General features: G+C 34.2%; 1 protein-coding gene and 2 long non-coding RNA genes across 5 annotated transcripts; all 3 read left to right on the top strand.

Annotated features, from left to right (window-relative positions):
- The first annotated feature begins 29,233 nt into the window (after positions 1-29,233).
- LOC134257893 (uncharacterized) lies at positions 29,234-46,851 on the top strand. The gene is made up of 10 exons (XM_062740466.1): positions 29,234-29,347; positions 30,497-30,561; positions 30,662-30,796; positions 44,550-44,588; positions 44,860-45,011; positions 45,119-45,147; positions 45,351-45,406; positions 45,503-45,611; positions 45,734-45,795; positions 46,717-46,851. The coding sequence occupies exons 5-10, from the start codon at positions 44,942-44,944 to the stop codon at positions 46,796-46,798; spliced, it is 408 nt and encodes a 135-aa protein (XP_062596450.1). The 5' UTR covers positions 29,234-29,347; positions 30,497-30,561; positions 30,662-30,796; positions 44,550-44,588; positions 44,860-44,941; the 3' UTR covers positions 46,799-46,851.
- Positions 33,296-38,252, top strand: LOC134257892 (uncharacterized). Of its 3 annotated transcripts, XR_009990029.1 has the most exons (5): positions 33,296-33,540; positions 33,745-33,873; positions 37,044-37,235; positions 37,369-37,585; positions 37,817-38,252. It is a non-coding gene; the product is annotated as an uncharacterized LOC134257892 (long non-coding RNA). The 3 variants fall into 3 exon arrangements; XR_009990027.1 differs by lacking the exon at positions 37,817-38,252 and having other exon boundaries at positions 37,369-37,793; XR_009990028.1 differs by lacking the exons at positions 33,745-33,873; positions 37,817-38,252 and having other exon boundaries at positions 37,369-37,793.
- Positions 46,852-52,608: 5,757 nt separating the features above from the next.
- On the top strand, positions 52,609-68,945 carry LOC134257895 (uncharacterized). Its single transcript, XR_009990030.1, has 4 exons — positions 52,609-52,655; positions 64,767-64,914; positions 67,300-67,486; positions 68,271-68,945. It is a non-coding gene; the product is annotated as an uncharacterized LOC134257895 (long non-coding RNA).
- The last annotated feature ends 3,144 nt before the right edge of the window (positions 68,946-72,089 follow it).

Here is a 72,089-nt window from a genome sequence, read left to right as displayed (position 1 = left end):
TGTAGAAGACACCTCAATGAAAGTGTATTTAAAGTTTTACAGTGATCCTGCTCATTATATAGAAGTTATAAATTTTCTCGGCAATTGAAAAAAAAAAAAATTCAAACCTGGAACGACGCATCAGCAACGTAGAATAGTTTTTGGAAACTCATGCTAAATTTCTGATTGACTTGTAATATTCAGGAACATGTAGAACAGATCACAGCCATATCTTCTGTGTAGTTTCACGGCCAGATTTTATAGGAAACAGAAATTATGAATTTTTACGGCATGAACATCTCATTTTTCGTGATGGAAATTTCCCGTGCAAATGATTAAACATGTCATAAAAAGCTTTTCTCGCCCATTTTTTTTTTTTTAATGTTTAAGTTGCACTAAATTCTACTAATATGATATGATATTTTAATACCGAACATCTTTTAATTTGCTTTCCTGGGGAGTAAATGCAATGTTTGTTTACATTTGAGCAATACACAGAAATACGCGAAAATAGCGGTTCTCGGTATAATCAGTATAATGTACCCTTACCATGTTGTGTTTCCCATTCAGAAATAAATGTTTACCATTAAATAAATCATTTAATCTTGATAAATGATTGTTCACACATAAATTCACAGTGATTTCGCAGTGATTCATGTAAATTCGAAATGTGTGTCAAGTAGCGAACCCGACTTTCGCAGATTTTATTCTCATGTAAACAAACCGGCCAGCCTGTCCAGCTCTTCTTGTAGACATGAATTAAACAACATTTCCTGATATATTTAAAACAGAAAGCAAGTGCAGAATATTTTTTATTAAACAACTTCTCATTATACACCAATCAGGTAAAGCAGCAATCTTTTCTGTCCGCGCAATCTTGTGCCACAGCTAGCATTATCAAGGTCTTCCGTCTTCAGCGGAAGACCTTACTGTTATTCTTAGGTTTCTTTTCCACTATTTTTATTATTATTGTTTTTTTTCTTACCGATTTTGTACGCAAGATTTCTCGAGAACGGCTCGATCGATTTTCATGAAACTTTAAGGTCTGATAGAACATCAAAAAATCTAGATATATATTTTTTTATTTTGATGACGTCACTTCCGGTTCCAAGTTTTCTGCGATTTAGTGATTTTTAGAGGGTCACTTTGTCCGGCAGTTTTCTCAAAAAGCACTTAACACAGAAGCATGAAATTTTCAGTGATGCTAGAGCAACCTTTGGAGATGTGCACTAAGTATATCACAACTACCGGAAGTACGAAGTGTCGACGCTCGCTATGGCCCGAAAATAGTCCTACCAAGAATTTCAAAATTTTTAACACCATTTCTACGATAACTTTTTACCTAGAAATATATTTTGTTAAAACATCTAGAACAAAAGAAGTGTAGAATTGCATGATCTTTCAAATGATATCCAAGAAAAAGGGCTGGCCCCTAAAATAAAGGATCCAGAGGGGCCAAAACGTTTTATCTGATATCTCAAAAAGTGTTGACAATTTGTTATGCATCATAGAAGGGAAGTTGTTCAAAATAATAAATAGCAGAGGCAGAGATCATTTAAAGTCGTTAAAATACCGTCACTTCCGGTCAGGCCGGAAGTATTTGTAAATGGCTCGTTTTTTGCACTCATAACCGTAAATGTCTATCAATCTCGATATCATCTTCTTCAGATTTAGACGGAAGACTTATTTGTTGCTTTGCAACAAGCTCGTCTAGTTATTATTATTATTCTTTTTTCTCCTTACCGATTTTGTGCAGAAGATTTCTCGGAGATTCCTCGATCGATTTGGTTTAAATTTTCGGTGTTGATGTGTTTCTATCTGAAGTTTGTACCGGCGCTTCGATTTTGAAAAAATCACTTCCGGTCGGAAGTTATCGCCCTTTGATCGAAATTTAGATGACCTCCATGTCTGTGATGGAACTCAAAAACGGCTCAAGCTAGAAAGCTGAAATTTTGAGAGATGGTAGAGGACATGTTCCCATCTTGCACCTGGGTCAGAATATTTTCCGGAAGTGCCTAGTATGGAAGCTCGGTAGGGGTCAAAAATTAGGACACGAATCATGACTGATTTTTTGAGACATTTTGCATTATATCTTTTAAAGTATAATTATTTTGTTAAAAGATACTGAGCAAAATTCGTGCAGAACTACAAGATCTTCCATATGACATCAAGAAAAAAGTGCTGACTCATCACATTAAGGGCTGAAAGGGGCCAAAAGTCTTTATCCAATAACGTTTTAGCAGTCAATATTTTGTAATACATTATTGAAGCAAAAATGTTTATCTCAACAATCGTCAACTATATATTATGATTTTTATGACGTATGGTACATAATTAGGGGCCACAAGGGGCCGGAATGCTAAATCTTCGTCGCTTTATATCTCGAAAGAGAGAAATATTTTGATAAGTAATATTGAACAAAAGATGTTCAAAATAATGTTCTGAACAATATGCAACGTTTCATTTCTCGCAATACGTCCCCGTTAGGGAGTTGAAGGGTTGGCCCCTAAATATTTCTTTTGCAAATAACTCGAAAACGAAAAAGAATCTCTGAATAGTTGTTGAACGAAAAGTGTTCAAAATCATAAGAGCTTTAAGATGAAATTAAGAAAAAGGGGCTGGGCACTCAAATTAGGGGCCAAAAGGGGCCAAAAGTCTTTAATCGATAACTCTTTATCAGTTAATATTTTGTAATACATTACTGAAGCAAAGATGTTTAACTAAGTGATTTACAACTATATATTATGATTTTTATGTCGTATGGTACATAATTATGGGCCACAAGGGGCCTTAATGCCAAATCTTTGACGCTTTATATCTCGAGAGTGAGAAATATTTTGATAAGTAATATTGAACAAAAGATGTTCAAAATAATGTTCTGAACAATATGCAACGTTTCATTTCTCGCAATACGTCCCCGTTAGGGAGTTGAAGGGTTGGCTCCTAAATATTTATTTGGCGAATAACTCGAAAACGAAAAAGAATCTCTGAATAGTTGTTGAACGAAAAGTGTTCAAAATCATAAGAGCTTTAAGATGAAATTAAGAAAAAGGGGCTGGGCACTCAAATTAGGGGCCAAAAGGGGCCAAAAGTCTTTAATCGATAACTCTTTATCAGTTAATATTTTGTAATACATTACTGAAGCAAAGATGTTTAACTAAGTGATTTACAACTATATATTATGATTTTTATGTCGTATGGTACATAATTATGGGCCACAAGGGGCCTTAATGCCAAATCTTTGACGCTTTATATCTCGAGAGTGAGAAATATTTTGATAAGTAATATTGAACAAAAGATGTTCAAAATAATGTTCTGAACAATATGCAACGTTTCATTTCTCGCAATACGTCCCCGTTAGGGAGTTGAAGGGTTGGCCCCTAAATATTTCTTTTGCAAATAACTCGAAAACGAAAAAGAATCTCTGAATAGTTGTTGAACGAAAAGTGTTCAAAATCATAAGAGCTTTAAGATGAAATTAAGAAAAAGGGGCTGGGCACTCAAATTAGGGGCCAAAAGGGGCCAAAAGTCTTTAATCGATAACTCTTTATCAGTTAATATTTTGTAATACATTACTGAAGCAAAGATGTTTAACTAAGTGATTTACAACTATATATTATGACTTTTATGTCGTATGGTACATAATTAGGGGCCACAAGGGGCCAGAATTTTAAATCTTTGACGCTTTATATCTCGAAAGTGAGAAATATTTTGATAAGTAATATTGAACAAAAGATGTTTAAATTCATTTTCTGAACAATATGCAACCTTTGATTTTTCGCTAAACGTCCCTGTTAGGGAGTTGAAGGGTTGGCTCCTAAATATTTCTTTTGCAAATAACTCGAAAACGAAATAGAATCTCTGAATAGTTGTTGTACGAAAAGTGTTCAAAATCATAAGAGCTTTAAGATGAAATTAAGAAAAAGGGGCTGGGCACTAAAATTAGGGGCCAAGAGGGGCCAAAACTCTTTAATCGATAACTCTTTAGTTGTTAATATATTGTAATACATTACTGAAGCAAAGATGTTTAACTAAATGATTTACAACTATATATTATGATTTTTATGTCGTATGGTACATCATTAGGGGCCACAAGGGGCCAGATTGCTTATTCTTTGACTCTTTATATCTTGAAAGTGAGAAATATTTTGATAAGTTATATTGATAAAAAGATGTCCAAAATCATTTTCTGAACAATATGCAACCTTTCATTTTTCGCTAAATGTCCCCATTAAGGAGTTGAAGGCTTGGCCCCTAAATATTTCTCATGCAAATAACTCGAAAACGAAAAAGAATCTCTGAATAGTTGTTGAACAAAAAGTGAAAAAATCGTTACAGCTTAAAGATGATATGAATAAAAAGGGCTGATTCTTAAAATTAGGAGCCGTTAGGGGCCAAAAGCCGTTTTTTAAAGTCTTCAATGTTCAATGTCTTTTATGGATTATGGAAAATCATTACTTTAGAATGAAAATCTCAATCCAAATCTTATCTCATCTCATCATGAATCGAACGGAAGACCCACTCGTTGCTCGCAACGAGATCGTATCTAGTTCTTATTATTCTTTTTTTTTTTCCTTTTCCTAGACGCCAACTTTGAGGCCTCATATTTCACTCATTTCTCAATGGTTTTTGCTCAAATTTTCAGAGTTTATAGACGTTACTAAACTCTATCAGAATGCTATCTAAAATTTCAAAAAGTCACTTCCGGTTTTGAGTTATTTCCCTTTAAACGAAAATTTATAGGCTTTCGTTTCCAGACAAAGGCTCAGAGACGGCTAAAGCTGGAGCAGAAATTTTACTGATTTTAGATAACACAAAGATTGAAGTTGTGCATGGCGTTTTTTGTTTTTCGATTTCTCTATTCAAAATGGTGCTATAAAGGGGTCAAAAATTAGAACGCCTAAAAGAGCGAAAATTTACAAATATGTTGCTTTTTATCTTCTAAACTAAAAATATTTTGTTAAATCATATAGAAGAAAATTTGTGCAGAATTACAAGATCTTTCAAATGATATCTCGAAAAAAGGGCTGACCCCTAAATTAAGGGATCTAGAGGGGCCAAAAGTTTTTTTCAGATATCTTAAAAAGTATTGAGAATTTGTAATACATCCAAGAAGCAAAGTTGTTCAAAATGTCAAGCTTAATCTACTGAAGTCGTCAAAATGCGTCCGGCGACGTCACTTCCGGTCAAACCGGAAGTAGTCAGAAAATTCATATTTTTGCCGTTCTTGACAAGTTTTTGGGTAACATATGTCACTTAATTTTCCGTCCATCGACATCACTTCCGGTCAAACCGGAAGTAGCCAAAAATAGTTTATTTTTTAAAGTTTTGATGCAAAATTGAAATTATAAAGTAACTGGAGACGACTAAGCTCATTGCTTTCTTTTGTTGACGTTATTTCCGGTCAAAACAAGACGGAAGACCTAATCGTTGCTTTGCAACGAGCTTTGCTCTAGTTATTTTATATGATTTTTTTTTCAAAGAAAAAAAAAATATTTACATCCAAAGTACAAAAAGTTCGTGGACAATGACGTTTTTGTTAAAATGTATCAATAAAAATCTATTGTATATCAAAATATTTCTTATAAAAAATACAAGTAAGAATGAGTTTATTTTTATTGATGGAACTCTATATTTTTGTAAAAATCGAGGTCTTTAAAGGTCGCAGATGGTGCGCACGGACCAAGGTTAAAATGCCATTAATTCTGATATAAAGTGTTCGGAATAAAATGAGTATTTTCTATATAGAACAAATCAAAACCTAATGAAAATTATATGTAACACAAATAGAGAGGCTATAATCGCTTTCTGATATCTTAAGTATCACTAACTATATAGACATTGAAAATTCTAAACTAGACCCATAATGAGTGTCAAAACTCGGCAGAAAAAGCTTCGTCGGCTGTCCGCACGGGGCAGCGTTCGATAAAAAAAATTATGTTTTAATACGGTTGAAATGACGTAAGAGACAAAATATATGTTAAAACAACCCAAAATCATTTAAATATATTTAGTTCATTGATTCGAGATTGGTATATACGATTTTTCAACGGTGTGTACAAATTCAAAGATACTAAAAGAATTTTAAAACACATGTAATTTGCTGAAAATGGAGATTTCTTTTCATGACGTTGTTCTAAATCTAGCGCAGCGTTGGAGTTTGCTGTGCAGTTTGTATATATAAACTGTTTATGTTGGTGACGCTCATATTTTTTGTGCATTGTTTTGAATTTTAAAAATGAAATTAATTATAATTTATACTTAAAGATTATTGACAGCACTTGAAAGTGTGGCGCCAGAAAAAGAAATGTAGTGTCTGTCCATCAACATGTGTTAAAATTCAAAATCCAAATGATGACGTTATAACCAAATTAGCTTGACGTCAGACTGGTCCGTGCACACTATTTGCGACTTTTGAAGACCCCGGTTTTTACAAGAATATAAAGTTCCATCAATAAAAATTAGATCATTCTGACTTGGTTTTTCATAAGAATATTTCGATATACAATAGATTTATATAGAATCATTTATTTTAACAAAAACGTCATTGTCTAGGAGCTTTTTGGACAACCATCGTAGATGCTTTCTTGTAAAAATTTTTCTGTAAATTAATGCAGCACATGAAAGCCTAATAAGATATGTGAAGAAAAGTATGGAATTCCATATACGACAGCCAACTGCTTACTGCCAACAGTCAGATGTTACTGCCAGCTGCCAAACATATTTCAATAAATTTTCATATTTATTTTGATCTTCATGTGAATTGTCAAAAAGCAAGAGCGGATCCAGGAATTTTTTTCTGACCAGGTAGAAAAAAAAAAACAACCCAGAAATTTCTTGACAAGAAAAAAAAAAAGTAATCTCATTTCCTTAATGTGAAAAATTATTTTGGCGAGGGGGGGGGGGGGGGGGGGGCTTCTTATGCTTTAATATCTCTATGAGATTTTTCAACTAAACACAGATCTTCGTTTTCAGGGGCTTTATGTCTATGGGATTTTTCAACTAAATACGGATCCGTGTTTTCGGGAGCTTTTTGTCTTTGAGATTTTTCAACTAAACAGGGACCGGCGTTTTCGGGGGGGGGGGGTCCAAGGTCCCTTTTAGTTGGTTTAGTTTATGCATCATATAAATTCTAGTTGGTTTAGTTTGTGCATTAAATACCTTTACAAATTCCAAAGGGGTGGTGCGGACCCTCCCCCCCCCTCTCTCTCTCTCGATAGATATGTGCATATGAAACATAACTTATTTTGTAAAAACAAAGAGATATAAATCTTTGAGAAAAATGTTCAAATGTTTACCATAGAAATTAACGGAAAATTGAAATTTATTTTCAAAATATCCCCCTGTGAATCAACAACAAATCTTTGTTATCATTTTATCCTTTCCAAAGGTTTCATTGTCTCATGGTGGTGTTGGGGGTTAAAGATTAAGAATAGGAAAATAGTCATTTTATATGATATCAAATAAAAATATACTTTATCAATCTCATATGTTGAATTTTACTTCATGAAAACATACCGTGAGATTAAGGAGTTGTTTATCCATTTTCATTAATATTTGAAGCACAGGAACCTGACGTTACTTATTTTTCTTTTAATAAAAAATATATACCCATACCTAATAATAAGTTGTTTATTAGGTAAGGGGTATATTTTTTTATTAAAAGAAAAAAAAATAACGTCAGGTGCCAGTGATTTGAAGATCTGGTGATATGTTCAGTCTGATTTCAACTGATAAAACTTTCTACCACCTTATTAAAGGAGATGTACATAAAGGCAATTAACTTTTTGTCAGTTGTTTTCACTTAATACTAATGAATTTTTCTTTGAATTAAAACAAGTTTTTAAGCTGATGGAAATTAAATATGGACAGGAATCGAGAATTAACGTGCGTAGTTGTTACAATTATAAGAAAATTTGGAAGATTTAGGAAGAAGATGGGCGTATAAGGCGAGCAGAATGCCTATAGCGCGACTGATAAGAAGGAAAAAAAATTAATCTCAATTATATCCAAATTTTATGTCATATCTCATCTAATATTAAAGTATACTTTATGTAAAATCTCTACAATTTACAAAAATCTTACAAGGACTGAAAATATTTGCCTATGAAAAAGCTTACATACACTAAAAAGAACAAAAACGATCATTTTCTCATGCTTAAACAATATTTTTCAATATGGGTGGGTCTTCTCTCCATTTTTTTGAAAGATGATCCTAAAAGTGTGCAATAAAATACACAATTTTTGGTTTTCAAAAACATGGAGAGAAGACCCACTATACCTTTAAAGTACACTTTTATGACACAACATTAGCATCTTTCCGAGAAATACTTCAAGTCCATTAAGTCGCGGGTCATATCACAAACATGATTTAAATGCCTTAAATCAACGTGAGCGGTGTAGTATAGTGGTTAACGCATTAGTCTCAAAGCAGTATGCTGTTGATGCGTCAGATTTTTATTGCTAGGGTTCGAATCCCACGAATACCATCTAATAATTTTATCAAAGACATTTTTTACGAGATTTTTTTCACTCTCAAAAAAGTTTTTTTTTTCCTCATAATTTCAAAATTTTCAATAATTATAAGTTAATTTAAATAATCAATTCACATATTTAATATGATTTCTTAATTTCTGACACTATAGGCATTCTGCCCGCCTTGTTCGCCCATCTTCTTTGAAATTAGGCTGAAAAATCACCAGATTTTCTATGAAAGCCTATTGAGCTCATTTTCGTTGGTTAAAACGCAGCTAGGTTAAGGTCATCCATAGGAAATGCAACTTAAAATATGGCGGGAAAATCAATACAATGTTGATATTATTTTATTAGCATGAGTTTTTCTTTAATAGGAATTCTACTATTGCATAAGTATGTATTGGGTCCGTGCCAAGTTCGGCCAAAGCGACTTCACTAACATCAGCTGTTTGTTACGTGACACGTTTATAATTAGAAAAAAATGTACGACTCCAAAGATAGTAAAAGTTCAACGATATATAAATAATTGTTTACTAAGAAACTGACTGCGTTTTGTTTAGGCCTAATTTCTTAACCCGAAAAGTGCTGGGAGCAACTTCTCCATGCCCGGACATCATATAAAATTTAGCCGTCTTTTGATAAACTTCTTACATTAAGATTATACGCATTGAAATACTGTAAAATTTCGGAAAAAAAGCAAGAGCGCACAACTTGCTCCCAGCACCAATCTAATTTTAATTTCTATCTAAAATATGATTGACACACACATTCGCTACAGTTGTGACTAGTTTTGTGTCATTTTTATCCAAAGGTTTAAAAAATACTCACAAATAATGTGTTTTATTTTCATAAATAACTTTTTATAAAAAATATAAAAAGTCTAACCAGCTTTCTTCACATATTTTATTAGATATTCATATGATGCATTCATTTCAAGCAAAATTTTAACTCGAAAACATCTTATTTGGATATAATTTTTTTTTTTCATTTTCTTTGAAAAAATACAAAAAAAATATAATAAAATAATTAAGAGCTTATATTAACCTTTCAATGCTGAAAAAGATGACTCAAAGATCTGATCTATCAAATAACAAGAGGCCCATGGGCCACATCGCTCACCTGAGAAGCTTTGACCATTCTGTTCTTTACCAGATTTCACCCTTGTTATACATAATGCATCCCCACCCTACCCCACTGATCATAATTTAGACATTTTGAAATCTACACTACCCCATGATCCTTCCATGAGCACATATGTTTCAGCTTTTTTGGCCCAGTGGTTCCTGAGAAGATTTTCAAAGATTTTTCCTATATATTTCTATGTAAAACTTTGATTCCCTATAATGGACCCGCCCTTCCCCCGGAGGTCATGATTCCTACAATTTAGAATTTACACTACCCCAGAATGCTTCCACATAAGCTTCACTTTTTCTGGCCCAGTGGTTCTTGAGAAGAAAATTTTCCTATATATTTCTATATAAAACTTTGATTCCCCAGTGTGGCCCCGCCCTTCCCCTGGGGGTCATGATTTGAACATTTAGAATCTACACTATACCAGGATGCTTCCATATAAGTTTCAGCTTTTCTGACCCAGTGGTTCTTGAGAAGAAGATTTTCAAAGATTTTTCCTATATATTTCTATATAGAACTTTGATTCCCCATTATGGCCCCACCCATCCCCCGGGGGTCATTATTTGAACAATTTAGAATCTACATTATATCAGGATGCTTCCACATAAGTTTCAGCTTTTCTGGCCCAGTGGTTCTTGAGAAGAAGATTTTCAAAGATTTTTCCTATATATTTCTATGTAAAACTTTGATTTCCCATTGTGGCCCCGCCCTTCCCCCGGGGTTCATGATTTGAACAATTTAGAATCTACATTATATCAGGATACTTCCACATAAGTTTCAGCTTTTCTGGCCCAGTGGTTCTTGAGAAGAAGATTTTCAAAGATTTTTCCTATATATTTCTATGTAAAACTTTGATTCCCCATTGTGGCTCCGCCCTTCCCCCGGGGGTCATGATTTGAATAATTTAGAATCTACACTATACCAGGATGCTTCCACATAAGTTTCAGCTTTTCTGGCCCAGTGGTTCTTGAGAAGAAGATTTTCAAAGATTTTTCCTATATATTTCTATGTAAAACTTTGATTTCCCATTGTGGCCCCGCCCTTCCCCCGGGGGTCATGATTTGAACAATTTAGAATCTACACTATACCAGGATGTTTCCACATAAGTTTCAGCTTTACTGGCCCAGTGGTTCTTGAGAAGAAGATTTTTTTAATGACCCCACCCTATTTTTGTCTTTTCTTGATTATCTCCCCTTGTGAGGGGATATGTCCCTTCATTTTAACAATTTAAATTCCCCTTTACCCAAAGATGCTTTGTACCAAGTTTGGTCAAAATTGGCCCAGTGGTTCTTGAGAAGAAGTCGAAAATGTGAAAAGTTTACAGACGGACAGACAGACGGACAGACGGACGGACGACGGACACAATGTGATCAGAAAAGCTCACTTGAGCCTTCGGCTCAGGTGAGCTAAAAAGTTGGTGTTGCATTCCACCTTAAGCTTTCAGCTTAGGTGAGCTAAAATATATAGTGTAGTACATTTATCATGGTCATAAGAACACGTATTTCCATTTGAAATTAGAATTTTTTAGAAGTCGCAGGACACTTTTACGATACATGATTTATAACAAATATAATCGAAACATTCAAAACACTTTTTCAAATCATGGCCCACTGTAATTACTGGAAGTTCACCCACTGGAACAATACATGTCATTCTATGTTTCTATGTTTCTATATGCGTGGTCTAATTTCATCAGGTTTATTAAAAAAAAAAAAAAAAAAAAAAAAAAAAAAAAAAAAAAAAAAGGGTATCATGTGTATGCTTGTTAGATAAACATTCCAAATAAAGTATCACTACGACCTGATAAGAGGCCCATGGGCCACATCGCTCACCTGAGTAACTTGGTTGATGCAGTTCTTTGCCAGATTTCCCCTCTTCTTAAATCTAATGTGGCCCCCTACCCCCCCCCCCTTCCTTTGATTTTGATAAATTTAGAATCTACACTTCCAAAAGATGCTTCCACCTACGTTTTAGCTTTTCTGGCCCAGTGGTTTCTTGACTTCAACGACAGACAACGGACAAATTTTGATCAGAAAAGCTCACTTGATCCATCGGCTCGGGTGAACAAATAACCAATTATGACTTTGCAGTGCTTGATCATGTTGAGAAGTTTTTTCCAGTATATATTCCAAACTTAAACTTTTGTCTTCGATTGTAGCCCCGCCCTAACCCATGGGGTCATGATTTGGAGAAATTTGCATCTACTCTACCTGAGGATACTTCCATATAAATATGACTCAACATGACTTTTGCTGTTCTCAAGAAGATGATTTTCAATGAAATTTTGCTATGTATTCCTACATGTAAAACTTTGATCAGCCATTGTGGCCCTGCCTAACCCTTGGAGATCATGATTTGTACAAACATGAATCTACACTACCTGAGAATGCTTCTAAATAAATATGGCTTATCATCACTTTGCTATTCTTGAGCATTTTGAGAAGATTTTCCTTCTAAACACCTATGTTAAACTTTGACTGTCCATTGTGTCCCCACTCTTCCCCCATCGGTCATGATTAGAACAATCTTGAATCTACACTACCTGAGGACACTTTATGCATATATGACAAACATGGCTTTACTGTTCTCGAGAAGAAATATTTCCTATATATTCCCATGTAAAACTTTGATTGTCAATATTTTGTCCTACCCTCAGGGGTCATGATTTGAACAAACTTGAATCAACAGGAAGTTACCATGTTGATCTAACATCTGTACTGAGCGGGTGTTACTATCACATACCAGGATGTGTGACAGCTCGTCAGTACAGATTCCCCATGGTAATAGTCCTAATCCTGGTGATAGGAGAAGCGTTGATTATCATCACGATCTGTCACGACTACACCACGGTGTGTGTCAGACACAGTATACACAGTATACCCTCCCACTTTTCAAGCGGGGGGTATAATGACAAAACATTTAGGAGAAAATGTGATGGTTCATTGTGGCCCAGCCCCAGCCCAACCCAAGGGACTATGATTTGACCGAACATGAATCTACACAACGTGAGGCTGTTTCATATAAGTTTCAATTTTCCTGACCCAGCGGTTCTATAGAAAATGTTTTTATACCCCCTGCTTGAAAAGTGGGAGGGTATACTGTAATCGGTATGTCTCTCCGTCCGTCTGTACGCCCCTTTTTCCATCCGTCTGTCTGTCAGTTACGCTTTGGGGTACCCATCTCTTATCCGCAACTCCTCTTTTACCACGGAGTGAAATTTAATGAAACTTTCACAGAATATTTATTATATATTGCAATTGTGCACCTCCTTTTTTACTTTTTGACCAGACACACATTTTGGTTTCCTGGCTACAGCAAAACATGGACTTTGCCTTTATAACCATATGGGAGGCGGTGGGTATCATTTAGTGAGCTCATTGCTTACAGTACCTCTAGTTTTCCAAGATATTTTATGTAAAATTTTGAAACATCCACTGTGGCCCTGCCCTTACCATGAAGGTCATGAGTTGAACAACTTTTAATTTACACTACCTAAGGATGCTTCAATAAATGGCTTTGCTGTTCTCAATAAGAAGATTTTAAAGATTTATCCTATGTACTGATCTATGTAAAGCATTGTGGCCATGCACTTCAACAGGGAGGCATGACTTGAAAAAAAAGGAATTTGCAGTACCTGTAGATTTTTGAAAGTTTCCACATAAATATTCCAATCATGGCTTTGCTCTTCTTGAGAGGAAGATTTTTAAAGATTATTCTGATGTTTTTCTATGTTACATTTGATTACAAGTATCCAATATGTCACAGTGACCTATACTGCCCCAGGAGGTCATGATTTTAACAAACTTAAATCTACACTACATGTAGAAGTTTGCTCATAAATTTATTTTTGTGGTCCATTGGTTCTGCATACATGCCAACTTTTGAAAATTCCCATGGGGGATTTAGCGCGTGAAGACAATTTTCAAAGCTCTAAATTCGCGACATTTTGTCATGAAATTAAATGATAATGAAATGATCTTTTTTAAATTTATAATATTTGATATCACTTATTAATACAACTTGAATTAATTTAACACAATTTTTTTTTCTTCCAAAATTGAAATATTTTTGCTAGAATAAGTGCCTCTCTCATTAAAAACATGTGTTTTTTTTTCAACCAGGACACACAATTTAGTGAAAAATTGAAAATTGTACACCTTTTAAATCATTATTTTCAAAGGCTAAAAAATATATGAGGTTTTGATACTGTTAATTCCTGTTTCTGGAAACATTTTTGAGATTTTTAATTTATATTTCAATTAATTAGAAATTCTAATAAGGTATTAAATTTACTGAAATTTATATCACCTATCCAAAGGAGAATTATTTTTTTTTACAGTCATGAAATTTGTCAGGCTTGATGGGGCCGTGTGGGTATTTCCTAGTATTTCATTGTCTTTGATTTTTGTTTTTAATAAAATGACTAACAATTAACACGTTAATCTATGTGTTTCACCTTGCATACCCCTTAAAACTGACAAGATAATCCCCTAATTGCCCCAAGCTATAAGCTACTTGTACCTGGACAACTGCGTGCGTTCAAGCGTGAAGTTATTTCCTGTGGCTAATTAACATTGTTACATAAACAATCAAACTTATCTGAGTGCATTAAATAAACAAGTTTGACATTGTTAGTCCGATTGTCAAAATTCAGCGGTAGGGAATCTTTTATAATCGGAAATTTTTGTGATTTTTTTCAAATCGGGAAATTAGGGCAATTTTTCTTTCCCGATCGGGAAAGCGGGATGAAAGGGTAAAATCGGGAGGATCCCGCTTAAATCGGGAAAGTTGGCATGTTTGGTTCTGGAGAGTTTGGCATTGATTTTTCACCATTTTGTAATTATCTTCCCTTGGAAGAGGACATGGCCCTTCATTTGAGCAAACTTGAATCCTCTTTAGTCAAGGTTAATTTGTGACACGTTTGGTTAAATTTGACCGAGTGGTTATAGGGGAGGAATGCAGCACAGTTAAGGAGGAACAGGACCTTTAGTTGAAAAAAAATCCTGTCAATGAATTTTTTTTCGTATTTTTTTATATTACTGGTTTAATATGTACTAAACATTTTAAAACGGTCCTGTCATCATGGTCATGGGATTTTTTTACTTATTTAAAAGATATCGCCCCACAAATACCGCCCTGTTTAGAGTTTGTATGGAGTCCAGATTCTTCATGTTTACGGTCCCATAACGGAGTCCATGCAAAATTTTATGCACAAACAATAAATATGATAGATAACACTATATACTCAAATATTTCAGAATATTCATAGTGTTTAAATTATCTGAAAGCAATTGTTTTAATTTCATAAAGTATTTGGGTGGGATAAATTCAAGGTATTTTCAACGACAAAAACCTCATTTGGAAAAAAATGTACAATAAATATTTCTAAATTTACGATTGAATGATACTGCTTTATCGTAATTATTTACTGCATAAATATCACAGGGTGAAGCTTACCTCAACATCGCACAGGACATCGTTGAATTAGACGTAAGCATGATAAAAACGCTTCACGTTTGTATTTTCCAAGTGCGGAAAATCAATTGTGACGTCACACGAAAACATAAATATTCAAAATTATTTAAAAAGAGGCAAGCTCTGCTAGTAAACACGAAAAAAATTAATTTAAGAAATCTTTTTCAGAAATTTATCATGATACATTGACTGTGACCTGTTTATTATGAAATAAAACTAATCATGACGGATGTGTGTACTTGATCTCGCTGCACTGAGAATTCAAACGCTACGTCTATGACGCCACTAACGTCAGACTGCAGGGTAAAGAGAAGCAAATGTGTGGATTAGGCAACTTCACAATATCTAAATGATGGCAAGATATTTAAAAACTTTATCAATAATAATTTCTAAAATTATATGTTTAAAAAACAATTTTAGAATTTAGAATAAAATTACACAAGAATTATTGATTTTAACAACGTTTAACATGTATATCATCACCGATTATGACGTAATACGTCTTTTTAGTCATGTGACATGTTTCCTGTCTCCCCTTAAGGATACAAAATGGGGGCGGAACGTAATTTGTACGGGAAAACTTATCTATGACTTCATGAAAAGTATACGCCATACTACACGTCTTAAAAATACCACAAAATGAGGTGATTTGCTAATTTAACCTGTAGGAAACTATCAAACTTTATCAAAACTTACTATAGCATGCCGTTTTGCTGTTAGTTAAATCCCTCATAAAAAGTTATTTTAAAAAAGTCACTGATCGCATTCCACTTGTCAATGTGACGTCATTTCGTAAAACATGACGTGGTTTGTTTACAGTGATCATGAGTGCTAGATCAAGTGATATTTTCTCAACGAAAAATGTTTTCAATAATTTAATAAAATATCATTTACAGATATTCTATAAGTCATTAACTTGGATTCAATGTCTTCTTCACGATTTTAAATAAATTTTCTAAATATTACGTATTTAATTTATACTGCCGTATATTTGTATGCTGTTGCAAGTACATCGAAGGGTAATGTGGGTGTCTTAATAAATCGATATACTGCAAGGGCATACACTCAATAGATCACAGTAAGCTTAATTTTACAATTCAACTCTAGAAGTCTTAAGGTATCTGAAAAGTGCTGCGATCCTGATGAAATCTTAGAAATAATTTAATTATATCAATATTTCATGCCGTTGACCAGCAAAAAATACAGAATTCGGTCATACAAATATGATTTTAACAATGAAATTGCAGAATTTAGATAGGAATTGCAGCACTTATCAGAAACTACATGTACAGGGTACAATGCGTGTTGAAAATATTTATAAACTAAACTTGGAATTTTAACTTGGTTATGCCTTTGCACTAGTGAAACTTATAGGTAACCTCAATACTGAAAGTAAATGTGCTTTAATCAGGTGATTGCCGTGACAAGTCAAAATTTATAATCTAATCGTCCTCAATATGTAGTTATTAACCATGATTACAATTATCCGATATGAATAATGTATTAAAATCATCGCCATTCCGATTATGAAAGCATTTCTAATTACAAAATAACGTCGATATTTATATTGCGCGCCTTAACTGTACTGCGAAGTTGAACATGTGAAACGTTTACCAACAGGCAGACGGACTATGGAAAAAATATGATTGGAAAAGCTCACTCGAGCTTTTAGCTCAGGTAACCTAAAAGATAACATAATTTCCTGACATGTGAGATATTGACTTGTCATCTATTAGTTTAATTTGTAAACTCATCAGATGTTTTGTCATCTTACTAGTATCAGGTAAATATTTTAACTTGTAATATATTCATCTCGATTATCAGGTAATCATGGGTAATTGTGAATTGTCTTATTTTCAGAAACTTATCAATTGGTGGCAGAAACTGAGCATGTACTCATTTTTGTTGAAATTTAATTACTTAAGCCAAGTTTAAAATTAACCTGACAAGTCGACATTATTATCTGTAAACTTAAAAGTCATCATATTGATCTGACAAGTCACCATAATAAACTTAAATGTCGACAAAGTTTGACAAGTCAAGTGGTAGCAGAAAGAAATATGCCACCATATTTATCAGTTGATCAGTGGTACCACAAGGGCTTGCTCACGGCGTGTATAATTATTAAAAAATCAACAACACTTTTAGTATTACCGTATACGATTTTAAATACATGATTATACACGCCGGGAGCGGGCACCTGTGGTGGAACAGAATTTACCTAAAACGAAAGTAGATTTTTAAAAATCAATTTGTACGAATTATTTTGAATTGAAATCTAATTAATGTTTATCAACATTAGATACTATAATACAAGTATACCTGGTGTACTTTTAGTGTTCATAATAGAGCTTCAACTTAGTAGCCATCAAATATTGCACTTCCTGCTTCCCACCCTCATGGTTGTGTCTAAATATCACGAGCCTGAGGTATACATGAATATTTATGAGGTGCATCTAAAGAATAAAAGGAATCCGGTCTATCATTTCATTCCCGGAATTTTTACATTCATATACACACATATTATTACAAAGCTAATTGTAGTCCTTGACCTAGGAAAATTTTGATCACAAAAAGGGAAAAGTATTTTGCACAATGTATTCTTTTGAAGTTTTCATTTCAATAAACAGGCGCCAGTGTGAGCTCGATCATGAGCTCATATGCCATTGAAAAAAAAATGTACGGGTCATTGTATTCAAGACGTTTTATTACTTAAATTAACTATATACGTTGATATTTTAATTATTATTTGTGTAACAATAACAACATAATTTATTTAAATAATCCGACTGATTCTTGTCCGAATTACCTTGAATGATTTCGCGCGCGTTCCAAAGGTGGCAGAGGATAGTTTTTTTTTGCAATCAAAACGTTTGACTGACGGTTTACTTAATATTGAGCTGCTTTTAAAATGTGCATTGAAAAAATTTAAATTCCCTCTACATGTAATAATAGTATGATGTAGTCCCTTGAGAAATTTGAAGCTTTCAGGAATAAAATATGTACAACTTACACAATGAGCCCTAAAGATGGCGCAGGGACAATCTCAAAATTTCATGTGAATCAAGCCTATTTTCACTATTTCGCCGCAGCCGCATCTGCTTCCAGGCCCGTGCTCACGACCTAAGCTACCACACAAAGTGTAGAATAACATTTGTACATACCAATGAACAGCAAGAGATATGGGCTCAACCACCTCGTTTTCAAGCTACAATTCATCCTGTGAACCCACCCCGCTTTTCTGGTGAAATACCGGTAGAGCGAGTTTTGAGCTTAGTTTCGTATTTCTAGTCCATATCCCATATACAGTAGTAGTGACACTAAAGTGTCATATTTCAATAAAATAAACAAGGCTACCAATTCACTCCAAATGCACCCATAAAACATTCTAGCAATAAAATTACCTATAATATGCATTCAAACCTCAGGTTTCACTATTTTTTCTATTTTTTGACGGTACTTTATTCGAAACTATCCTCTGCCACCAAATGTAAACAAACCCATGCCATCATGCCGCACACTGCTACATTTGATGAGTACCAAGAGTTAGAATCGTTTATTGAAAATTTAGAGCGGGACACAACATCGCAGTTCATCACACAGAGAATAAGTAACAAAAGACACTTCAGTTTGCAACCCGGAGGTAAGATTTACTTACTGTGAATATTACTTAAATGGAGGCTACATGATATACAGCTACAAAGAAAATAAACTCTTGGGTCCAAAAAAAATAATTACATTTATTGAAACTTAAAGCATCTATAGATCTTAATAGTAAAGTTATAAATTTACATGTATTCAGTATAATAACTAAAAAAAAATCTTTATTCATGCACACTGCATTTAACATCCACACAGTTCTGTCACTTAAACGATACTCACAAAACAGTAAAGAGTCCAGTACCCTAGGCTATTGATATGGTCTACCGAGTACTACAGGACAGGTTAGTGACCAGAACCCTAGGCTATTGATACGGTCTACCGAGTACTACAGGACAGGTTAGTGACCAGAACCCTAGGCTATTGATATGGTCTACCGAGTACTACAGGACAGGTTAGTGACCAGAACCCTAGGCTATTGATACGGTCTACCGAGTACTACATTACAGGTAAGAGATCAGAACCCTAGGCTATTGATATGGTCTACCGAGTACTACAGGACAGGTTAGTGACCAGAACCCTAGGCTATTGATACGGTCTACCGAGTACTACAGGACAGGTTAGTGACCAGAACCCTAGGCTATTGATACGGTCTACCGAGTACTACAGGACAGGTAAGAGATCAGAACCCTAGGCTATTGATATGGTCTACCGAGTACTACAGGACAGGTTAGTGACCAGAACCCTAGGCTATTGATACGGTCTACCGAGTACTACATTACAGGTAAGAGATCAGAACCCTAGGCTATTGATATGGTCTACCGAGTACTACAGGACAGGTAAGTGACCAGAACCCTAGGCTATTGATACGGTCTACCGAGTACTACATTACAGGTAAGAGATCAGTACCCTAGGCTATTGATACGGTCTACCGAGTACTACAGGACAGGTTAGTGACCAGAACCCTAGGCTATTGATACGGTCTACCGAGTACTACATTACAGGTAAGAGATCAGAACCCTAGGCTATTGATATGGTCTACCGAGTACTACAGGACAGGTAAGTGACCAGAACCCTAGGCTATTGATACGGTCTACCGAGTACTACATTACAGGTAAGAGATCAGTACCCTAGGCTATTGATACGGTCTACCGAGTACTACAGGACAGGTAAGTGACCAGAACCCTAGGCTATTGATACGCTCTACCGAGTACTACAGGACAGGAAAGTGACCAGAACCCTAGGCTATTGATACGGTCTACCGAGTACTACATTACAGGTAAGAGATCAGAACCCTAGGCTATTGATATGGTCTACCGAGTACTACAGGACAGGTAAGTGACCAGAACCCTAGGCTATTGATACGGTCTACCGAGTACTACATTACAGGTAAGAGATCAGTACCCTAGGCTATTGATACGGTCTACCGAGTACTACAGGACAGGTAAGTGACCAGAAACCTAGGCTATTGATACGCTCTACCGAGTACTACAGGACAGGTAAGTGACAAGAACCCTAGGCTATTGATACGGTCTACCGAGTACTACATTACAGGTAAGTGACCAGAACCCTAGGCTATTGATACGGTCTACTGAGTACTACATTACAGGTAAGAGTCCAATACCCTAGGCTATTGATACGGTCTACGGTCTACCAAGTACTACAGGACAGGTAAGTGAGCAGAACCCTAGGCTATTGATAAGGTCTACTGAGTACTACATTACAGGTAAGAGATCCGTACCCTAGGCTATTGAAATGGTCTACCGAGTACTACAGGACAGGTAAGTGACCAGAACTCTAGGCTATTGATACGGTCTACCGAGTACTACATTACAGGTAAGAAATCAGTACCCTAGGCTATTGATGCGGTCTACCGAGTACTACAGGACAGGTAAGAAATCAGTACCCTAGGCTATTGATACGGTCTACTGAGTACTACATTACAGGTAAGTGACCAGAACCCTAGGCTATTGATACGGTCTACCGAGTACTACATTACAGGTAAGAAATCAGTACCCTAGGCTATTGATATGGTCTACCTAGTACTACAGGACAGGTAAGAGATCAGTACCCTAGGCTATTGATACGGTCTACCGAGTACTACATTACAGGTAAATGACCAGAACCCTAGGCTATTGATGTGGTCTACCGGGTACTACATTGCAGGTAAGAAATTAGTACCCTAGGCTATTGATACGGTCTACTGAGTACTACAGGACAGGTAAGAAATCAGTACCCTAGGCTATTGATACGGTCTACTGAGTACTACATTACAGGTAAGTGACCAGAACCCTAGGCTATTGATACGGTCTACCGAGTACTACATTATAGGTAAGAAATCAGTACCCTAGGCTATTGATACGGTTTACCGTGTACTACAGGACAGGTAAGTGACCAGAACCCTAGGCTATTGATACGGTCTACCGAGTACTACAGTACAGGTATGAGTCCAGTACCCTAGGCTATTGATACAGTCTACCGAGTACTACAGGACAGGTGAGTAACCAGTACCTTAGGCTATTGATACGGTCTACTGAGTACTACATTACAAGTAAGAGTCCAATACCCTAGGGTATTGATACGGTCTACCGAGTACTACATTACAGGTAAGAGATCAGTACCCTAGGCTATTGATACGGTCTACCGAGTACTACATTACAGGTAAGTGACCAGAACCCTAGGCTATTGATGCGGTCTACTGAGTACTACAGGACTGGTAAGTGACCAGAACCCTAGGCTATTGATACAGTCTACTGAGTACTACATTACAGATAAGAGTCCAATACCCTAGGCTATTGATACGGTCTACTGAGTACTACAGGACAGGTAAGAGATCAGTACCCTAGGCTATTGATACGGTCTACATAGTACTACAAGACAGGAAAGAGTCTAATACCCTAGGCTATTGATAAGGTCTACCGAGTACTACAGGACAGGTAAGAGTCCAGTACCCTAGGCTATTGATACGGTCTCCCGAGTACTACAAGACAGGTAAGAGTCCAATAGCCTAAGCTATTGATACGGTCTACTGAATACTACAAGACAGGTAAGAGATCAGTACCCTAAGCTATTGATAAGGTCTACCGAGTACTACAGGACAGGTAAGTGACCAGAACCCTAGGCTATTGATGCGGTCTACTGAGTACTACAGCACAGGTAAGTGACCAGAACCCTAGGCTATTGATGCGGTCTACTGAGTACTACAGGACTGGTAAGTGACCAGAACCCTTTCAGATGTTTAGAATAAAAAGTCTGTGTTTTAAAATTGCATTTGCATTTTTTTATACAGATGTTACATCTTTAAACGGTCACAAAATTCTTTGGCAAGATTGTCAAGAAACAGTTAGTCCTTCTGTTGAATTTGATGGCACTCCTTACATCAACATACGATGGATGGTAAAAGAATGTCACCATGCATGGACCAGATAGACAGAGGAGAGCAAAGGAAAAAAAGAAACAAAGACGTGTAAGTTGTCTTGCTTTTGAAGTACGAACAGATTTTGTTTTATATAAAATCAGATTGAAATATATTTTGTTGAAGTGAAATGTTTGTGGCAAGAGAAAAAATAATTTATTTAAGGGAATTTCATTTATTGGAGGATTGTAGAGTAATAAACCATTAAAATTTTAATAAAAAGTAATAATTTGTACGCATTATTTATTTACTGTAAACCAACTTTTATTTGCGTTCGAGAAATTTTTGCGAAGTTCGCGAGAGCCTCGTCATTGCGAATATTTCTTGCAACGAACAGGTTCTTAAAGTCTATGTGTCTATTAACAAGAGAACCTAAATAGGCCTGGACGCGAAAAATAATAGTCGCCAACTAGTTTACCCCAGTGAATCGCGAAATAATGTCGTCCTGAATAAAAGTTGGTTTACAGTAAATGATAAATGATAATATTTTTTTAATCAACAAATATTGAAGAGAACTGTAGAAATATAACTGAAATATATGTACCCAGTATTGTAAATATAGATAACTGATGATTGAGAGTTTTTTACTAGTTACTGTATACAGGGAAATTTTCATCCTGTTTTATTTTTGCCCGTTTTGCCTTACCCTCATTTGGGCAAATTTAAAAAGGGGTGAATTCAATTAGGAATTTCATAATGATTGCTATAAAAATTAGGACAGGGCGAATTTTAAATGGAGCAAAATTGTTTACAAATGTAAAAGGGCAAAAAATACATGGGGCAAAATAACCCTCTAATTACAGTATGTATGTCTGATACATGTAATTGTTGTATGTAATCTTTCATAAAAAAAAATTACTTGAAAAATAAAAATTAACATATAGACAACTGGCTTAATTATGAAAAAAATTAAGTGTTTGGATGTTTAAAAGAAATTTATGGACAGTATTTTTACTTAGTACTAATCTTGCACAATTATAAGGTAAGTTAATAAATAATTTAAAAAAGAATATATACAATATTTCCACCAATTATTTGGTACTGCTCAATATTAAAACTAGATTACAAACTTATTGTAAGTGATTTATTGTCATTGATAGAAACCTGGAGACCATCATTACTCTAATAAAGGAAAAGCACCTAAGAAAATCCAAATGTCTTAAAAGCAAGCTTGTCCAGCAACAATAAGAATAAGAGCCATCATGAAATTCCCTGATTTAAAGGTAAATTTTTCATTTTTCCATATATATATAATTTGGATAGTACTGCTTGGGGTCTTTAAATACATATCATATTTATTTATCTTTTTTAGGTAGATTCATATAACAACAAATTGATGAAAAGGAAGATATCTAGAAATCTCAAACAAGCTTTTGCAAACAGAGACACAATTCAAAAATCCCTTGTTTATTTGGTGTCATATCCAAGTGTCAAAGACCACAAGAACCACCTTACTGGAGAGGTAAGTGTTGATGATCAGTAACCAGAATTCTAGATACTTTGTATTCTATAGTACAATATTTCATTTTCAGAATAAAATTTCTTTTTAAATTATTAAAAACAGTATAAATTTTTTCCCTTGTAGTTTGCAGGATTTACTCAGCGCATTGATCCGAGATTAGTTACACGCATAAAAGAACTTGTAGCTGATGGGGTGAGAAATGTTTCTGAAATGAAGAGACACCTACTAATCTCTGTGAAAAATGACTTATGTCCAGATGAGGATATTTCCAAAACTAACAGAAGATTTTTTTCTATTGGACAAGGACATTAAAAACCACATGGATATTGCCATTAACAGCTTGAGGTATTGAATTATAAATGTTCCTAATTTGTATTTCGTATGTAAACTTAAGATAAGAGTACGTAAGTAGGATTATTTACCTTTCATCAAAGGGCGACTTAAGCAAGAATTAATATTTCTTTAATTATGAGGTTTAGTTCATTAAAAATTTCCATTAGTATATAAGCAACTGAATCCCAGATTCTGAAGTGCAATAATGAATGATTGCTTCTAGGTTTTCCAAAGATGACCAGCTGAACCTCGAGTCTCTGGTGGAGACCTGGCAAGAGAGTAATCCAGAGGACAACTTCTTCCTTAGGACATTGTAAGTTTATCAAAAGTTTCAAACCTAATTGCTTCTGATAAAATGATCTAGAAGTTTCCTTTGTATGTGTTACCGATATATTTTTCATACACAGATATGATACCACTTCCCATGGAGACATTCCATCAGAGGACTTTCTGTTTGTTCACCAGACCACCTGGCAAAAACGTCTCTTAAACTTGTATGGGAGAGACATTTGCATCATGGATGCCACATATAAGACCTCAAAGTATGCCCTTCCTCTTTTTTTCATTTGTGTGCAGACTAATGTTGGGCATTCCATTTGTGGTTCTTTTGTTGTTGCTACGGAAACAAAAAAGTCTATTCAGGAGGGCTTAAGAAAAATTAAGGAATGGAATCCTAGCTATTTCATGACTGACTATGATGAAAGGGAAATCCAAGCAGTTGAGGAAGTATTTGAAGGTAAAAAAAAATATGTACCCCAGTATATTATGGTGATATTCTACAAGTATATTTTATCACATTGTAAACCAAATATTTTAATCACTGAAATCCTCTGATACCGTATAAGTGGAAATTTTAGCGAGACGCAAATTTAGCGATTTGTCCTTAAAAACTGGTAATCTATTTTTACCGAGATTTTATTTTAGCGTTTTTAAAATGCATACTAAAGAAGCTATTACAAATAAAACGCAATTAATTTTTAGCGAGATTCAATTTTAGCGATCTCGGCACCCTTGCTAATAATGCCAAAATTAAATCCTCGCTAAAATTTCTACTTATACGGTATTATGTTTAATTAATGAATTGCTTTTTTAACAGACTGTACTGTATATTTGTGTTCTGGTATAGGGAAGTATTTCCTTAAGTGACTTTGTTATAACCAAGATTTACTGTAGCAAGATTTTTTATTCACAAAAAATAATGTTGTCAAGTTGGACAATATTTAGTAACCTGGTTACTGTCTTCATCTTCCGATCGAGTACTAATCGAAACAATATGATCCATTACAATGTAATCACTAGATCAACAGTGTACCTAAAATTAGTGAAATGTTTAGGACGATTAAAAAGGTACTCATTAACAACATCAAAAAATGCAATGATTCTATAGTTTTCATTATTTTTTCTTAACTCTTTACAACTTATTGAACTGTTATGCAACAGACGCATAATGTCCACGTCATAGAAGTAGAAATTTACCATTTCCCCGCAAGCACCATTTAGCGTGGTACACTTTTCTCTAAAGTTTAGCGTAAATAATATTCTGACGTTATATCTTAATCCAAAAATAACTTTTCTTATTTTATGAAATTTTTGCAAATATAAAATAGAAGGAAATCGGCAATGAATTAAAGATTAAATGTACTTTTTAAAGTGCGTGAAAATGCGTGATTGCGGGGAAACGGTATATGCGTGATTTTGCGTTAGAAATTGGAAATGGTATATGCGTTAAAATGCGTGACTGCGGGGAAGGGGGTTAATATAAATTTTTCTTTTCAGAGATGGGTTAAAACCTTCAGAGAAAAGACTTACAACATAAGAATGACAACAACAAATGGCTTAGAGAGAAAACATCAGGAGTTCAAAAGAGGCTACCTGTCTCACTACAGTGAAGGTAGTCTTTGTACCATGATTGCGACATTGGTCTCCAATTTCTTACCAGACAGTTATAGGAGGAATTTTATTCTTATATTTCTCTTTTTCATTTTGAATGGGGATTTAATGTGACATACAATGTAGTTGCAAACTTTGAAAGATTATATGGGTTTGGACTATAGTGCATGCATGCAGTACATGCAAGGTGAATTTAATATACCAGGTACATACCGTATAGTGGTTTTTCTTGGCTGGTGTAAAAGTTGGTGTTTTATACCTGCTCAAAGGTATGCTATTAATTTTGGCGTAATTTATTTTAGTGAACTCAGAGTTTCAGCTCTTTGCAGATGAACACTTAGAAGATAACTTACTATTCTAGCAATTAAAATTTTAGCGAGCTACCCTCAAAATGCCAAAATAAGTCAAAATTAGCATCCCGCTAAAATAACCCGCTATACCGTACTTCTCTGGTTAGATGAAATGTTGAAAAGAGTATACATTGTACATGTATTTTAAATAAGGTATGGCAATGATACAGTTTTATTTTATTTTGCAGTTATCTCAATTACAATATCCAGAGTTTTGAGTTTTGCAAGAAGTACTCATCAAGTGTGCCAAAATTTTTACACAACAAACCAAGGGGCTTGTTGAACACTGCATCAAAAGAATTCCTCCTGAAATTCAAAACATACCCATAGAAAATATACAGGAGGTTGAAGACAGGGCTTATGCTGTGCATAGTGTTGACTCCAACAACATATATCGGGTGATGTTTTCAGACACTGAACCTACATGTACCTGTCTTGACTACTCGAGACATCATTTGCCATGTAAGCACATGCTTGCAGTGATGATGTCATTACCAGAATGCAGCTAGGATAACCTTCCTGATGGATACAAGACCTGTCCACATTTTACTTTGGACCAAAGCATCATGCAGCAGTGCATAGATAGCATTCCTGACAGTCCAAATACATCTCTGCAAGAAGATATACCAGCTCTGCAAGATGATATACCAGCTCTGCAAGATGATATACCAGCTCTGCAACATGATATACCAGCTCTGCAACATGATATAACCAACACAAATAGTTCACTAAATCAAGACACATCACAGGAAAAAAATCCGGAAAAGACATGCCAAAAACAGCCAGATATACCCAAAACACCACTTCATGTTCTTCTACAGACTGCCTTAGGTGGACTGAAAGATATACAGTCTGACTTGTACTTGATAAATGATTGTCTAGACCTCCAGGAAATATCTACCAAAATAAGAGAACTAAAATTACTTACAGCATCAAAAATTAAAAAGGACTCAGGCTTACCACTCAACGCTACAGACAAACGTATAAGACCATCCTTAAAAAGAAAATCAGGGAATCTACCAGTAAGAAAGAAATACAGGAAATTAAATAAAAAACATTGTGTCCAGTTTGCAGAAGAGGATGATGTCATAATTATTGATGGGACATATGACATGCACAGCAATCAACATAGGAACCATGAGAACCACACCGTTGTTACCGAACAAAGCATGGCAGGTATCAAAACACAGAATGTCCAGTCATTGATGTAGACACACTGTGGAGGATCAAACCCTCAAGATTATTTAGTTGCAAGAATTGGTAGTTTTAAAGTCACAGACACCTCCATTGGGTATTTAAAGACTTCTCTATCTGATGAGGTATATTTTTTTCATATTTGAGTTTACTGTCTTTTTCTGATTAAATAAAATTTTACTAAAACAATTGTATAATGCACAAAATGTATTTTTAGGTAATAGATGCATACTTGTATCTTCTAACACAGACAAAGAAGGTAAATCGTAGAATTTATAGCTCTGATTTATGTTAATATATTTTATAGTTAATAAATCCCTTTTTTATATAGTAGTATCTGGAATTTGTTTGATATACACTGTATTCATAATTTATGGTTTTCATATTTTAAATTTTGCCTATTTGGAATAATATCACAGAATAAGAAGCTTCTGGCCATTGATTCATCAGTTGCAACACACATATTTCAAGGAATATATCAGAAAATTTTCATGGGTTCATGACATACTGTAAAAGCACAATTAATAGTGGGGGATTAAATTTCGTTTATTTCGTTGTTGACAAAATTCAACGAAATTAAATCCCACACGAAATTTTATATGACTATATATTGAATGGGGTTAGTTCTACAATAACGAAATTAAATGCACACGAAATTATTTTTCATGACAACACAACGAAATTTTATGCCCATGAAAATTTGTGCTTCTACAGTAGGTAACTTTCACACATTCTTACTATCTCTCTCTCTCTCTCTCTCTCTCTCTCTCTCTCTTAATGAAAACATTGAGTATTATTAAGAAACTTTATAGTTAATTGACCTTAATATTTAAGCTTTTACTTTGAAATGATAATCAATTAATATTTTTCATTTTGGACTTGCAGACAAAATTCTCCAGTTACGATATGATTCTTGCTGCAGTCACTGGACACTTATAGTTTGTATACTAGTTTTTTAAAACTATTAAATCTCAATTTAAACTTGATATATGAGTAACTCTATTAAAATTAGACATTTAGTTCTTTGTATATTTCATATACATGTGTAAGGTAAAGGATTTGATTTTAAATTACTTTCAAGATATGCTGTGCTTTTGCAAGATCATTCATATTGATGCTATTGTCTGAGGACAGTGACCAAACCTCCCCACCTACAATTTAAATTAGAAATTCTCATAAAATCCAAATTTAATACAGTTAGATACCTCTGCATTTATATGTCTTTCCTTCCACATTCAGGTGGTGTACCCAAGTACGAAGAAACTGGTTTACATTAATCCACTTGGTGAATTAAAGAGAACTATGAAAGATATTGGAGAGAAATGGAGGTAAATATAATATTAAGATTGCAACACTGTTATTTTTGTTTTTATTGAGAGCACATTGTCTAGCATAACTAGACAATGTGCTCAATATTGAAAATGTCATTCTTGCATATGTATTAGTAATTGTAGAGATTATATAAATCAGAACTGAAATTTGTGAAAATTTTGCCTCCCAAGAAAAGTAAATGTTTAATTGTATCGCAAAAACAAAATGTTATGAAAATTTAGTGTCCTGCTGTAGTTTTAATAAGTGTTACATTCTATTTAACACTGCATTGTATGGTTATTGGTTTTTATATTTTGGTTTAGAGAGTTCCTACTTGGTAGAGTGAGAAGAGGTATTGATGAAATTTCAGAGGATGGCTGGAAAGTGGAAACAACAAAACATACAAAGCAGTATGATTCTAATTCCTGTGGAGTGTATGTTGTAAAGATGAGAAATATTGACTAGATCCAAACTCTCAATGCCTATCTTAATCTGCATGGTGAAGTATTTACTGAATGAAAAAAAAACCTGATATGTTTTACTCCCTGCAATCAATATTTGATTTTTGGAAATGACTTAATTATTACCCTATTATAATAAATTTGCTGTTAAATTTTGCATTTTAGTTTGCCGAGCTAGTCATATCTGATTTGCCTCTAACATTTAGTTGTCGTCCAGGTAATCTGTATCAAATTAGACAAGGAATTGGGAACCAGCTTTTGCAAGCCACAGGTAACTGTATGATAGAACCTCCTATGTAAATCCAGAAATATTTTATAACCTGAAGGGGAGGGAGGAATATTTTGAAAAAAACTTTTTTATGCCCACGGATCAAAAGATTCCGAAAGTATATTGTTTTGTCCAGTTTGTCTGTTTGTCTCTCTGTCTGTCTGTTGTCAACTTGAACTTGGTTTTAGACCTACTTTTACCAAAAATACCACACTTTAACCTTGGCCAAAAGTTTTAACAAGTTGAAGCTATAGGCCTTTCATCCGTCACATTGATATTCATTGTGATAAGACCTTTCAACTGGTAGAAATATTTTTGACCTTGACCTAAGAGTTTGACCAAGTAGTAAAAAAAACTTCGAGTATTCCTTGTAACAAGACCACCTTTTGAGTGCAAATACTTTTGACCTCGACATTTGTAGTTTGACATGCATTTGACAGAATTCAACCCTTGCCATATGCTGCAATGGGGGCCATCAGTGTTTCACAAATACATCTTGTTCTTCATAAGGGGTTTGCTTCCTTGTTCATGCATATACTTAAGAAATAAAATATCATTTTTAGAGTGTCATTGGGATATGACATGAAGTTGGTCATGTGATCACGTACCAACTTCATGTCATATCTCAATGACACTCTAAAATATGATACTGGGTATTTTATTTCTTATATTTATATTTTTATTTCTATCCACATTACAAAGAAAAATGCAATATTTAGACTTTGTTTTTGAAATTCAACATAATGACGTCATGTGACGTCACAATCTAGATTTTCCAAATGTCTCGCACTATTTGCTTTAAGTCTGATCATGTGACCGACTGCATGTCATTGAAAATTGAATGTCAATTCGATTTCTATAGTCATATAAGGAAAGACATCAGCAAATGTAAATATATGTGTATAGCTATACTTACCAGAATCCATTTTTCTAATAAAAATGGGGAAGCTAGCAGCAAAGTCATTTTTGTATTAAATCTTTAAAATTTAGCTGTTAAAGATTTTTTATGAATAATTTTTTTGCCCCCCTCCCCCTAAATAGCCATGGTTTGGACCCCATTGTCCTCCCTTCTGGGTTCACACACTAAAATATCTAAAGAAGGGTTTTGAAAAATATTTAAAGAAGGTTTAAAGACAATAATTTGATTTGCAGAGCCCTTGTTTGAGCACTGCCGAGCGTGCAGTCTTCATAGAGAAGCAAGACAAGATGAGGATTGGGTATGATTTTTGTTCTGAAATGTAATTCCTAAATGTTTCACTTGGTAATATTAATCTAGACTTATTTTAAATTCTTTAATGATCAAAAAATCTCTTGCAGATAGGATGTAAGAAATGTGACAAGTTCTTTCACTATGGGTGTATAGGAGTGTCTAATTTTATTTGTGGAATGTGTTCCTCGCTTGATCAACGTTCTGTGAATCTGGAGCCTAATCTGAGAAAAGATCCTCCGAAGGTAAATTACTTTACCCAGTGCATAATATAGCTTGAAGTGTTGAGGTAAATGTTTGTGTCTGTGTAAAAGTTATGATTTTGCATATTTTGCATCATTCACCACCTGATAAATTTTATTTCAGAAAAAGAAAAGAAGTTCTTTTTTATATAGTGATTTAAGGGGAAGGTAGCCAAATTAAGCTACATTTTGCATGGCATTTAATTCAGTTTTGAAAATTTAGAATTAGTTGTTCAGAATGTATTTTCCAATGATTTTGCATGATGTTACTTTTGACCATGCACTCCCGTGACTTCCCTTATTGCTTTAATTTGTATTTTGCTTACTTTTAAAGACCCAATTTTTTTACCGTACGGTTACCGGAGGAGGGGGAGTGGTCAAAGTAACATTGGTGTTATTTACCTGGAGACCCCCAATACCCAGGAAGTCAAAAATCTGTATACACGTAGCATTACACAGGAAGTCTGTGTCTGGTGATCAGGGTCAACATTCCGTGTTTCGTGTCTAAATTTGAGTGAGACTACTTGAATTAATTGAAATATTTCAATATAAAATTTATTTATAAATACTTTCAGCGATATCTAATGTAGAAAATAATTATAAAGAAATGTCGTTTTTATATTTGAAAAAATGACAAATTAAAGAAAAGAACATAGAGTAAAATTACAAAGTAAACATATCTTTTTTTAATTAAACTTATGTAAATATCAAATTAAAAAAAATAATGAAATATTCCATTCATAGGTAGGCCTATCCGTCGTGTGAACATATACAATGTACCTTACCGCGATAGGAATATAATTCTGACCAACAATAGTGTCAAAAATATTCACCATTTCCGGGTGTTCGTGTGTTTAAAATTTATTATTGTTTGCAAGATTTTTTTTTTTTGGCTGTATATATTCATTTTAAATTTCGAATATTGGGTATTGACAGATGTTAGGAAATTCGAACTAAAAGTTACAATCTCGAAACTCGAAACTGTTTCTGACATTTCAGAATTTTACAACAGGACATTGTATAGATTGTATTCATATATAAGTAGGTAAAACATCGGATAAAGGAATTTTTTATCCGTGCCGTTTGTGCTAAATATCTTTTCCTATTTATCATATATTCCAATTTTAATCGACAAATAACCTTTCTCAACTTTCTGTGCACGGACAGGTCTAAATTCTATATCGCCTAAAATACAATATAGCCGTTGAGATTAAAAAAGCAAATTTTATTTTATGAAGTCATGTTTTATTTATCTACTCTCAATTATTTTTGAAATAAAATTTTACCAAGATTCTTTTTTTAACCACCGTGTATACAAGGCGGCTACATGAAAGTGTTTGACGCGTAACCAGGCAATCGTTTTCAGAGGACACAAACTCAGACTATCAGGTAGCACGGGAAGCTGGCCTGTCAATCAAATCAGAAGCTATTGTGTTTTTAATGATTGACAGGCGGTAAATTATTGATCTTGAATCAGGTAGATTTTGGGGGCGTTAACATAAAATTGGGTGTTTTAGGCTATCTAAATTTAATTCCTTGGTTCTCAGGCCAATTTTCTCCAAAACAGATGCGGGAGGGCGGCATTTTATTTTTCATTTTATTGGCAATAAAGTAGATGAGGGAGGTTTTTTTTTTTAAATTTTAATTTCCGAATTTTCTTTAACATAAAGATAATTTTTTAATCACAGATAAACTTTCCATTTCTGGTCAAATTCTCTACCTTACCCATTGCTTAACAGCGTGTAAACATCGTAGGTAATGTCCTCAAATGCATTTTCAAACGAAGTAGCCAAAATCTCATTGTAAATGGCTACCGGAAGTGATATTTGAATACTAAACTACGAAACAAATGAGGGCGGAATTTTTTTTCCCGGATTGGTCTCCGCAATACCTACTTTTTATTTTTTTAAAAATACAATAAAATCGGCAATGCGGCTACCTCAAAACGGATGCGCGCGGGCCTGAGAACCAAGACTTCAATTTTATTTAGCCTTAAGATATTTTTATTTAAGCATGCACTTACTGTAAACCAACTATTATTTGTGTGTGAGAAATATTTGTGTGTTCCATGAACTAGTACTTTTATTCGCGAATATTAATCACTGTGAACCAATAATTTTGATAAGTATTTGTAGAGAATGTTTTCTCAGTCACGAAAATTAATTGTAACTGATTGATTCTAAACTAATGAATCGCAAATAAAAAATGACGCGAATAATAGTTGGTTACAGTATACATAATTTGGTGAGAATTTATCATCTATATCCAGTTTTTAGCTCACCTGAGCCGAAGGCTGAAGTGAGCTTTTCTGATCACATTTTGTCCGTCGTCCGTCCGTCTGTCCAGCTGTCTGTCCGTCCGTCTGTCTGTTCTTACGAGAGGTACATTGTGGGGTAAAATTAACGTATTTTCCAGCAGTGTGGGGTTTTTTGGGTACTGTGGGGTTAACCCCATAATGAAGAGGTCTAATTACGTTCAAAATTACTCTACGAGGTCGAAAAACCTAAAATTAGATTTAACCTCACAAAGACTTTGTCCAAATTTTGGACATGTCCTTAGCCCAAAACGCTCAGACATTCAGAAATCTGCTGTTTAGAGGAGTTCGGTAATTGAATCGAGGAGTTCCGAATACCTGAGCATGCGCATATATTTAAAACTAACTGCGCATGCGCAGAATACGGAAGTAGCTGTGTTTGGACATTTTGTATTAGCAGTGAGGAAATTCGGAAACACAAAAAGCAAATGCAGTAAGTCTTACTATTTTGTTGCACCACATTGAAAAAAAGCTTTGTAAGTTGTTTGATATGATTCATATGTACATTATGCAGTTGTAGAATTTATTTAAAGTCAAGGAAAGGACACTTGTAGTCCACATAAACACATACCGATTGAAAACGGGCTTTTGTGAAAAAAATTATAATGAATGCACTGATAGTTCTTTTTTTAATCAGAGGTCTGCAATGAAAATCGACCGATACCCGGGGGTCGGGCTAGTGGTTTTCTGCAAGAGGGTCGCCCCGTTGGCCAGTAAAAAAAGATAATATTATTTATACACGTGCAATACATGCAAAGCACACCTGGTACGTATTTTCACTCGTTTTTTGCAACAAAAATCCAAACCATTTAAATTTTCCATATAACATGCTCCAACTGTCAATAAATCTCCATAATTTAATCCGTGTTGGAGTACTACTTGGCTTATTTACTTCAAAAAACGATCGTGTTTTTTTCTTAATTCGAATTTTCTCTATATCTATGGTAATTACATGCAGATATCTCATAACATAAATACATGTGATTCTTCCGATGGGAGACAAAATCTCTGGATTTTTCACGCCTCTTCCGCCCCTTCCGATTAATTTTTAAATCATCCGTGTTTAAATTTTTTTCAAATTGAATATTTTTGGCTTTAATTTTATCCTGTTTCGTAGTAAAATTGCTCTCTCTCTCTCTCTCTCTCTCTCTCTCAGTCATTCTAGATACGTACCAATTGTTTATCTACTCTTCACACATTTGTTTACATGTACTTGTCATCGTACCTTAATCTATAGAGAAAAAATCAGAATGGAAAAATGGAATTAATGTCACTGCAATAAATTTTCGCAGCAAGTAGGAATCAACATGGGGTTGTATAATTAGGTTGTAAAATTTAGTGGTATATCAATTTGATAAATGACAATCAATGTTTATAAATGAGTGTAGGACATTTTAATCAGTTGTTAAAATACCCAATATGTTACATTGCTTACACAGTCGCTTGTGTAATTATGTGCCGGATAAAAAAATTCACCTATTAAAGAAATTAAACAAATTACCTTTAGATACGTATATATAACTGTCTTTGTGTTAATGGAAAAAATATAATTGTCCTGTAAGATCAATTTGTACTTATTTTTCAAGATCGACCATTGAAAATTTAAAAGAATTAAATCACAATTAATAGTTTTTCTATAGCTAAACTTAAAGAAATTCAAGCTTAAAGCTTCATTTTGTAATTTACAATATTAATTCATCATTACTTTGAATATTTACAGTGAGAGTATGTAACTTAGCTAATACAGGTCTATCAGTATTTTCACACCTGTTAGATTTTGATTCCGTGTAGAAGCTCTAATTGCAACTCTTGTCAAAACAAATTATTTGTATAGCATGATTATCTCGTGAATTTCACCATCAGGAGACGATCGATAGGGATTAGTTACGCTCTGGTGCACTTGACACCTGTGTTGTAGTAGAATGATTTTAAACTGCGTTAATACAAATCTTTGGTCAATTGAATAATTTTTTGTGTGTGTCTGTATGTTAGATAGAAATTCTGACAGCTTTATAAAAATAATATTAAAAATTTACCAGACTTTAAAAACTTCAGCAAAGTAGTTGATCGAGGATTAATTGAAAGGGGGGGGGGGGGGGGGGGTTACACTGCTGATCATTACCTGAACATATTATAGTGAAGTTTTTAAATGAATTTTATTGACACTTACTGAAATAAATTTTTATACTTTATTTAATTCACCATTAAACTGTCTTTTAATTAAAGCTTTTATATTTTTTCTTATTAAAAAAATAGATAGTAGTAAGGCACATGTATTTCTTCTTGAATGATTTGAATGTTACAAAAGAACACTAAGAGTTCCCGAAACTAGTCAAAAATATGTCGGACAATTGTCTTGTAAATATTCAAAATTCACCGGACAGTTGTAAAATTTACCGGACATTAATTTTTTGTATGTAAATTTAACATATTATAGGATTGGAAATTGTAACGATATAATAAATGATATGTGTAAATAAAAAGATGGCAGATTAAAAAAAAAAAATTATTGAAATATTTTGTATATGGCCTTTGTATGCAGGATTTGACGTTGCCGAAGGCGTGTGATGACCAACGCTTAATTCATGTCTAAATTTATTATGTCCTTTCTGACAGATTTTTAAAATGTTTTTAAAAATAAAATCTGCAACATGACAACTCTTGGTTGATTGTTTGGAAAATATGTTGTTTTCCAGGCTTTTTTCTTTTGGATTTTTGTATTTTATGTGCCAGGAAAAATATTACGTAAAATATCAAACTCGTTTTAAAAAGCCTGGTAAAACGTCCGATATTTCTGACTAGTTAAAATTTATTATACAACCTCCATACAGTTAAAAATATGTACTAATGATATAAAGATATGCAAATTTATCATGAAAATGATGATTTTAAGTGAATTTGTTGTCGTTTTACTACATTCAAGTCAATCCGCTATTTTTAGAAAAGGGGAAAAACGCGCTTGTATTTTAAATGCTATCAAATACATTAGAAAAAATCCAGAAGTTGGTGTAATATTATCATGCTAATAGATTAAATTATAGAGAAAATAATAAATGGTAACAAATTGTCTGTAATCAAGCAGAAATAGCAGGCACTCTTGCAACCCTGCAAATTCGTCCTTCAAAACGAAAGTAGATTGTCACATTTTTTTTTACTGTCAGAACTACAGAGTGCATATATTTATCATGGAAAATATTTGTTGACAGGGTTTTTAAAACTGTTTTTCCTCCCAGACTTATGGAAATTATTATTTTAATATGTAGCTTTTTATAGTAGACAATCAACGTCTACATTTTATTTAAACAAGATCTGGCGATGCCCTGACGTTTTTTTTTTTCATTCCTTTAGTTTTGCATTTGTTTATTGTCAGGACAATTGAATTAAATGATTTTGTTAAGATTATATGTAAAGGTTATACAGTCTGTAAAAAAAACAAAACCATCGGACATTTTGACCAATAAAATTAAGATTTTACCGGTCCCATTCAAAGTTCACCGGGGATCCCCGGTGGACCGGTGCGTTTCTGGAACTCTGAACACTTATGAACAAAACCTTAAAAATTTAATTTGGAATTCTTTAATTTCATATTTTTTAAATAGGCATGGATTAATATATATATACACACATACAAAGGTTTTGTGAAATTGACATGTTTAGATAAATCAACTGTAGTGGTTATTGCTGTTTATTTATTGACTGACTGGCTACTTCTTGGGCAAACTGGAATAAGAGGCCACCTGTCTTAAGTGGCTAGTTTCTGGACTTCCCAAAGCTTAAAACAAGTTTGACTGTACTTTTTCACCTTTAACCAATATAAGAAAGTAGTTCACAGTACATGACAACTATGCTTTAAATAAATTTCGATGAATTTTAATTAGTAACTCGGAATTTTTGTATGTGATATAAATAAACATTTGCTTCTGTATTCCTTTGTAGAGTTCAGATACTGAAAGTGAACATCAGTGGAACTTTGATGATCTAGGCCGCTCTATTTTTGCAGCAACACCATCATGCGTCGGACATTCATAAAGTTGAAAGAACAAACCTATGACTTGAACACACAATTTGTGATCTGAATATAGTTCACAAATTTAAGGAAAGCAACTATCAAAGACATCCAGATTGATGGTTAGTACATGTTATAAGTGCCCATAAAATCAAGACAACAATATTATTTTACAATAAATTAAAACATAACCTGTTAAAAAAAAATTGAACATTATCATTTATAAATATATTTTACTGTATTTTTTTTTGACAGGTATACATGAAGTATGAATGAAAGACTTTTCAGAAGAACAAGCACAATCCCGATTCATTCTTGCCATTGTCTTCTCCAGACGGTGACATTTAGGACCTGACTTACTTTTCAGAAAAAGAAGATGAATCGATTTTTGATAGTTGATCTTAAAAAGATAACATTTTCAGGGGTCGTGGATTGAATGACATTTTCTTGCAATCTCCCATGCAGAGTTGTCGTTCGTTCCTCTCTCAGACACCTCTGCAATGGGCTCACGTCAAGATTTTTGACATAACGTATAAAACTTGATATTTGAAGAATTGTTTCAATTCAAATCAATAGTTCTGGATTGATTTAGTAAATATCTATCTAAAAATTCAGACATAAACATAGAAATTGAATTGTAATGAATTAAAACAAACGCACTATTTCTCGTGTTTAAAACTGTGTATACGCGAACCAACGACAGAGGTGAATGTATGAGCCGATGGTAGAGAGTGATTTTCTTGATGGGCAACTAGTTTCAAGTATTTGGATGTCTATTCTCAAGTTACTGCAAACCTTAAATTAACTTCTTGATTATTAGTTAAATGTGAGACCGTTTCTTACTTGAAGTAATCATTTTTTGAATTGAGCTATGTAATCTCTGATTACTTATGTTTATGAGTAGTGTTCAGCTTTAAGACAAAAGGATCTTTTATGAACATTGCATTCGTCATGGTGAATTTCTATACATTAAGTAACAGTCATAGTTTTCGTCTTTTTTAATTAGCGATCTCATTTTAAATGTGAGAAATAATTATTAAACTGAAATGTACATTTATGTTGTTTGATTTTTATTTTTTTGAAAATTGTAAATCAATTGCATGTTGTTGTTTTTTTTTTTCATTTTATTTTAGGGGATAGGAGTGGGGGTGCAGCTGTAAGTTTGAGTATATTTTCCAAAAGGATGTACATCGTTATTTTTGTTTAAATATCAATTTTAAAATGCAAAATGATGAGATATTAGACTACACATTTTTTCTTAAAACTTCATTTAAATTAATATATTTTGTTTAAAATAAGTAGCAACACCATGCAAGTTTTAGAGTTATTTGACAACTCACTAGATACTTGTTTTTTTTTTTTTTACATTTATGAAGATTGTCTCAAATTTTGAGGGTTTTTTTCTGTGTTCTACATTTATTGACATGTTTCTTATCTGTGTTCATCTTGTCGAGTAAATGAAAAGTTTGATTAAATTTTTTTTAAAAAATCAGGATCATCTCTTTTATTTATTATTATTAATTTACAATGAAATTATGTATGCTTTTGATGCATAATGTACACTTCAAATTCATGCACCAGCAGATTCAAAGGAAAAATTCTCATTAGAAATAAGCAGTTAAGATAAAGAGATTATCCAATTAAAAATAGTTTGAAAAATGTTTAAAACAAATTTTCAAGTATGTTATCAAAATAGGAAAAAGTATTATGAATATAGTTTGGTATTTTTAATAGTAAAAAAAAAGAGGATATGACGTACTGGCAATTGCATCATCTCACTCAGGGTCTTTACGTCAGAGTTCGGAAAAACAACCTCGAATGTATTAACATCACCTGATGTTAAAGGTTATGCTTTTTTTGTTTTTTTTTCAAATATAGGATAGAGGAAGTAAGAAGTCCCTTTTATAGTAAGTTTTATGTAATATCATAGCATTGAATAAAATTAAACTCCATATTCCACAGATAAAAGGTCTTCATGCATTTATTTCGAAGATCATGAAAAGGGGGGGGTTGTTGCCATGGCGTCTAACTAATACATTCGAGGTCATTTGTCAGCTAGTCAGAAAGGCTCGAGAAGATGCGATTGAACATAGTGGGGGTTCTTGTTCTTTTATTACCAGTCCCTGGTAGAGTTTTTTGATATTAGAACATACTGGGGTTTTCAAACACTTAAATTCATATGGTTACTGGTATCTGTTACATGAGAATACAGCGGGGTTGTTTGTTTAACACTCTGAGGTTACTAAGATGTCTAATATTTTCTATCAGAACATATTGTGGTTCTTGTCTAACACTTTGTGGGGTTAATGTTATCTTTTATTTATATAAGAACATAATGGGGTTGTTACACTTTATGGGGTTAGTGTTGTCTATTATCTTTATGAGAGTACATAGTGGGGTTGCTGTCCAAACACTTTATGGGGTTAGTGTTGTCTTTTATCTTAATAACAGTACATAGTGGGATTGCTGACCAAACACTTTATGGGGTTAGTGTTGTCTATTATCTTTATGAAAGTACATAGTGGGGTTGCTGTCCAAACACTTTTTGGGGTTTATGTTGTCTATTATCTTTATGAAAGTACATAGTGGGGTTGCTGTCCAAACACTTTATGGGGTTAGTGTTGTCTATTATCTTTATAAAAATACATAGTGGGGTTGCTGTCCAAACACTTTATGGGGTTAGTGTTGTCAATTATCTTTATGAAAGTACATAGTGGGGTTGCTGTCCAAACACTTTATGGGGTTAGTGTTGTGTATTATCTTTATGAGAGTACATAGTGGGGTTGCTGTCCAAACACTTTATGGGGTTAGTGTTGTCTATTATCTTTATGAGAGTACATAGTGGGGTTGCTGTTCAAACACTTTATGGGGTTAGTGTTGTCTATTATCTTTATGAGAGTACATAGTGGGGTTGCTGTCCAAACACTTTATGGGGTTAGTGTTGTCTATTATCTTTATGAGAGTACATAGTGGGGTTGTTGTCCAAACACTTTATGGGGTTAGTGTTGTCTATTATCTTTATGAGTGTACATAGTGGGGTTGCTGTCCAAACACTTTATGGGGTTAGTGTTGTCTATTATCTTTATAAGAACATAGTGGGTTGCTGTCCAAACACTTTATGGGGTTAGTGTTGTCTATTATCTTTATGCGAGTACATAGTGGGGTGGTTGTCCCAACACTTTATGGGGTTAGTGTTGTCTATTATCTTTATGATAGTACATAGTGGGGTTGCTGTCCAAACACTTTATGGGGTTAGTGTTGTCTATTATCTTTATGAGAGTACACAGTGGGGTTGCTGTCCAAACACTTTATGGGGTTAGTGTTGTCTATTATCTTTATAAGAATACATAGTGGGGTTGTTGTCCAAACACTTAATGGGGTTAGTGTTGTCTATTATCTTTATAAGAGTACACACTGGGGTTGTTTGTCTTATAATTTATGGGGTTAGTGTTGTCTGTTATTTCTATATAGCATAGTGGGGTTGTTTGTTTAACACTCTCTGGAATATTCTTGTCTATCATCTTTATGTGAAAACATGATGGGTTAATTTACTTTGATGCAACAGTTATCCTCAAATAAAAACATTTTTTTGCATTGTTACTGCTAGGCAGTAGTTGAAAAAAAGTTATTGCAATATCCGTTCTAAGTTCTTCAGATAAACAGTAACAATTTTAAGTACTTATAATTAGTTGCCCGTAAAGTTGACTTGATATTAAATAATTTATTTTTAACCCCACAAATATAGATCTTTAACCCCACAAATATAGACCTTTAACCCCACAAATATAGACCTTTAACCCCACAATATACCATTTGTTTGAATTCCTAATGATACCTCTCAAGTCACCACTGTACTATTAATAACCCCACAAAGCAAAATTATAACCCCGCACCTTCCGTAAAATGCACAATGTACCTCTCAACTGTATAGCTGTCCGTCCGTCCGTCTGTAAACTTTTCACATTTTCGACTTCTTCTCAAGAACCAATGGGCCAATTTTAACCAAACTTGGTACAAAGCATCCTTAGGTAAGGGGGGGTTTAAATTGTTAAAATGAAGGGCCAAGTCCCCTTACAAGGGGAGATAATCAAGAAAAGGCTAAAAAGGGTGGGGTCACTAAAAAATCTTCTTCTCAAGAACCACTGGGCCAGGAAAGCTGAAACTTATGTGGGAGCATCCTTGGGTAGTGTAGATATTAAATTGTTAAAATCGTGACCCCCGGGGGTAGGGCGGGGCCACAATAGGGAATCCAAGTTTTACATAGAAATATATAGAACAAATCTTTAAAAATCTTCTTCTCAAGAACCAGTGGGCCAGGAAAGCTGAAACTTATGTGGGAGCATCCTTGGGTAGTGAAGATATTAAATTGTTAAAATCATGACCCCTGGGGGTAGGGCGGGGCCACAATAGGGAATCCAAGTTTTACATAGAAATATATAGAACAAATCTTTAAAAATCTTCTTCTCAAGAACCACTGGGCCAGGAAAGCTGAAACTTATGTGGGAGCATCCTTGGGTAGTGAAGATATTAAATTGTTAAAATCATGACCCCTGGGGGTAGGGCGGGGCCACAATAGGGAATCCAAGTTTTACATAGAAATATATAGAACAAATCTTTAAAAATCTTCTTCTTAGAAACCACTGGGCCAGGGAAGCTGAAACTTATGTGGAAGCATCCTTGGGTAGTGTAGATATTAAATTGTAAAAATCATGACCCCCATCATGACCCCCGGGTGTAGGGCAGGTCCACAATAAGGAATCCAAGTTTTACATAGAAATATATAGAACAAATCTTTAAAAATCTTCTTCTCAAGAACCACTGGGCCAGGAAAGCTGAAACTTATGTGGAAGCATCCTTGAGTAGTGTAGATTCTAAAGTTTTAAAATAAAAAAGGGAAGGGGGTTGTTGGGCATGATAGGTATAGCAAGAGGGGGAATCTGGTAAAGATCTGCATCACCTAAGTGACTCAGGTGAGCGATGTGGCCCATGGGCCTCTTGTTAAGAATTCAATTTAAAGAAATTTTTCAAGATATTTTCATCAAACGTCATACACTAACACAATTTTTCATATTGCATTACTTATATATTCTCGGTGGGGTTGATAAAACTGGGTATATTGTAATGTTTTTCTCCTTAAATGAATTTTTTTTTATAATGTGCAAGTCATTTGGAAAATGTGCTTTAGATATTGAATATGATTTAAGAAGGAATCCAACTAAGATATTTATAACTAAGTATTTACTTTAATGAAAATTTTATTTTCTGTAAATAAATCATTTAAAGGCCATTCTTCATGAAAACAAAGTACTTGAAAAGTCTGGTTGGTACTACAGATAATATGAAAATGTCTTGGAAAAATTTTTTTTATTCCATGTACCTATACTTTTCATTTTTCAGTATAAAGTACTGTATGAATTCGATATCTTGAGTAGCTTTGCTTGGTTTCGAAAGTAGCTTAAAGAGCAAAGTTTATCCTATATTTAATGCATTTTATCCTTAATTAATTTTTCAAATCCTGGGATATCTCTAGTGTTTAGTTTCCTAAATTAGAGATAAAAAGATTTTTACAAGATATATATCAATTGGGGGAGGTGGGTACAATCCACAGAAATGCCACCCTTGTGAATACTTGTTTATGTTGCAGTTGAAACAAATTAAATTAATGCAAAGAGGAGTGATATGCCTTTTACTCCTAAGTCAGGTATAGCCACTAACCAAAAGGTTAGGGGTCATACAAAATGTAAATTTTGAATAATATTTTATTTCCCTTCATTTGCAAAATCTGTTTATCAAATCAAATCATGACAGTATTGAGATCTACCAGATGGCTTGGCTATCACATTATTGTTAATCCCTTTGAAGTTTAATTAGTTAATCTCTTAAGTCAATAAAGTTGCCTAATTATCTATACCTGAGGCACGACAGGTGTGACAACAATTATCACTCTACCTGTCCATGTCACTGTACTCTTTCATTGACAAGGCATTTGAGTAAATCATATTAATTACTTAGATCAACTCAAAAGCAATTATATATGTATATGTAAAATGTTGAAGAGTTAGTCTAGGTTAGAGAGTCTAAGTCGGAGAGTCAGAGTTAGAGTGTGTTAGCTAGAGTTAGGACATGCAGCTAGCCGTCCCAGTCATAGATGTGTATATATAATGTACTTCTGTAATAAAGACTGAAAAAGACATTCCTACTTATGTCTTAATCCTTGAAGGTTTTATGTCAAGGACAGTAACCAAGTCTAATGGTTACTGCGTGACCGAGTGTTGTAGGGTGCACTACTTATTCCAAGTGGACCCCTAGTCCCCTACCCTCCCCGACGGCTATCGTAAAACAGCACGATGGGGGTATATATATTGTAAACAAGTTTCACACCTTCTTTTGTTTACAAAGAATCAAAATAATCAACTGGAATTTCATGGATTAATATAATATTTAAATCAGAGACATCAATAAATATATAATGTCTCTGGTAAAAAGACCGCATATTCTGACTTGAAATGTAAACATGTATGTATGTCTTACGATTAAATCCTGCTGTATCATATACGAAGGTATAAAAGAAAGAAGAAAATTAAAATTAACAGCCAATATTAAATATAAATAGAGAGTTTAATAGGGTGCTTGGTTGCCCGGAACGTTTTTTACGGCCGGAACCAATCTTACGCGGGCCGGAACGTTTATTATGGCCCGGAACCAATATCATAAGTATTTAGCGTTCCGGCCGGAACGCCAAGTTACCCGGAACGTATATTATGCGACACCGGTCACACAGGAATGGGGTATGAAAAAAGTTTTTTTATGAACTTAAAAAAAATCCTTCCACTCATACATCTTTGAATACTGGAGAAAAATACTGTCCAAGAGTTATGTGTATAAGAGTTTTCATTAATACTTATAATAAGGACCAGAAACGCATAAGAATTGCGGCCAGTATTGCTGTATATGACATAAATCAAGACATAAGACAGATATATACAATGTAGTTTACAAAACTGCATGGAATGCTCTAGATAGAGGCCCATTTCATCGATAGTCATATATGTAATTAGTACATTTTTGAATCAGCTTTAGTCATGTAGTATGATAATGATTAAATTTTAGAAGCATGAGTTTGCCTCTTACAAAAAGTATATTTATGTCTATACACATGTAGTGCAGTCTATATTACAGGTACAACACTTATCTATATTTTAAGGTCATTTAAACATATTAGGTGAAATATTGTTACATGTACAAGTATCTGTTTTGCACTTGGCTATGTTTTGGTTAGCATTCAGTTAAACATTTGAACATCTTTGGCTGTTGAACTGTTCAAACATTTTTAATATTTATATGTAGCTATAAACATGATAAATATAGCTGGATTATGATTTCATAAATACAATACATACAATAAATTTGTACTATATATAATTTGAATATTTCAGGTATGGAAAATCAGAAGACACTGTAAAGGATAATGTAGAGTAAGTAATTAAAGTAAATTACAGTGTAAAATGTATTTTTGTTTTAATTATGGGCCCATAATCACATTAAATGTGTCTATATATATGTAATATTTGTATCAATATAGTCTTCAACATGTTCATGAAAATTGGTTTTTCTAGCTATACCTTAATACTTTAAAAGAGTAATTAATTAATGTATTAATGTATGAAACAATTTAATACTTTCTAAGCATTAAATTTATCCATATTATCAATAGAAAGAATACTATTTCCATTGCATTTGAATCAGAAGACACAAGGCCGTTGGGAGCAAAGTCAACGAACTTGAAAACAATGTAGATACAGAGAACAGCTATGATAATGTTGAGAAAATGGAAGATGACATCATCATTGAGAACAGAGAAGAGGAAGTTGAAAATCAGGCTGTATCAAGCCAGGATAGTGAGTGATCAATATTTCATATCAAAGTTTTTAGAAATAAAATTTTCTTATAAATTTTAAGTGATTGTTAGTACACAGTGTAAATACTTCAGTTCTTTCCCCTTCAGGAATACAAACAGATTTCATAAACAGTCATGTGAGTAGAACCGAACATCATTTGTTACATTATTATCATAATTTATTAAGTGTTAACAAATACCAGGTAGATAAGGTTGTCAAAAATTATCACATTATCTTGTTGTTCTTAAATTTTTAAAATGTCAATTAATTTTTTTTTTTTATTATCGTTTCAGTTGTAAAAAAGTAAATGTATTCATTTAATTTCCATGTAATATGCAGGTAAACAGTGTTGTTGCATATTTGGAGGAGATTATGGACTGCTCTGTACAAGACTGGTATATAATTAAAATAATGCTTTTGTTTCATTGCCATACCATTTTTTTAAAATTCAAATTCGAATGTCCAGTCATCTTGAATGTTTAATTTTACAGTGAAGAAGTTGATCATGCACGTCATCATCAGTTCATAAAAAATCCTTATTTGATGTACAAGGAGTTTACAAAAAAGTTCTGTTTTGGGGAGAAATTTATAAGCTCAGAGGTAAGTATACATTTATATTACTTTGTGGGATTTTGGATGTAATCTGTCACTTTTAATTGCTCTATCTGCTTTTGTGTTTTATTGTGTTTTGTTCATGAGTCAGATTGTTACATCTGTTGAAGGTTATGGAGCATCTACAAACAGTGCTGACAGAAAAAATGTGTGTCAGCAAGCCAGTACCTGGGTAATTTTGCTAGTTTCTCCTTAAGTTTTTTATTATGCCCCGCCATGAATATGGCGTATAGTGTTTGTCATGTCCGTCTTCCGTCCTTCTGTCCTTCCGTCACACTTTGTGTTTAGCTCTGTTCAAAGCTAAGTTTCAAAGAAACTATCCAAGACATGTTCATCAAACTTCATATGCTGGTAGATATTGATGAGAGCTATGCAACTGCATCAACATTTTTTGACCTTGACCTTTCTTTTGACCTTGACCTCTCTTTTCTTAACTTAGTGTTTTGCTCAGTTTTAAACATACCATTCAAGATGGTGTTATCAAACTTCACATGTTGAAACAAACTTGCACGGATGATGCATCTAGGGATGAACACTACCAGACTTGCTTCGGATGCTGGATCTGACCTAAAATTTCATTCCCTAGTAACTATAAGCCCTACCTGAACCAAACTTGCATGGATGATGCATCTAGGGATGGACACTACCAGACTTGCTTTGGATGCTGGATCTGACCTATATTTTTATTCCCAAGTAACTATAAGCCCTACCTGAACCAAACTTGCATGGATGATGCATCTAGGGATGGACACTACCAGACTTTCTTCGGATGCTGGATCTGACCTATATATTCATTCCCAAGTAACTATAAGACCTACCTGAACCAAACTTGCATGGATGATGCATATAGGGATGGACACTACCAGACTTGCTTCGGATGCTGGATCTGACCTATATTTTCATTCCCAAGTAACTATAAGCCTTACCTGAACCAAACTGATCAAATTTTATACACATACAAATTTTCATGTTGCTTTACTAATATATCCTTGGCGGGGCATTCATGTCCTATGGACATATTTCTAGTTTAACATTATGTATTGATTTCCATGTACATTTGCCTTTTGCACTAAAGTCATAAAATGACTTTCAGGTCCATCTTCAAAAGATACAGTTCATATCAACACCTGCAAAATCAACACCTGGAAAAAATCCTGATAGAAAACATGTTGTAAGTTTTTGTTCTTTTCCATGAAATTTGAGCCTCTATGTACATGTTATTTTCACCTTATTTGCATAGGTCATCTGTGGGAATAATTTAAAAGGGATATAAGTTAAGATTAACTCATATCGCTTTGTATACAACTGTGTGTTGAAGAATTATTTGAAGGTGTGAAAAAGCACGATATGTAGATAATAACGTTTAACTCTTTACAACTTATTGAACTGTTATGCAACAAACACTTAATGTTAACGTCATAGAAATAGAAATTTACCATTTCCCCGCAAGCACCTTTTAGCGTGGTACAGGTTTCTCTAAAGTTTAGCGTAAATAATATTTTGACGTTATATTTTAATACAGAAATAACTTTTTTATTTTATGAGATTTTTGCAAATATAAAATAGAAGGAAATCGGCAATGAATTAAAGATTAAATGAACTTTTTAAAGTGCGTGAAAATGCGTGATTGCGGGGAAACGGTATATGCGTGATTTTGCGTTAGAAATAGGAAATGGTATATGCGTTAAAATGCGTGACTGCGGGGAAGGGGGTTAAAAGTAAACAATATATAAATTTAATTTTGTATTTTGAAGCAATGTGATCTTATTTCTTTCAACCTCATTTAAAAATTTCTTATTTGCGTTTTTTTAATTTCAGTATGGGTGTGTATTACATGAACCTGGTTTTGATTAAAGAGGCCATAGTATATCTTATATGTAAGAGAAGTGGCCTACCATATGAAGCAGCAGATGAGAGATGCACTCTCACAGAGCGATCAGTACAGGATCAAATTACTAAAAAATATACCTGAATTCCATTTTATTTTAACTCTGATGACCAATGAAACTTTCATCATTACAACTACATAAATCATGATTTCATAATAATATTAAAAATCTTACCCCCCGTTCACACACAGACGCCGCTTCTACTACGATCAAAGCGTGGCTGAAAGCGTGGCCGATCGTGAAAAATCGCAGGAGAAACGTCTTGCAGTCGTCATAAGCGTAGTATGTTCGCAGTAGGGTCTTCATGATCGGAGAGCTCTACGCTCTCATCACGCTTATTTTGAACATGTTCAAAACAAGCGTAGCGGGATCGTGGCCAACAAAAATCGGGGTTAAGTCGTAAAAAGAGCGTAGTAGTAGCGCCGTAATCGTACAAGCAGCGCGGAAGCATCGTAGAGAGATCTTCGTGATCGTAGTAAAAGCGCTGTAAGAGCGTAGGAACTTACCAAGTTCATACAATGCTCCCTCTACGTTCGTACTACGTTCTCACTACGATCGCTCTACGTTCCTGAAGATCCTACGAAGACCTTCAATGACCTTACGCCGATCATATCACGACCTATTAGACAGGAGTTTGTTCTTATAGCGCTTTATCATCAGTAAACTACATGTAAAGGGTGACACTATACTTGACGATCATTTGCAATTGAGAATTTTCACATCTTGTTACAGTTAAAATTGAAAATGCCCTTAAACCATATGGTAAAGACCGCAAAAAAAAAAAATGCGGTCGCAATAGTATCATCGCTAAAATCGTAGTACAAAAATCTGCGGTTGCAAGATATATAGATTTACATCATCGTCAAAATCGTACTAGAAGCGTAATGCAATCGTATCATGATAGGTACCACCGTAGCGACATCGCTGTGCAGTCATCTAGGTCTGCGTAGTAGTCCTAGTATGGTCTTGAATGTCGTAGTGGCAGCGTAGCAAACGCAGTAAACACGGCCGCTTGTCGCCAACGGTACTGCGTAACATCGTACTAGAAGCGTGTTAGCATCGCATTTGGCGTAGCGACATCGTAGTATGGTAGTCGCGAAAACCATAATTTGCGAAAATTGCTCCATTTAGACGCCGATCGGCTGCGACTCTTAAAAAAATTAAGATCGTGGCTTGATCGGGATGATCGCCGTAGAGTCGCAGCTCTGTGTGAACGGGGGGTTAGTATAGGTGTATCACATGGATTTTTCTTACAAATTACAATGCAAAAAAATACAATGTATCAATAGCTTAAGTACAGGTATATCAATTAATAGTGTGCTCAGTAGAATGTATTGATAGCCTAATACTTTATCAGGTCTGGACGATTTCTAAATATGGAAGTCAAGAACGATAACCGAAAGTTGCTATAAATGTACATCAAGTACACGTAATTATTTTTCTGTCCAATCAGACAACAGCATTTTTACACACCCCAAAACATATTTTAAAAGAACAAAAAGAAAACACGTGCTATTGTTTTTTCCTCAAAAAGATTTTTTTAACATAAAATCTGTAGAGGTAAGATGAAAACTTTTGAAGAATAAGGTATTCCCCACTTTTTTGCCGTGAACAACCTTGACATTTTTATCTCGGTAAAGAAAAAAATAACGCACTGTAGAATGTAATCATTTACAGAGGTATATATATAGATCGCACCAGCAAGTTTTTATCAAGTTCAATTATAACATTTACCAGAATATATTATATGATGGTAAATATAATTTTGCTTAGCCGTCCGATTTTCATCGATAATGCTTAAATTCCATGTGTATAGATCAACTCACACAAGTGTTTATCGTATGGAGTATACACATATAGTTTTGCATTATCAAGGGTTTCATGAGCGCCGAATACTTAGCTATGCAGACTTTAAATGGGCATAAGGAAAGGCGTTTAACGTGGAGAGAAGAGAATCCTGTAATTATACATGAATGCGTTTTATCCCAATATCTTACCTCTCGCATATCAGAAACTGCATGGACTACTAGTATTCTGTAACAAACACTAAAAAATAATAAAGACTGTTATCTTTTCGATAAGATTTTTATGTCAGGCTCTAAAAACTGAAAATTTACCGTATTTATATCAATTTTGTAACGTAATTAAACTTTTGGGATTGCTAACTCCTAGAGACAATTTTTTTTTATCCCACTTAAAACGTATTCCAAGCTTTCAAGTCGTGTTTGTTCACGGTAGAATTGTCATAAATATTAAATCATTCCCAAATGCGCATAAAGTTTACAAAAAGTTTGTTCTAAAAAAATCTTTTGAGCAAAAAACGTAAAAGCCACGTGTTTTATTTATTCTCTCATGGGTTTGTCTAAATGCTGTTATCTGATTGGTCAGAAGGATTAGTGCCTTGTTTATTCTGTGTATTAATAGCAATTCACGGTTATCGTTCTTGACTTCCTTATTTAGAAATCGTCCAGACCTGTTTATAGATACAAATGTGTCACATATATTGTACTTGGTAGACTGTATCAATAGCCTAGGGCACTGGACCCTTACCTGTCATGTAGTACTCAGTACTGAGTAGACCGTATCAATAGCCTAGGGTACTGGACCCTTACCTGTCATGTAGTACTCGGTAGACCGTATCAATAGCCTAGGGTACTGGACTCTTACCTGTCCTGTAGTAAACGGTAGACCATATCAATAGCCCAGGGCACTAGACCTTTACCTGTCATGTAGTACTCGGTGGACCGTATCAATAGCCAAGGGTACTTGACTTACCTGTCCTGTAGTACTAGGTAGACCGAATCAATAGCCTAGGGTACTGGACTCTTACCTGTCCTGTAGTAATCGGTAGACCGTATCAATAGCCTAGGGTACTCAGGACCCTTACCTGTCTTGTAGTACTCAGTAGACCGTATCAATAGCCTAGGGTACTGGACCTTTATCTGTCATGTAGTACTCGGTAGACCGTATCAATAGCCTAGGGTACTGGACTCTTGCCTGACCTGTAGTACTCGGTAGACCGTATCAATTGCCTAGGGTACTGGACTCTTACCTGTCCTGTAGTACTCAGTAGACCATATCAATAGCCTAGGGCACTAGACCCTTACCTGTCATGTAGTACTCAGTAGACCGTATCAATAGCCTAGGGTACTTGACTCTTACCTGTCATGTAGTATTCGGTGGACCGTATCAATAGCCTAGGGTACTGGACTCTTACCTGTCCTGTATTAATCGGTAAACCCTATCAATAGCCTAGGGTACTGGACCCTTACCTGTCTTGTAGTACTCGGTAGACCGTATCAATAGCCTAGGGTACTGGACCTTTACCTGACATGTAGTACTCAGTAGAATGTATCAATAGCCTAGGGTACTGGACTCTTACCTGACCTGTAGTACTCGGTAGACCGTATCAATAGCCTAGGGTACTGGACTCTTACCTGTATTGTAGTACTAGGTAGACCATATCAATAGCCTAGGGCACTGGACCCTTACCTGTCATTTAGTACACGGTAGACCATATCAATAGCTTAGCGTACTTGACTTTTACCTGTCCTGTAGTACTCGGTAGACCGTATCAATAGCCTGTGGTACTGGACTCTTACCTGTCCTGTAGTAAACGGTAGACCGTATCAATAGCCTAGTGTACTGGACTCTCACCTGTCATGTAGTACTCGGTAGACCGTATCAATAGCCTGGGCACTTGACCCTTACCTGTCATGTAGTACTCAGTAGACCATATCAATAGCCTAGGGTACTTGACTCTTACCTGTCATGTAGTAATCGGTAGACCGTATCAATAGCCTAGGGTACTGGACTCTTACCTGTCCTGTAGTACTCGGTAGACCGTATCAATAGCCTAGGGTACTGATCTCTTACCTGACCTGTAGTACTCTGTAGACCGTTCAATAGCCTAGGGTACTGGACTCTTACCTGTCTTGTAGTACTCTGTAGACCGTTCAATAGCCTAGGGTACTAGTCTCTTACCTGTCTTGTAGTACTCAGTAGACCGTATCAATAGCCTAGGGTACTGGACTCTTACCTGACCTGTAGTACTCTGTAGACCGTTCAATAGCCTAGGGTACTAGTCTCTTACCTGTCTTGTAGTACTCAGTAGTCTGTATCAATAGCCTAGGGTACAGGACTCTCACCTGTATTGTTGTACTCAGGTACTCAATGGAATGTATCAATATCTTTTGTTATATGTATTATACTATTCTGTTATTTTTTGTTGCATTAAAGTGATCTACTTTTCAACAGCCTTGTTTAATTTTATTGTACTCAGAGGGAAGTACATATCATCAGCGCCAGAAAGTAAATGCTGTTATTAGTTTGATTATTTCAGTTCAAGTGAGCTTTTGAAATATTTTGAATAAATGTTTCATATTTTCTTCTTTTTTGTTTTATTTTATGGTGTTAATTTTTGTATTATTAAGCAAATAGATTATTATGCTGTTATTTATTTACTAATTAAACAGATTACATTTTATTGAGTGTTGGTTTTCTATATGTTAAATTGATATTTATGTTTCCGTCCTCATCACTCTCATTTAAGTTAAATTTTTAAATTATTTTCTCATTTAAATGTTCTTTTTTTTGTAATATTCTTTTCTTTAGTTTTCATATTTATTTACGATTCTTTTGAATATTCTATTTTGATGAATAAGTATTTCCCTGATGTTAATCTACCGATTGAAATAGCTTAAAATCATTTTTTTCCCTCAAAAAATAACTAATTCATTTATTTTAGGCATGAAATTTAACGTTAAATCGGTGTTTAATGCATTAAAAACAAAACATTGAGATGGTTTTGATTAAAAAAAAAAACATTCCGGAAATAATATAAACCACCGGGTTTCTTCTAATCGTTAGAGACATCTCATAAATATTCATAACTACGCTAGGCTCGTGATACTCAACCAGCGTTCCAGTATGCAGTTGTACACTGGACATGCTAAGGTTGGATACAAAATGTATTGCCCGTAATATTCGACAAACACTACTAACAGCCATGAAACGAAAAAAAAGTAGGCAAGCTTTATCAATAATGTTCTGTTTTCTGTTGTCTTAAAAGCAAAGTGTTTGAAAAATTATGTTTAAAGATGGATAGAAAAGAATGCAAGAAGAAGGATGCAATGAAGAATCAGTTGCCCTTTTTAATTTATTTCTAAAACTGAACGCTTTTTTATTGTTTATTTGTGCAAATTTTTGACAATCATCAACTAATTCTGGACAGAAATAATACATTTTACCCCACCTCTGTCGATTTTTCCGTGAAATCCTGGCTTACGATTGGTTGAAATCTGTCACGTGAAGGCGGTGGATTTCTTATACCCGGTCAGTTGTAATGTAATAGTGATAGTTTTATACTATTTTAAATATTATCATATTCAAATGTATAATTTAATAATTATACATTTATGAATTAGTCACAACTGATTTTAAACTCTAAAGTGTATTAAATCTGTGTGTCAATCAATATTGACCCAAACAAATAATTTAAACTTAAATATTGAAACCTTTCACTTAAATAATTAATCAAATAAAATACTTTTTAAATAACTAAATAAAACAAACTAAATGAAATAAAATAAACAATCAGCTAAAACTTTAGATCCACTCCTTTTTCTTTTTCTACACCTGTAATAAGCTACCTGAGTAGAATTCAATTTCCTTAAATCCTATTGGTCAAGACTTTTACCTCCAAATTCTGGACAATAGACAAAGACACTTTTCAGCGACTTTGCATGAGTTAACATGCTATTGCAAATGATCTTTAATTTATGAAATTTGACTGACTGTTTCAAAGAAACTGTAAGTACTCATATAATTTACTTTTTAAAATACATAACTTAAAATCAAATACTTTTATATTCATAATTTCTGATTTCTGAAATTAATAAACTGAATGAGAGATTTTTGGAGTGAGAGATAAAATTTATTTTGCAGAGTCCAGAATTATTTATTTATTGCTTATACTGATATACTCTGCTGCAACTTATTTAAAGAAGCTAGGAGTCAAGCTTTGTTCCACAAATAGGTACCAATTTATATATTTTTGCAATACAGATTTACTATTTTATTCTGAGAATTGTAAATGTGATATTTAATAATAATTTCCATTTAATATATTGTCAACATAAAGAATCTATTTTCTATATGAATGTTTAATATCAGCTTTACATGTATTTCATGGTATTTTATAAAAGTCTGATTCAAGGGGAATAACTTGTGAATTCCTCAAATGCTATGTATTGATGTTTTATGATTTATTATAATGTGAAATTAGTTATTGTTATATCCTGATTAAATATGTATTGTATTTTCAGGGCTATGATCATGATGATCATGATGATTTTCTTGTATCAGATGACTCCATAATAAACCAATATAAACGAACCCGCAGGTGTTATTATTCATCAACAACCCCTGTTACAAAATGGCGCCCATGTAGGGACTGGTGATACTTGGTCTGGTTCGACTGTGATAATTCTGGGACATCGACATCGAGGGAGAATGGACAATTATTGAACTGAAAACTTCTTCGATATTATAGATTGCCATATATGCAAGTATTTAGTTATATGTGCACACATTTTATTTTGTTTTATAAAATTCACTTAGCATGCTTTAATTGATATTGTTTGCAATACCAGAGAGTATTTTTTTTTCTTTTCAAAGATTATTTTTTTTTTCACACTCCTTTATTTTGTATTTGTGTGAACTTAGTTTTTTTTTATATTATTTTTTTTTGCTTTCATTTGAATTATTTGTCACGTGGTGAGAAAGGTGAGAAAGATCAGAGAGAATGAAGTAATACTAAATACATAAGATCACTAATTCCTATTTTTCTACTCATTGACTTCTATCTGACCTATCAGTGACCTTGAGTGACCTTTGACCTGATAAAATTTATTACATTTGATTTTTGGTAAAACTAGACCAAAAGATTTAAGTTAAATTTGTTTTTTAATTTAAAAACTTCTCATTTCTAAATTATAATTCAAACTTATTTAAATTAAAAAAATCCCATTCCTAAACATTCAGTAATTTAACCTAAACTTAAAAAAATAATAACTTCACAGTTTATGTTTGATGAGTTTACATAAATTAGAACAACTTGTAACGAATAATCCAGTACAATTAACAGGTCATAAATATAAGCAACCAATATTAGTGTCTGATAGTAAGGGATTTACAATCAGAAATAATTACAAAGGGAGATTTCCCGTAGAACTCTGGTGTCACCCTGGTGCTTCTACAAAATTTTTAGTTGACCAATTAGAGAAAAACATTGTACCTGCTTTAAAATATCATCAAAATATTGTCTTTTATTTGTGGTCAGGTACTTGTGACATCACACAGAAAAGTGGAAAATTTGTCAGTTTAAAGAGTACAAACACAGAACAGGTTGTGCAAGATATTACTTTTCAGTTTAATAGAGCTTTTAATATTGTACAACAGTATAGTCCATGTGCTTCTTTAAAAATTCATTATTGTCCTTTGTTGTCCATTAGTCAGTGGATTAGTTTCAAGGGGTGTCCTGACACAGAAAAATTTAAAGAGGAAGACAAATTAACCACTGAACAAATAATTGCTCTGAATTCTGAGATACAAACTATCAATTTCCAGTATTCTCAAAATACAGTTAAAACTAGTAAATTTTATTTTAGAAGTAGAAAAGCTAAGGGCAAAGCTGCTAGACACTCAGTGAATTTAACACTAAATTATGATGGGATTCACCCTGGTAATATTTTAAGTTTGGCCATCATTTAGGAAATTTTACAAGATGTTCAGAAGGAATGTTTTGATTAAAATGAACATGTAATTTATCTCCATATACAGTGAGCGTCTGTACATACATGTTGTAGACGTGGTCAGGCGTTGTTGAATTTCTGATTGAGATTTTCCGTTTGTCAAGTTTAATATGTGTAAAACTTACAACTTAGGTATTTATGTCTAAAGTACAATCCATATTGACTCGGTATTAATTAGGTGTGTTAATCTCATCAATTAAGGAAAGTCAATCTCTATGTTATTGACCTTACCAATAATTAGGTGAGTCAATCTCATCAGTTATCAAAGGGTCAGTAACTCTGCATGTCTTAAAGTATTATTTTGGTTACTTTGTATTAAATACAAATACAAAGTATATTTCCGTACAACCTTTCCGCTTATTTATTTTAATGCATATGTAAGTGCACATATATATAGTGTATTTCGTGCAGTTTTGCGCATGCGATTTTTATACTGTGCGGTTTCTTTGTATGTGATTATTATTGTTTTTTGTTGATAGACATTAGTGTGCGTGTACATATTTTATCAGTCAAAAATGGCTGCAAAGAACCCCGAAACTGACAAACATCTTAAAGAAGAACAAGAGGAACAAGAAGAACAAGCGGTCACACAAGCTGACATAAAGGTCATGGTTGATTTCTTAAAACAAAACACCAATTATAAAATTCTTACAGAGGAAGAATTTCAAGAACTTTCTCATGTTCCAGATGAGTTAGAACTTCCACGCTTACCTTCCTCTACTCCAAAGCCTCATATTAAGACAGAATCACCCAAATTCAGTTTTAATAATGACCCAATACCTGCTTCATTTTCAACACATACCTCATTGTCCATTTCCCATCCAAAAATTCCTATATTTTCAGGGGAAGAAAAATCCGAAACATCTTTTGAAGTTTGGAAATTTGAGGTCAAATGTATTCTTAAAGAAAGAAATTTCTCCCTACCTATTACATTACAAGCAATTAGAAATTCTTTAAAGGGAAAGGCTAGGGGGTTATTACTCTCTCTATCAGAGGAGGCAACTCCTGCAGACATTATAGAGAAATTAGAAGGTGTTTTTGGTAATGTGTATGACAGCGAAACAATTATGCAAAATTTTTATATGCAACGCCAAGAAGCAAATCAATCTGTGGCTGAATATGGCATTAAATTAGAATCAGTTTTACAATCAGCTGTAGAAAAGGGCCATATTAGCAAAGAAGCCAGAAATGACATGTTGAGAAATAAATTTTGGTCAGGATTAAGAGATTCAGAATTGAAAAATGCTAGTAGGTATAAATATGAAACTGTAAAAGATTTTGACACTTTACGCAAAGAGATAAGAGCAATAGAATTAGAAATTTCAAATTCAAAAGCAAACAACACAGATAGCCCAACTTCAAAAAGAAATGTAGCTCACAATCCTTTAACATCTACAGCAGACCCTACTAACAAAGTTCTAGAGAATATCCTCAAGAAAATGGAAAAGATGGACCAAAAGATGAGTACATTTGAAACTAGATTATCTGAGATTAATAGATCAGGGGGAGATAATTCATTGAGAGGAGGACACAATCATGGAAGATTCCAGTACAACAGAGGTGCTACCAACTATAGTAGAGGTGCCGGTAAATTTTATCAGCAACAGAAAAACCAATCATTTGGATATGACCAAACATCACCAAATTATAACAGAGGATTTTCCAGAGGCAGATCATTCAGAGGTGCCAGAGGTTTCGGCAGAGGCTATTCCAACCGAGGAATTCCACCTCCTGATAATAACAACATAGAAAATCGAAAAAACTAGAAAATGTCTGTATTGTGGAGCAAATAACAGACATAGATCATGAAACACAACAAAGCTCCAATTCTGAAAATTTTGAAGAAATAAAATGTGATATTTGCAATCAATTTGGTCATTCTGATTTATATTGTAAAGTTAGGAAAGATCATTTAAGATCCGATCACAAAAGGCCTCACAATATTAAAAATTATAGACAAACAAATAGAACATGTACTCTAGTAGGTACAACTAATGAAGTCTCTATTAATATTGATAGTGTCATTACAACAGCACTTGTTGATACAGGTTCTTCTATCTCAACAATTTGTCAAAATTTTTATGAAGAACATCTACACCATTTACCTTTGAAACCTGTGACAGATTTTCTGCACATTGAATGTGCAGATGGCCAAACTTTGCCATATTCAGGTTATATACAATGTCCTTTGAAAATCAATGGCATAGGTGATGACCAATTGTCAATAGATGGTTTATTTCTCATCGTACCTACAACATCTTACAATAACAGTGTTCCTGTTTTAATAGGTACAAATATCATCTCTGTATTAATGAACTTAGTCAAAGAATCCCATGGTCCTAGATACTTACAAGAAGATAAGTTATTTACTCTTTTGTGTCTTGCATTTAGGTGTGTTTCTTTACGAGAAAAAGAATTGCATAAACACAACAATATACTAGCGTTCATTCGGCTAGCTGAGTCATCAAAAGTTACCATCCCCCCAAATACAGATATTGTTGTACAAGGTTACCTTCAAAAGGAATTACCTTACCAGCCAGTTTGTGCAATATTACAACCTACACCTAAGTCAAAAATACCAAATGATATAGACATTTCACCTGTACTTATACCATACAAATATCAACTTAATGGTGTAGTACCTGTGCATATTAGCAATATCACAACAAGAACTGTAACTCTTGCCCCACATGCTTTACTTTGTGAAGCTCAGCCAGTAAATGTAGAAGATATTGCGTGTCATATCAAAAAGGACAAAGATTCCTCAGATATTAATATTATCGACCTTATTAATATTCCAAAAGATGATCTATCAGAGGAAAATTTCCAAAAATTATCTCAATTGATTCAAAGTTTCAATGACATTTTTTCAAAAGGTGACACTGATGTTGGGTTTACAAAATCTGTTAAACATCAAATAGAATTGTCAAATGAAGTCCCTTTTAAACAAAGATTTAGGAGAATACCTCCGTCAATGTTTGATGAGGTTAGGAATCACCTGCAACAATTGTTGAGTGCTGGCATTATTCGCCAATCACATTCTCCTTTTGCGTCAAATGTTGTTCTCGTAAAAAAGAAAACGGGAGAATTACGTCTTTGCATTGATTTTAGAGAACTAAATCAAAGAACAATTAAAGACAGTTACTCCTTACCCAGAATTGATGAAATTTTAGATTCTCTATCTGGAAATAAATATTTTTCAATACTAGATATGAAATCTGGGTATCATCAAATTGAAATTGAAGAAAAACATAAAGAGCGCACTGCATTTACAGTTGGCCCTCTTGGGTTTTACGAGTACAATAGAATGGCCTTTGGGCTAGCTAATGCCCCTGCCACTTATCAAAGGCTAATGGAACAATGTCTAGGAGACTTACATTTAAAAATTTGTTTCATCTATTTAGATGACATTATTATATTTTCAAATACTTACGAAGAACACTTAGAACATTTAAGTTTAGTGTTTCAAAAACTACGCGAGGCAGGAATAAAACTGTCACCAAAGAAATGTTCCTTACTTAAGACTCGCGTCCGATATGTTGGACATGTTGTGTCAGAGAAAGGCATTGAGCCTGATGAAGAGAAAATCAAAAAGGTTCAAGAATGGCCTCGTCCCAAAACTCGCGAAGAAGTCCGTCAATTTTTGGGATTTGTAGGCTACTACAGAAAATTTATTAAAAAATTTTCAAAAATTGCTAGACCTTTATTATATCTCATGCCTACTCCCACAAAGAAAAATCGTGGTAAAAAGAAAATTATGTCCAGTAAACAGTTACCAGAATTTAAATGGGAAGAAGAACAAGAACATGCTTTTAATTTTCTAAAAAATCAATTATCTTCTTATCCCATATTAGCCTATCCTGACTATTCAAAATCATTTGAGTTGCACACTGATGCATCTTTGCATGGGTTAGGTGCAGTACTTTATCAAGAAAAAGAGGATGGACTTAAACATGTAATAGCTTATGCAAGCAGAAGTCTTAGCAGAGCTGAGCGGAATTACCCAGCACACAAGTTGGAATTCCTTGCGTTAAAATGGTCCGTTACAGAAAAATTTAAAGATTACTTATATGGACATAGTTTTACTGTTTTTACAGATAACAATCCTTTAACTTATGTCCTAACAACTGCCCAGCTCGATGCTACTGGTCATAGATGGCTTGCAGCCTTGTCTGCTTATAATTTTGATTTGAAATATAGACCAGGCAAAACAAATGCAGATGCCGATGCACTGTCACGTTTATCTAGTTTAAAACATGATACAATATCAACTGAATCAGTTGATGCTATCTGTAATGTTACACAGTGTACATCACTGATTGAAACTCTTCCTGTATCAGAGGAGATTGTGTGCATGAGTACCAACACTCTGTATGAAACTTTACAAAGTATTGATATTATACAGGAACAAATACAAGATCCTGATATTTCATATTGGTTTGACCAAGTTTATTACAAATACAAACCAAGCAAATATGAAATTCCCCCAACCCCTTATAGCAAGACATTATTTCAATGTTTTGACAAACTCAAAATTATTGATGACAAGTTATACAGAGAAGTAAAGACTGAGCAAGGTCCTATACATCAGCTTGTGATACCATCTTCACTTATAAGCCATGTCTTATTCCATCTTCATAACAACATGGGTCATCAAGGAAGAGATAGAACACTTTCACTTGCAAAGGACAGATTTTTCTGGCATGGTATGACACGAGACATTGAAGACCATATCCATAATTGTGGAAGATGTATCAGGAGAAAGACGTCAACAAATATGAAAGCTCCTTTAGTAAATATTAAAACATTTCAACCATTAGAGCTTGTTTGTCTTGATTTTTTATGTCTAGAACAATCAAAAGGTGGTTTTCAATTTCAAATGTACTGGTTACAGATCACTTTACTAGGTATGCTATGGCAATCCCTACAAAGAATATGACAGCTAAAACAACAGCTGAAGCTTTTTATCAAAACTTTATATTAAATTATGGCATATCACACAAGATCCATTCAGATCAAGGTGCAAACTTTGAAAGTAAGATCATAAAAGAATTATGTTCCATACTTGGTATCAAGAAATCTAGAACCACGCCATATCACCCTATGGGTAATGGTCAGTGTGAAAGATTTAATCGTACTCTAATATCTATGCTAGGTACATTAAATCCTAATGAAAAACAAGATTGGAAGTCTTTTATTAAACCAATTGTGCATGCTTACAATTGTACTAAACAAGATACAACATCATATTCTCCATTTTATTTGATGTTTGGTCGAGAACCAAATCTACCCATAGATATCTTGTTTGATAATCATACTTCCAGTGAAAAGAAATCAATGTCCAAGTATGTTGAATCTTTGAAAAAAAGGTTGAAACATTCTTATGAACTTGCTTCAAAGAACATACAGATGTCTCATGAGAAACAAAAGAAGCATTATGATGTAAAAATCAAAAGTAGTGTACTTGAACCAGGTGATCTCGTTTTGGTTAAGATTGTTGCTTTCGATGGTCGCCATAAATTGGCTGACAAATGGGAAAATGATCCTTATATTGTTATCAATCAACCAAATAAAGATATCCCTGTATACAAAGTTAAAAAACAGAATGGGGAAGGAAAGACAAGAGTTTTACATAGAAACTTATTACTTCCCATCTGTTCATCTTGTGACAATAATGAGGTACAGAAACCTAAACCAGTTCCTAGGAAAAGAAAACCAGTCCCAAAGATAAAAAGTACATTAGACGATCAAGCAGATCCTTCTGTAAAAAGACCCTCTAAAGAGAATATTGATGTCCACACCGAGGACTCAAATAGTGATTCAGAAAATGAATCCTTTATTGTATACAGTACAACAAAACAAGTGCCAGTAGATGTCAACGAAAATATTGACAATTCTGCAGCTACTGAGCCAATTGTACATATTAATCCAGCTGGAGAACATGAAAATATAAATATGACACCACATACCGAATCGGAAGTGGATCATATTCCAGATTTGCATAGAAATTCAGTTTCATCTGAAAGTTCTATTTCTGGGTCAAATAAAACAAGTACTTTTGAAGACCCTAGTAGTCCAAATGTCGAGATATCTCTTGACAATAATGCTACAGTAAAAGTTCAGGAAATACAAGGGAAATAACTCTTCAATCTTCTGGTGAAATAGGGTCAGGGTCAGAAAATGAAAACAACATACTGCGAAGGTCTGCAAGGTCAAGGTCAAAACCACAATGGATGAGAAATGACGAATATGTATTATCACAGATCCATCAACCAGATTGGAAAATGAAAGCAGAGTATTTACAATCTTTAGCAGATACAAAAATTTTCCAAAATGTTGATGGGAAAGTCATTTCTGATGCTTTAATAAAGGTCATAACTGAGTCTGCTGACAAGTAATCTTTTAAATAAATTTTTATGATTATGTCTTGAATGTTTTTTTAATATGATTTTATGACAATCAACTGATATACACAATTATAATTGCTCTTTAAAATTTAATGAGCTATGTGGTTAGAATTTCATTAATTCTGTGATTAATTTATTTAGTATTGAATGAGTACATCTTAGTCGGTGAATTAAGATTGATACAGAGCATACTTCCTCTTAGTAATCTTATTATAAATGATAGTACATCATTTCGCATCAGAGGAGGAATGTGGTATTTTATGCCGTACAATTGCTTTCAACATTATGATTGCACATCGAAATATATGAGCAATATGAGAGTATACCATAATGTTGCTGAAAATAGCTTTCAGTGATAATTTAACATGAGAATTTTTTTTTTTGCTGTAAATTATTGAGTAAGTAAATCTTATTCAATTCATAGAGTCAATTTTTTTTAATCTTCAGTATTTACTTTCCTATAATCGTTAATGAATGACGAGGACGTCATTTGCTAACGGGGGGGGAAAATGTAATAGTGATAGTTTTATACTATTTTAAATATTATCATATTCAAATGTATAATTTAATAATTATACATTTATGAATTAGTCACAACTGATTTTAAACTCTAAAGTGTATTAAATCTGTTTGTCAATCAATATTGACCCAAACAAATAATTTAAACTTAAATATTGAAACCTTTCACTTAAATAATTAATCAAATAAAATACTTTTTAAATAACTAAATAAAACAACCTAAATGAAATAAAATAAACAATCAGCTTAAAACTTTAGATCCACTCCTTTTCTATTTCTACACCTGTAATAAGCTACCTGAGTAGAATTCAATTTCCTTAAATCCTATTGGTCAAGACTTTTACCTCCAAATTCTGGACAATAGACAAAGACACTTTTCAGCGACTTTGCATGAGTTAACATGCTATTGCAAATGATCTTTAATTTATGAAATTTGACTGACTGTTTCAAAGAAACTGTAAGTACTCATATAATTTACTTTTTAAAATACATAACTTAAAATCAAATACTTTTATATTCATAATTTCTGATTTCTGAAATTAATAAACTGAATGAGAGATTTTTGGAGTGAGAGATAAAATTTATTTTGCAGAGTCCAGAATTATTTATTTATTGCTTATACTGATATACTCTGCTGCAACTTATTTAAAGAAGCTAGGAGTCAAGCTTTGTTCCACAAATAGGTACCAATTTATATATTTTTGCAATACAGATTTACTATTTTATTCTGAGAATTGTAAATGTGATATTTAATAATAATTTCCATTTATTATATTGTCAACATAAAGAATCTATTTTCTATATGAATGTTTAATATCAGCTTTACATGTATTTCATGGTATTTTATAAAAGTCTGATTCAAGGGGAATAACTTGTGAATTCCTCAAATGCTATGTATTGATGTTTTATGATTTATTATAATGTGAAATTAGTTATTGTTATATCCTGATTAAATATGTATTGTATTTTCAGGGCTATGATCATGATGATCATGATGATTTTCTTGTATCAGATGACTCCATAATAAACCAATATAAACGAACCCGCAGGTGTTATTATTCATCAACAACCCCTGTTACAGTAAATCCATACCCGGTCAGTTGTAATCTATACCCGGTCGATGTATTACGTCACAAACACAAAGGTGACGTCATAATAGGCATAGTATAAGCGTGATGAAGGATTTAGCAGATAAAACCATTTAAAAACTACAGATAAAACGTATATGTTACATCGGTGGGGTAAATTCGTTACATAGTCTTTTAGTGACAGGGTATGGGATGATACCTGGTTAGTAAATTTCATACCTGACTCGGCTCCGCCGCGCCAGGTATGAAATTTACTAACCAGGTATCATCCCATACCCTGTCACTAAAAGACTATGTAACTAATAGTACAAGTATAATGTAAATGAGATATAGATTAATAAAACTGCATGAGTATTATCGGAGACGTATAAGAGAGTCTCTTATACGTCTCTGGTATTATAGAGATAGAGAAATTAAGAAAAATTAAATTGACATGTCAGTAAAAATAATCATGACTGGAAAATAATGCTTGGCAAAATTAACGAAGAATTTTCTAAAAACCTAATTCTTTTTGAGTATCCCGGTTTCTGTATAAAAAATAAATGGGAAACAGAATAAATCACAGAAAATAAAGAAATTGAATTATTAATTTAATACACCCGATAATTGTGATTAAATGTTCACATTAAGTTTAATTCATACATTTATGTGTGAAACCCTTCTTCCTTCAATAAATAATCATTCAGTTTGTTCATAAATGACCTTCCCATACATGTAAGAAGTCCTGGCATACTACCCAGAATCAATTTCTACAGCCTTTTATAGTTCTATTGTTTATTGCAAATCTCATTTCTGAGTTAGCTCATTAAATTAATAAACCCCGCCAACTGGGACTGCTCTGGGACCGCTGTGAGACTGCTCTGGGAATGCTTTGTGTCAGGTTGGGCCTGGTCGGTACTGTATGGTCCCAGCAGGTCCATACAGGTCAGTGCACTATGGTCCTGGGGATGGTGGGAAGTCCCCTAAAGCTTGTTTGGTTTAAAAAAATGGAAGTTTATTCACTTGCTGATGGGGGCTGCAAATTCTGACTTATGCTTGACAATCAAGGTAAACAAGCAGCAAGGGATCTCTTTTGTGCCAGCGGTCTACTTCTACACGGGTCCTCGGTTTACATGGTTTATACCATATGTTGTCTTATCCGAGGAACTGCATGGTCTCCATGTCCCACACTGGGAATTGAACCTGCAATTAAGGATCAACTCCTAACTCTGCGACTCTAGAGCATACTCTCATACATGCAGACAAGTTATTAGTATTTGAAAGCAATTAGTGATTTCACCAAACACACACCAACTTTAGACTACAGCTACATGTATTATACACGGACTTTATATGTATCCTCTAACAGTACATTTTAATTCAATTAACATAATAAATAGACATTTAAACTAATTCAATGCTAATAAGTAATTGATCTTTTTTTCAGCTGAGCAGTCCTCTTGTTGTTCTAACTGAGGAGAAGTGGCAGAATGAGGGCAAATGATAGTGTATAACAGCTTCCAGCAGGTGTCCCCCCTTAAGATCCCAGAGAGAAGGACATCCTGTCCGTGTCATCAGTTAACATATAGACTCAAGTAAGTATGTTGTCCAACAGTCAGTTACCAGCCTGACTGTTACAAAATCTTTAACTGTATAATCATAATTTTTCAATGAGTGAAGACAAAAGATGTTTTATTTTTAAAATTATATATTACATGTACATGTGACAAGAACTTTATGGTGAATTTTTAAATTTTTATACCCCCTGCAAACGAAGTTTGGGGGGGGGTATATAGCAGACCTGCCTACCCTTCCGCTTTTGGCGGAATTCTTCCGCTTTTTACCACAAAATTACGCTATTACGCCACTGATATAAATATTACGCTTTTGCTATTTTGATTTAAATCCATAATAAACGTCTTAATTTAAGAGTCAAAGTACAACCAGCTGAAATAAAATGAGAAGTTCTAATTAAAGTAATTAATAGAGGAACAGTTTGATAACTAACGTTATATACCAAATACTTATATGGAAACTGGTATGGCAAAGATTAGGGATGACTCCTTACTTCGCGGCTTAGAGGAGACGCTCTAACCACTGCGCCACGCGGGCGACGAAGAACACGAGATGGCACTGCATGCTTACTTTAACTGTTAAATGATATTACAATAAGTATGCCCACTTCTATGCTCAAGTCAATTCACTTTAACATTGCTTTGAAGAAGAAAGAGAAATGTGAGTGTTAAAAAGAAAAATAAGTGTTATTATTATAATTTGTATAAACATTAACATGCAAACTCAAGCCTTCAATGAAGTGATCTGATACACATTGACCAAATGCTTCATTAAGGGTGTGCGGTTAATTTGAGTTTAATATAAGATACTGATATTTTACAACACTTTTTTGCCAATAGATGATTCGAAAAAGAAAAGGTTATGCCAGGTTTGTTTAGTAATGTACAATTTCGGTGGGTCGGAAAGTGTAAAACGACAAAGTAGGAAAACATGATTGATTACGCTTTTACCTCTGAAATTCCACCAAAAATTTTCTGAAATTACACCCTTGAAACGAAAAGGGTAGGCAGGTCTGATATAGGAATCACTTTGTCTGTCTGTCCGTCTGTCGGTCTGTCCGTCCGTCTGTCCAGCTGTCCGTCTGTCTGTGCATTCGTGTCCGGTCCATATCTTTCTTTGAAGGGACATTAGAAACTACTACGCCACACTAAGATTGCCCATGACCTAAGGGTGTGTCATGACCTTGACCCAAGGTTATTTGGGGAAGTTCAAGGTCACTGGAAGAAAACGTTCATAATTCATGTCCGGTCCATATCTTTCTAATGGATAAACTTGATAGGTTCTCATTTCACACAAAGATTGCCCATGACCAAAGGGTGTGTCATGACCTTGGGTCAAGGTTATTTGTGGAAGTTCAAGGTCACTGGAAGAAAAATTTCATAATTCATGTTTGATACTTATATTTTATGGATAAACTAGGTAGGTTCTCATTTCACACAAAGAATGCCCATGACCCAAGGGTGTGTCATGACCTTGGGTCAAGGTTATTTGTGGAAGTTCAAGTCACTGGAAGAAAAATTTCATAATTCATGTTTGATACATATATTTTATGGATAAAATTGGTAGGTTCTCATTTCACACAAAGAATACCCATGACCCAAGGGTGTGTCGTGACCTTGACTGAAGGTCATCTGGGGAACTTCAAGGCCACTGGAAGAAAAATTTCATAATTTGTGTCCGGTCCATATCTTTCTTATGGATAAACTTGGTAGGTTCTCATTTCACACAAAGATTGCCCATGACCCAAGAGTTTGTCGTGACCTTGACCCAAGGTCATTTGGGGAAGTTCAAGGTCACTGGAAGAAAAAGTTCTTAATTCGTGCTGGGTCCATATCTTTCTTATGGATAAACTTGGTAGGTTCTCATTTCACACAAAGATTGCCCATGACCAAAGGGTGTGTCATGACTGACCCAAGGTCATTTGGGGAAGTTCAAGGTCACTGGAAGAAAAATTTCATAATTCGTGTCAGGTCCATATCTTTCTTATGGATAAACTTGGTATGTTCTCATTTCACACAAAGATTGCCCATGACCCAAGGGTGTGTCGTGACTTTGACCCAAGGTCATTTGGGGAAGTTTAAGGTCACTGGAAGAAAAATTTCATAATTTGTGTGTGATACATATCTTTATTATGGAAAAACGTACTTCTGAAAAACCCAGCGGGGGGTATTTTGTCCCGTTTGGACAGTTCTAGTTTTTTATGTCAAGCCCTTGACTTTGATGTTTAACGTCAACAAATGTGATCCCTATGTGACAGGACCTTTCTGATTTTATCAATTTTTTTATGTAATGACCTTGACCTAGTTACAATGACCTTGATGTTTATCCCAAACCTATGAGTAATAGCAAAGAACCACATTTTCTGAATGTACTTGTTATTTCATGAATTTAATTTGATATTATAGATTCTCCTAGACTTTCACCACGTATTTAATGTCCCATCATCAGCCGCCAAATCCTGACCACCGATCCAAAGAGAAAAAGAATCAACAGAAACGGGGACCCAGAAACTTGACATCATTGGCGTTACTGACAGCAACATGATTTAGAAAGACCTTTACCCAGAATTCTCTGTGTGTAAGGATAAAAGAGGTAGGGGTTTAGAACTGATTTTTTTGCTGAACATTGTTTAATACATTCATATGTATTTATATTCCCTCATTTCTTTGTATTCTCTTCACATCTACCCTTAATAAATGTAAGTACTTGTGAAGCCTTATTATTATTATATTATTATAAAGTTTATATAATAAGTGTTTATTTCATTCAGTACAATTATAGGATATAATTGTAAACTACTTCAACAGTTGGGTAATTTTATTGACAGGATACATGTAGTTCTAGTACTGAACATGTATATTTAGCAGTGTGTTCTTAATAGTTTAGAATTAGATATTCATAAAGTAAATTCCTGTAGAAAAATCTTAGATGGGTCTTCTTTATGTCCGCTGTTTTGCTATATTTTTTGGGGGGAAATTAAAACTGCAAAATTTCCAAAAAATTTAACTGCAAAATTTCCTTAGCCAGAGAATATATGAAAACAAAACTTTCGGTGTCAATTTTTTTGAAAGTCCTAGGAAGCTTAGGCCATGCAAAGTTAATTACTTGGTTCTCAGGCCTTTTTTCAAGAAATATGATGAGGGAGGGAGGCATTTTTTTTTTCTTTTTTATTGCCCCCAAAACATGATGAGGCAGCTTTTTACATTGTGCAAAACCTCAAAAAATGATGAGGGAGGTGATTTGGTGTTTATATTTCATTGATTTAGCAATAAAAAGGGTCAATGAGGCACCCTTGGAAGAGATGAGGGTGGGCCTGAAAACCAAGAAATTAATTTTTTTTTTTTTTGCCTTACACTCCCTTTTCTCTGTTTTGTAGATTGATTGTGCAATACAGTTTTTACTGAGCGTGATGCAGGACAAGCAGAAGAAATACAAGAAACACGTGGACCAGTTTCAGCGGATCTCGGAGACGCTCTCCATTCTTAACTCATTTAGTTTTCAAACGAAGTTTACCATTTCTATTTAAAGTTGTACAATTGTGATGAGGAAAGAAAAATATGTTCTTTTAAATCTCTTACACCTAAATATATAAGACATATAAGCAAATATATTTTGAATGTTTCATTCAGTCAGAAAGTTCAAAGTTATTCTTGAACTTTTATGATATCTAATTTTAAGCTTCCTTTGGAATATTTATATTTGAGAAATTGGATAATGATTAAGTGTAACAATCTGTCAGAGTAATTAATATTTAGGAAATTAACTTTTTAGCTCACCTGAGCCGAAGGCTCAAGTGAGCTTTTCTGATCACATTTTGTCCGTCGTCCGTCCGTCTGACCGTCTGTCTGTCCGTCCGTCTGTAAACTTTTCACATTTTTGACTTCTTCTCAAAAACCATTGGGCCAATTTTGACCAAACTTGGTACAAAGCATCCTTGGGTGAAGGGGAATTTAAATTGTTAAAATGAAGGGCCAATTCCCCTCACAAGGGGAGATAATCAAGAAAAGACAAAAATAGGGTGGGGTCATTAAAAAATCTTCTCAAGAACCAATGGGCCAATAAGGCTGAAACTTATGTGGAGGCACCCTGGGATAGAGTAGATTTTGTACTGTTCAATTTATGACCCCCGGGGGTTGGGCGGGGCCACATTGGGGAATCAAAGTTTTTACATAGAAATATATAGGAAAAATCTTTAAAAATCTTCTTCTCAAGACCCACTGGGCCAGAAAACCTGAAACTGATGTGGAAGCACCCTGGGGTAGTGTAGATTCTAAATTGTTCAAATCATGACCCCCGGGGGTAGGGCGGGGCCACAGTGGGGAATAAAAGTTTTACATAGAAATATGTAGGAAAAATCTTTGAAAATCTTCTTCTCAAGAACCACTGGGCCAGAAAAGCTGAAACTGACGTGGAAGCATTGTGGGGTAGTGTAGATTCTAAATTTTTCAAATCATGACCCCCCGGGGTTGGGCGGGGCCACAATGGGGAATCAAAGTTTTACATAGAAATATATAGGAAAAATCTTTGAAAATCTTCTTCTCAAGACCCACTGGGCCAGAAAAGCTGAAACTGATGTGGAAGCATCCTGTGGTAGTGTAGATTCTAAATTGTTCAAATCATGACCCCCGGGGGTAGGGCGGGGCCACAATCGGGCATCAATGTTTTACATAGAAATATGTAGGAAAAATCTTTGAAAATCTTCTTCTCAAGAACCACTGGGCCAGAAAAGCTGAAACTGATGTGGAAGCATTGTGGGGTAGTGTAGATTCTAAATTGTTCAAATCATGATCCCCGGGGGTTGGGCGGGGCCACAATGGGGAATAAAGTTTTACATAGAAATATGTAGGAAAAATCTTTGAAAATCTTCTTCCCAAGAACCACTAGGCCAGAAAACCTGAAACTGATGTGGAAGCACCCTGGGGTAGTGTAGATTCTAAATCATGACCCCCGGGGGTTGGGCGGGGCCACAATGGGGAATCAAAGTTTTACATAGAAATATATAGGAAAAATCTTTGAAAATCTTCTTCTCAAGAACCACTGGGCCAGAAAAGCTGAAACTGATGTGGAAGCACCCTTGGGTAGTGTAGATTCTAAATTGTTCAAAACATGACCCCCGGGGGTAGGGCGGGGCCACAATCAGGCATCAATGTTTTACATAGAAATATGTAGGAAAAAACTTTGAAAATCTTCTTCTCGAGAACCACTGGGCCAGAAAAGCTTAAACTGATGTGGAAGCATTGTGGGGTAGTGTAGATACTAAATTGTTCAAATCATGATCCCCAGGGGTTGGGCGGGGCCACAATGGGGAATAACGTTTTACATAGAAATATGTAGGAAAAATCTTTGAAAATCTTCTTCTCAAGAACCACTGGGCCAGAAAAGCTGAAACTGATGTGGAAGCACTTTGGGGTAGTGTAGATTCTAAATTGTTCAAATCATGACCCCCGGGGTTGGGCGGGGCCACAATGGGGAATCAAAGTTTTACATAGAAATATATAGGAAAAATCTTTGAAATTCTTCTTCTCAAGACCCACTGGGCCAGAAAAGCTGAAACTGATGTGGAAGCATCCTGTGGTAGTGTAGATTCTAAATTGTTCAAATCATGACCCCCGGGGGTAGGGCGGGGCCACAATCGGGCATCAATGTTTTACATAGAAATATATAGGAAAAATCTTTGAAAATCTTCTTCTAAAGAACCACTGGGCCAGAAAAGCTGAAACTGATGTGGAAGCATTGTGGGGTAGTGTAGATTCTAAATTGTTCAAATCATGATCCCCGGGGGTTGGGCGGGGCCACAATGGGGAATAAAGTTTTACATAGAAATATGTAGGAAAAATCTTTGAAAATCTTCTTCTCAAGAACCACTGGGCCAGAAAAGCTGAAACTGATGTGGAAGCACTTTGGGGTAGTGTAGATTCTAAATTGTTCAAATCATGACCCCAGGGGGTAGGGCATGGCCACAATATGTATTACAAGGGGGAAATCTGGTAAAGAACAATATGACAAAAGATTCTCAGGTGAGCGATGTGGCCCATGGGCCTCTTGTTTTTTTTTTTTTTTTTTTTTGTCTTTTGGAGTCTGAAAGGATAAGTGGAAATATTTTACCATTTATATTTTTCCCATTTTTAGCTCTACTGGTCAGAGACCAGAAGAGCTTATGCGATAGTAATGCATTCATCGTCCGTCTGTCTGTCTGTCTGTCTGTCTGTAAACAATTTTTCAAAATGCTATTCCTCCTACAGTTTTGGTCCGATTTCAATATAACTTGGCACACAAGTAGACTATACCAAGATACATAATACTGTGATAGGTTTTTATTTTGATGAGCGGCAAGGATCATTTTTCTTTTTATTGCTGTTTTAAATTTTCAAGTCCCAACTGCTACATTTCTTTTTCTTTGTTTTAAGTATAAACCAGTAGAGCTACAGTCTTGACAGAGACTTCTGGTTTTTTTTAAATTACATGTACTGCAATTGTAATCTTTTCTGTATCTCTAGATTATATATATTTAGATTTTTTACATGTCGCTGTGTGATACATTATGTACATGTATCCCTTTATGTGAGAAGATGCATGTAATAATAGAATTATACATAGTTCAGATACTGATGTATGTATTTCATAAGGTCAGAGTACATAGTGTTATCCCATTCCATTTATCAGTTTTAGTTTATAGTAGTTTTTCCTAGCTGCTTTTAAGAACTAATTTTAGGCATGATGACTGTCCAGTTATTCAAGAGAGTTATTGCCCTTAGACCTTTGAAAAAAAAATGTTTTTATTTACTTTGTTGACCTTTTATGAATTGTTCAGAATTTTTTATTTTTTTTTTGCCATCTTCCTTCTAAATATTTACTATTAATAACATGACATTATGAAACTTTTGAATGAAAAAGTGCAAATTTATGCTGTTTTTTGTGAGGAAAAAAAGTTTGAATCTTAACATGTATGTCCTAGGTTTCTTAATTTTTTTATTAAATCAGTTTTCAAGAGAGTTATTGCCCTTAGACTGTGGAAATTTTTAATTGTTCACTGTTGAGCTGCATGGTATTAATGAACTATTCTGTAGAATTTATAATTTTTAATTAATTTTTATCATCATTATTTTATACTTAGACCATACAATTTCTTTTAATACATGTAAGCTTCAAGTCGTTTGAATTTAGAATGTAGTGTTTTGAATATTATTATTTGTTC

This window comes from Saccostrea cucullata, unplaced genomic scaffold (assembly GCF_032062105.1).
Source record: "Saccostrea cucullata isolate Sc308-1 unplaced genomic scaffold, CSIRO_AGI_Scuc_v1 ctg807, whole genome shotgun sequence".
NCBI classification, from domain to species: Eukaryota; Metazoa; Mollusca; class Bivalvia; order Ostreida; family Ostreidae; genus Saccostrea; species Saccostrea cuccullata.
Note: the sequence above shows the minus strand (reverse complement) of the source record. Positions and strands in the feature narration are given on the sequence as shown.

Coding starts and splice junctions, on each gene's coding strand:
- LOC134257893 (XM_062740466.1), top strand. CDS start 44,942: ATGGAAGATGACATCATCATTGAGAACAGAGAAGAGGAAGTTGAAAAT. Junction 45,012..45,118: donor GGCTGTATCAAGCCAGGATA/GTGAGTGATCAA, acceptor TTTCCCCTTCAG/GAATACAAACAGATTTCATA. Junction 45,148..45,350: donor CAGATTTCATAAACAGTCAT/GTGAGTAGAACC, acceptor TGTAATATGCAG/GTAAACAGTGTTGTTGCATA.